General features: G+C 44.8%; 5 protein-coding genes across 12 annotated transcripts; 1 reads left to right on the forward strand and 4 right to left on the reverse strand.

Annotated features, from left to right (window-relative positions):
- Positions 1–14,785: 14,785 nt before the first annotated feature.
- Positions 14,786–25,460, reverse strand: LOC127342346 (protein DETOXIFICATION 16-like). Of its 3 annotated transcripts, XM_071825987.1 has the most exons (13): positions 25,323–25,460; positions 24,451–25,234; positions 24,155–24,341; positions 23,729–23,869; positions 18,646–18,779; positions 17,583–18,430; positions 16,919–17,463; positions 16,747–16,833; positions 16,592–16,648; positions 16,271–16,509; positions 15,895–16,013; positions 15,718–15,804; positions 14,786–15,634 (listed from the first exon to the last, which is right to left on the reverse strand). In XM_071825987.1, exons 6-13 carry the CDS (start codon positions 17,826–17,828, stop codon positions 15,515–15,517), a joined length of 1,500 nt encoding a protein of 499 aa, XP_071682088.1. In that variant the 5' UTR covers positions 17,829–18,430; positions 18,646–18,779; positions 23,729–23,869; positions 24,155–24,341; positions 24,451–25,234; positions 25,323–25,460; the 3' UTR covers positions 14,786–15,514. The 3 variants fall into 3 exon arrangements, with proteins under 3 accessions (XP_071682088.1, XP_071682091.1, XP_051224244.1); XM_071825990.1 differs by lacking the exons at positions 23,729–23,869; positions 24,155–24,341; positions 24,451–25,234; positions 25,323–25,460 and having other exon boundaries at positions 18,681–18,906; XM_051368284.2 differs by lacking the exons at positions 23,729–23,869; positions 24,155–24,341; positions 24,451–25,234; positions 25,323–25,460 and having other exon boundaries at positions 18,646–18,906.
- LOC127328536 (serine carboxypeptidase-like 2) lies at positions 20,764–25,132 on the reverse strand. Its single transcript, XM_051355132.1, has 4 exons — positions 25,000–25,132; positions 24,248–24,341; positions 23,764–23,869; positions 20,764–22,409 (listed from the first exon to the last, which is right to left on the reverse strand). The coding sequence occupies exons 1-4, from the start codon at positions 25,130–25,132 to the stop codon at positions 21,027–21,029; spliced, it is 1,716 nt and encodes a 571-aa protein (XP_051211092.1). The 3' UTR covers positions 20,764–21,026.
- Positions 25,461–25,545: 85 nt separating the features above from the next.
- LOC127342295 (disease resistance protein RGA5) lies at positions 25,546–34,708 on the reverse strand. Of its 5 annotated transcripts, none has more exons than XM_051368231.2 (5): positions 34,605–34,708; positions 30,530–31,357; positions 27,685–29,961; positions 27,562–27,605; positions 25,546–27,474 (listed from the first exon to the last, which is right to left on the reverse strand). In XM_051368231.2, exons 2-5 carry the CDS (start codon positions 31,345–31,347, stop codon positions 25,664–25,666), a joined length of 4,950 nt encoding a protein of 1,649 aa, XP_051224191.1. In that variant the 5' UTR covers positions 31,348–31,357; positions 34,605–34,708; the 3' UTR covers positions 25,546–25,663. The 5 variants fall into 5 exon arrangements, with proteins under 5 accessions (XP_051224191.1, XP_071682087.1, XP_051224196.1 ...); XM_071825986.1 differs by lacking the exon at positions 34,605–34,708 and adding an exon at positions 32,396–32,528; XM_051368236.2 differs by lacking the exon at positions 34,605–34,708 and adding an exon at positions 32,349–32,477.
- LOC127342338 (disease resistance protein RGA4-like) lies at positions 32,480–36,609 on the forward strand. Of its 2 annotated transcripts, none has more exons than XM_051368274.2 (2): positions 32,480–33,315; positions 34,366–36,609. In XM_051368274.2, the coding sequence occupies exons 1-2, from the start codon at positions 32,480–32,482 to the stop codon at positions 36,518–36,520; spliced, it is 2,991 nt and encodes a 996-aa protein (XP_051224234.1). In that variant the 3' UTR covers positions 36,521–36,609. The 2 variants fall into 2 exon arrangements, with proteins under 2 accessions (XP_051224234.1, XP_051224235.1); XM_051368275.2 differs by having other exon boundaries at positions 34,369–36,609.
- Positions 36,610–39,771: 3,162 nt separating this feature from the next.
- LOC127342376 (pumilio homolog 1) lies at positions 39,772–46,473 on the reverse strand. The gene is made up of 9 exons (XM_051368319.1): positions 45,679–46,473; positions 42,970–44,204; positions 42,067–42,208; positions 41,885–41,992; positions 41,544–41,756; positions 41,356–41,466; positions 40,683–40,877; positions 40,414–40,588; positions 39,772–40,327 (listed from the first exon to the last, which is right to left on the reverse strand). Exons 1-9 carry the CDS (start codon positions 46,108–46,110, stop codon positions 40,287–40,289), a joined length of 2,652 nt encoding a protein of 883 aa, XP_051224279.1. The 5' UTR covers positions 46,111–46,473; the 3' UTR covers positions 39,772–40,286.
- Positions 46,474–70,586: the final 24,113 nt, after the last annotated feature.

Raw genomic sequence — 70,586 nt, forward strand, 5'->3', positions numbered from 1 at the left:
GGGAGTGATGACCCGGGTGTGCTGAGGTCATCGCCGATACAGGGGGCTACGTCGCCTCCTACCCCTGTATCTCATGCCTCGGAGTCTTCGAGGGGTTCTTCACTGCGTTCGTCTTCTCCTACGCCGGCCCCCGCCGCACAACAGCCTCTTCTCGCTGCTCCTCCTCCTGTCGCTCAACCGACGGTGAGGCGGAGTGAGAGATACGCGCTCGCGGAGGATGGTTCGGGGGTGACGGATGAGGACGTCATGCAGCGAGCTATGCGACGTAAGGCGGAGAAGAACCTCGACACGGCTGGTATTAAACAATCTTCCAAGTCTTTCACTTCGTTTTCTGATTCTCGCATTTCTTCAAATTTGAGTAGTCTTCGGATCTCGATGGGTAATAGGCCTGATGAGATCTCGGTTTCGGCTAATGTGTTGAGACAGACGGAGCTTGACCGTTTAACGGTTGTTCCGAATGACTCCACTAGGCTTGAAACTTCCTCTATAGACGATGAAGAAGATGATGACATCTTAGATGGTCAGCTTCTCTCGTCTATTATTGGTGCTGTCTCAGAAGTCGACTTAGAGCACTCGGAGCTTAGTTCAGTTTATGATCTAAGTGCGTCCGCTCGGGGTTCTAGGTCGTCGGCTGGGAAAAAGTTTCGTAGATATGGCAAGAATTCGAAATCTAAAATAGTTTCTCAATGAATGGCATGTTTCGGAATAGCAGAGGTCTTGGTGACTTGGCTAAACATTCCCACATTGCTGCTGGTTGTAGAGATTATGATTTAGACTTCATTGCTATATCCGAGACGGGTAGGCGGAATTTCTCACAGAGTTTTCTCGACCGTTTATCAGGCGGGATTAACTTTCAGTGGTTTTCTCGCCCACCTCGTGGTAGGTCTGGGGATATATTACTTGGCGTCCGAATAGACACAATGACCGTTCTAGCTAGTTCTGATGGAGAGTATCACATTAAGCTCGACATCCAGAATAAAGCGGATGGATTCATTTGGAGTCTGGTCGCTGTGTATGGCGCCGCCCAAGATGCTTTTAAGGCTGACTTTTTGCGTGAGTTGGTAAATCTTACTAAAGATAATCCTCATCCAATTTTAATCGGAGGGGATTTTAATTTACTAAGATTTCCTCATGAGAAAAGTAAAGGTCTTTTTGATGGACATTGGCCTTTTTTGTTCAATGCTGTCATTGATAGCCTTGACTTAAGAGAGGTGTTTATGTCCAGTCGACAATTTACTTGGGCCAACAGCTTGCCTGATCCTAAATACGAGAAGCTAGACCGCGTGTTGATGGACACTGAGTGGGAAGATAAATACCCTATGGTGTCTGTCCGTGCACTAGAACGTATTGAAAAATTGTCTGACCATGCACCGATCCTTCTAACCACTGGGAATCCCCGTCCTATGTGTAAACGGCCTTTTAAGTTTGAACTTGGCTGGTTACACAGAGAAGGGTTCCATGAGATGGTTAAGACGGTTTGGGAGAGACCGGTTAGTGGCAGCACTCCAATATTGAGATGGAATAATAAGATGCGTGCAATGCGCAAACATCTCTCTGGTTGGGCGGCCCATACAGCTGGTATCCTTAAAAAAGAAAAGGCTCGCTTATCAAAAGTGATTGATGAGCTAGAGGCTTTTGCGGAGGTAAGACCGCTGACTACGCATGAGATTGAAATTAAGAACCAATCTAATGCGCAGATGGCGAGTCTCCTCCGCGAAGAAGAGCTCAAATGGTATCAACGGTCCAAAGCCCAATTCATTTTGGAAGGAGACTCGAATACGCGATATTTCCATGGTATTGCCAATGGGAGACATCGGAAAAAACGTATTCATTCTCTGCATCAGGATGAAGGACTGATTGAAGGCCATGAGCAACTCAAATCTTACATTACTAATTATTATAAAGGTTTGTTTGGTCCTCCGGATGAAAGCCTTTTTTCTCTAAACGAGGACTTAACAGACGACTTACCCCAAGTTTCTGTTGAGGAAAATGGCTTACTAACCACACCTTACACTGAGGATGAGGTTCAGAAGGCAATTTTCCAGATGGAATGCAACAAAGCACCGGGTCCAGATGGTTTTCCAGCGGAGTTTTATCAAACCTACTGGGACACTATTAAATCGGACCTTCTAGATTTGTTCGGTGATCTCCACACAGGACAACTAGAACTATTTCGTCTAAATTTTGGTGAAGTAATTTTGTTACCGAAGGTTAATGAGGCAGAAAGGATACAACAATATAGACCTATTTGCCTCTTAAACGTCAGTTTCAAGATTTTCACGAAAGTGGCCACCATTAGACTAAATACGGTTGCGGATCATGTCGTCAGACCATCGCAAACCGCTTTCATGCAAGGGCGAAATATCCTTGATGGAGTGGCGGTTTTACATGAGACGGTACATGAGATGCATTCTAAGAAATTAAATGGGGTTATTTTAAAATTAGATTTTGAAAAGGCTTACGACAAGGTCAAGTGGTCTTTCCTTCAACAGACACTCAGGATGAAAGGTTTTTCTCCTGAATGGCGCGCTCTAATAAATGATTTTGTGTTTGGAGGTAGTGTGGCAATTCGGGTTAATGATGACACCGGCCATTATTTCCAAACACGAAAAGGGTTACGCCAAGGGGATCCGCTATCACCCATGTTATTCAACATTGTGGCGGATATGCTGGCGATACTCATAGAACGAGCCAAGTCTGATGGTCAGATTGAAGGAGTGATTCCACATCTGGTTGATGGTGGTTTATCTATCCTTCAATATGCCGACGATACAATTCTATTTATGGATCATGATCTCGGTAAAGCTCAAAACCTGAAATTAATTTTGGTGGCATTTGAGCAGTTGTCGGGATTGAAAATAAATTTCCATAAAAGTGAATTATTCTGCTTCGGTGATGCCCAAGATGATACAGCCCTCTATACGGAGCTGTTTGGTTGTGGGCAAGGCCAGTTTCCTATTCGCTATTTAGGTATTACGATTCATTATCGGAGACTTACAATTGCCGAATGGAAAATAGTGGAAGAAAGACTACAGAAACGCCTTAGCAGTTGGAAAGGTAAATTGCTGTCCCTCGGAGGAAGACTGATACTCATTAATTCGGTACTAACAAATATGGTACTGTATATGTTATCATTCTTCCTATTACCAAAAGGAATTCTGCATAAACTCGATTATTATCGATCCAGATTCTTTTGGCAAGGGGACAGCGAGAAAAGAAAATATCGACTGGTTAAATGGAGTATAGTTTGTAGTCCCAAAGATCAAGGCGGCCTTGGAGTTCATGACTTAGAGGTCAAGAATTCGGCGCTGCTGGGTAAATGGCTTTTTAAGCTCCTTACCGAGGATGGGATTTGGCAAACTATTCTTCGGAGAAAATATATCGGCTCCAAATCCCAAGTGGTTTGGAAACCCGGGGATTCACACTTCTGGGCTGGTCTAATGGCGACGAAAAATGTCTTTTTCCGCCATGGAACTTTCTCTATTAAGAATGGAGCTCGGATACGTTTCTGGGAAGATGCTTGGTTAGACAATGCACCCCTATGTGAACAGTATCCTGCGTTGTATAGTATCGTTCATCGTAAATGGGATACCATTGCTACAGTAATGGCTACCTTTCCTCCGAACGTGACGTTCAGACGAGTTTTGCTAGGACAGAGGCTATTAGCGTGGAACACCTTAATTCAAAGGCTGGAGGATATTAATTTATCATCTGAACCGGATGAATTTAGGTGGAATTTACACGTAGATGGTTCGTTCTCGGTCAAATCTTTGTACAATGCTATATTCCATTCTGATATACCGGTGGATAATAATAAGAAACTTTGGAAGATGAAGATACCATTAAAAATAAAAATATTCGGATGGTATCTTCGTCGAGGGGTTATACTCACCAAAGACAATCTTGTTAAGCGGAATTGGCGGGGAAGTAAGTGATACGTCCAAAACGTATCTACTTTCCCGAACACTTTTGCTATTGTTTTGCCTCTAATTTGTGTATTTTGGATGCAACTAACACGGACTAACGCTGTTTTCAGCAGAACTGTTCTGGTGTCTCGTTTTTGTGCAGAAATCCAACTTTCGGGAAAATCCTCGGAATTTATGCAGAAGGCCCTATTTTCCCAGAAAACTGACGGAGCCAGAAGGACAAGTCAGGTGGAGGCCCGAGGGCCCCACACCATAGGGCGGCGCGGCCCAGGGGGGGCCCGCGCGGCCATGTGGTGTGGCCCCCTCGGCCGGCCTCCGACGCCCTCCTTCGGACTATTTATCGGCCTCGACCTAAAAACGCACGGGGAGAAGTCGAAGTCGCCAGAAACCCTCCAGAACGCCGCCACATCGCGAAACTCCGTCGCGGGAGCCAGAAGTCTCCATTCTGGCACTCCGCCGGGACGGGGAATTGGAGGAGATCATCGCCGCCATCACCGCCAACGCCTCTACATCAACCAGCCATGTTTCCCCCATCCATGTGTGAGTAATTCCCCCGCTGTAGGCCGAAGGGGATGGTAGGGATTGGATGAGATTGGTCATGTAATAGCATAAGATTGTTAGGGCATAGTGCCTAGTGTCCGTAATTGGTACTTTGATGATATTGTTGCAACTTGTTATGCTTAATGCTTGTCACTAGGGCCCGAGTGCCATGATCTCAGATCTGAACATGTTATTGTTTCATCAAGATATTCATTGTTTATGGTCTTACCTATAAGTTGTATACACATGTCGCTGTCCGGAACCAATGGCCCCGAAGTGACAGAAATCGGGACAACCGGAGGGAATGGTAGTGATGTGAGGATCACATGTGTTCACGGAGTGTTAATACTTTGCTCCGGTACTCTATTAAAAGGAGTACCTTAATATCCAGTAGTTTCCCTTGAGGCCCGGCTGCCACCGGCTGGTAGGACAAAAGATGTTGTGCAAGTTTCTCATTGCGAGCACGCACGACTATATATGGAACACATGCCTATTGATTGCTTTGTACTTGGACACCGTTTTATTATTATCTGCAAATGCCCTGCTATGATTGTTACATGAGTTTCTCTCATCCATGCAACGCCCGTCATCCGTCCCCGTGCCTACGTATTTTAATCCTGCTGTTTACTATAATCACTACCGTTTGTCGTGTTACTCTGCTTTGTTATTTCACTACTGCTACTGCTATAAAGCTGTTACTATCGATAAACCCTTGCGAGCAAGTCTGTTTCCAGTGCAGCTGAATTGACAACTCATTGTTAAGGCTTCCAAGTGTTCTTTGTCTCCCCTTGTGTCGAATCAATAAATTGGGTTTTACTTCCCTCGAAGACTGTTGTGATCCCCTATACTTGTGGGTCATCAAGACTATTTTCTGGCGCCGTTGCCGGGGAGCATAGCTTTATTTGGAAGTTCACTTGGATTAATATTGTTCGCTGCAAATTCTCCATCATGGGTAAACCTCGCGATACTAAGATCGCCATATTACCATCCACTACAAGAAAAGGTACAATTACGAATACCTCTGCTGCTCTTGATTCACCATCCGTGATTGATAAACTTGTTTCACCGCCGCATGCTTCACATGCGGGTACTTCGCTGAATCTGAAAACTCTCATAATATTGATAATATTTCTCTTGTGCTTGATGATAGTGGTTCATTGGGATCTTTTCTAGATGCTACGATTGCTAGGTCTAGACAAATTGAAAATACTGAAACTCCTAATGCTACTACACCTGTTAGTTCACCTGAACTTGATTATTTTAGTGATGATCCTGATGAAGATTATGTGGAGCTTAATGATGATTTTATTGAAAAATGCAATGCTACTACTGATGCAAGAAAAATTAAAAAGTTGCTTGCAGAACATGCTGTTAGATATAAACTGTCTCCTGATCCTAAGTTTGCCACATCTCCTATAAACATTAAGGATAAAGATTATGATTTTTCTCTTGATCTATCGCATATAGCTATTGTTGAGAAAACGCCCTTTTGTGGTACTGAAAAAGAAAGTGCTGTTGAACACATGACTGAGTTATCTACTCTAAGTAGCTTGTTTTCTGATGATGTCAAGATGCGTACTTACTTTGTTGCTAAAATCTTTCCATTCTCATTAAAGGATGACGCTAAAACCTGGTATAATAGTTTGCCACCTAATTCTATTAAAAGTCCAAAAGAATTGCTTGATGTTTTCTTCCGTAAATACTTTCCTGCTAGTGCTCAACATATAGCTTTGCAGAGAATTTATAATTTCAACCAGGAAGATGGAGAGAAATTGCCTGAGGCTTGGGCGAGATTTTGCTCTCTTATTAGAGCTCAGCCTGATCATGATTTGGAAAAGCATGATTTACTTGATATATTTTATAGTGGACTAACCATTGAGTCTAGGGCATACCTGGATAGTTGTGCTGGTTGTGTTTTCAGGAAAAGAACTCCAGACGACGCTGAAGAATTATTGGCTAAAATAGGCCGGAATCATGATGATTGGACTACGCCCGAACCAATTCCAACGCCAATATTGAAGAAGAGGGGTTTAATTAAATTGAATGATGAAGATATGAGGGAAGCCAAGAAGTCTCTCAAGGAGAAAGGTATTAAATCTGAAGATGTGAAGAACCTCCCTCCCATAGAAGATATATGTGAGATAATTCCCCCTTCATCCATGATTGAGGTAAACTCCCTTCAACGCTTTACTAGGGAGGATATTCCGTATTCGAAACCTCCTGCACAATGCTTAGATGAGTTTGATAATTATATTGTTAAGCAAGAAAATTTTAATATGAGAGTAGAGAATCATTTAATGGAAAATTCTCGAGCTATTAGTGAATTGCATGATATTGTAGAGAGAACCTCCAATGATGTTAAGATGCTTGTTAAATATTTTCATATGATTCAAACTCAAATTGATCAACTCACTAAAGTGCAAAATGACTTGTTAGGGAATAATTCTAAAGAGAAACATGCTTATGAAGTAACAACTAGAGGTGGTGTCTCTACCCAGGATCCTCTATATCCTGAAGGGCATCCCAAAAGAATTGAACAAGATTCTCAATGCATTGAACCTAGTGCTCATTCTAAGAAGAAAAAGAAGAAGAAGCATAAAAATGTTGTAGAATCCTCTGAACCTGTTAATGATCCTAATAGTATTTCTATTTCTGATGCTGAAACTGAAAGTGGTAATGAACATGATAAAGATAATGATAAGAATGATACTCCTGATAAAGAAGAGGTTGAAGAAGAACCTGAAAAGCATGCTAAAAATAAAAAGTACACTAAAGAAGATTTTATTGCTGAGAAACATGGTAATGAAAGAGAACCTTGGGTGCAAAAGCAAATGCCTTTTCCTGCTAAGAAACTAAAATCAAAGTAAGAAGAACACTATAATAAATTTTGTGATTGGATGAAACCTTTATTCTTGCAAATCCCTTTGACTGATGCTATTAAATTGCCACCTTATTCAAAGTATATGAAAGATATTGTTACTAACAAAAGGAAAATCCCCAATGAGGAAATTTCCACTATGCTTGCTAATTACTCTTTCAATGGCAAAGTTCCAAAGAAGTTGGGCGACCCAGGTATACCTACTATTCCTTGTTCTATTAAGAATAATTATGTTAAAACTGCTCTATGTGACTTGGGAGCCGGTGTTAGTGTTATGCCTTTTTCTCTTTATAAGAGGCTTTATCTAGATAAGTTGATACCTACTGATATATCTTTGCAAATGGCTGATAAATCTACTACTATTCCTGTTGGTATCTGTGAGGATGTTCCTGTTCAAGTTACTACTAATTGCTTGATATTAACTGATTTTGTTGTGTTGGAAATGCCTGAAGATGATAATATGTCTATTATTCTTGGGAGACCTTTTCTTAACACCGCAGGGGCTGTTATTGATTGCAATAAAGGAAAGGTTACTTTTAATGTTGATGATAAGGAGCATACCGTCTATTTCCCCAAGAAGATTGATAAAGTATGTGGAGTCAATACTATTACTAATGTGAGAACTATTAAAGTGGGAACTATTGATTGTCCTATATATGAACCTAAAGAAGAATATCAAACTCTCGTGATTGGATCCATATCAATACAATTCAAGGTAACATGATTGATTTGAGGTTTATTTCTTCTTATGCTATGTAAATTTATTTGGTGGCAAGACTTGATCAACCTTGTTAACAAATACTTTTTATATGCATAGAGGAGGTAAACAACATCTCTTTCTTCCTCCACTTACTCTAGTTGCTATAGCACTTTTAATTTGCAAAGTTCCTTAGTTATTTGGAGATTTCAAAAAATTTCCTGGCCAGCAATAATAAACTAAATACCCAGAAATGTGCATTTTTCAAAGTTTTCAAAAATTCACAAAAATTATACCGTTGGTCCTATTTTTTGACGAGGCACCTGGGAGCACCAGAGGATGACCTGTGGGGCACCAGAGGGTGCCACACCACAGGCCGGCGCGGCCAAGGTGGTGGGCGCGCCACCATGTGGTGTGGGCCCCTCCTTGCCCCACTTTGCCATCTCTTTTTTCCAGCACCTTCTCTCTCCCGAAAAAACTCGTACCAGGTTCCTCTCACTCGCGTTTTTGCTCAAGAACTCCAGAGTTCTCGATCTCTTTGCTCAGCCCAGATTTCTGTCTGAAATTTGGCACATTTGCTCTTCGGTATGTGACTCCTCCACCCATCCAAGTAGAATTTTGTTTGGTTGAGTATATCTTGAATATTTTGCTGCTGTAGGTAACATGTTTAGTGAGCTTGCATGCTTGTTCTAAGTGGTAGAAACTAGTTTTGATGCATGATTAGTACTCTAGCAAGTTCCTATGGTAGTTTCCCTCAATTATATGTCACCAAACCAAATTTTATATCACTTGTTGAAAATTTTAGAGAAGATATGAAGAAGTTCAACTTTGGAGAGTTGTTCAAGAAAGGAACAACCAGCACCGGGAGGCCTTCTAGGGCCGCCACCCGGATTAGGCGATCGTACAATGAAGATATCATCGCGCCTAGCTTCGCGCCCGAAGAGGACAACGGGGCTCCTAATGCTTCGTCTTTTCCATGCTATGATTTTCTGAGGAATGCAGGGATATTGGAGGATTTCTTCACCCTTGTCAACAGGGCGGGGTTAACCACCTATGTGGGAGATGAAAGGGAGCAATACTACATGCTCATCAAAATCTTCGTCGAGAGTTTCAAGTTCAACAACAAACAATATGAGCCAACAGTTGCATTCAAGATCTATGGTAACCCTGTTACTATGAAATTGGAGGATTTTTGTCGTGCATTGGATATTGCCCCTGTAGGTACAGCAAGTAGGATTGATGACAACCCCCGGGACTTGTTGGAGCTCTATCGAGGGATTACCGATGATGATTGTCGCACCATTCAGCGTGGCAAGATAAGAAACATTCAACTCCCTGCCATTAAGTATTTTGCATATTACATTGCTACTAGCATTCTTGGTAGGGAGAACACTAGCAACATTTCTAGTTACCATCTTGCTTTCTTGAATATTGCACTTACTGGTCAGACATCTTATCACCTTGGTGCTCTTATTGCTCGCCGCCTGACTAACAGGGGGCCTATTTTTGGAGGAACTATTGCACTGCGCGTTTTAACATATCTAAGGCTTCCTCTTGATCCTAATGATGTGCCATTGGCCCCTAGGAAACTTGATATTGCTGCTATGAAGAGTCATCATTTTGTTACCACTAATTCTACTTTAGATAATATGGTCTATAGAATGTTGTTTGCTGACGGGGAGGAGAAGGAAATCCCTCTTCCCCAACTAGGTTTGTTCAGTATTGACAGGCAATCATGGTCGTGCACTAAGGAGGAGGTGGATGAACATATGAAGATACAAGACTTCCACCAGCAGCATGACTCCGAGGACGCCGAGGCCTCCCACGACTACACCGTCACGTATCCGGGTGCTTCTTCTAGCACATACCCGGAATACGATCCATCTTCGTCATACTACGGAGATATTACCTCATGGGATCGATGGGATTGAACTCCACTTAGGCCAAAAGTCTAAGCTTGGGGGGAGGTATACCGGCATCACTCATTCTTTGCATTGCTGGATACTTGTACATACTTGTTTAGTTTGTTTGAGTGGTTTCCTAATGAGAGGGAGATGATATTTGGGGAAGTGCTGCCTGAAAACAGATTCTGGACTGTTACTAGAAAAATTCGTGCGCACAGCCAGAGCGTTATTTTGAGCTGCCCATTTTTGTGCAGGTTCCCCAGGTTGTTATCTAACTTTCATTAGTTGAACACTTTTCGATCTGAGCAACGTAAGATTTTTGTAAAAATCGATTTCTGTACTGCTGTCAGGTTTTGGCAGATTTCTGCCATCTCGCTTTTCGGTGTTTCTTCTAGTTTTCATTTTCTTGTTTTTGCTTTGTTTCTTTCTTTAAACACAAAAAGACCAAAAATATTTCTGTTGTTTCTCTTCACCATTTGTTTGCTTTGGTTTTTTGCATTTGTTTCGCTTTATTTGCTATTGCTAGTTTGCTATAAGAAAACCCAAAAAGATTTTGCTTTGTTTGTTTGTTTTCTCTTGTTCTTGTTCTCAAATTCGAAAACACCAAAAATATTTGCTGTTGTTCTTTGGTTTTGTAAAGTTCTTTTTGAGTTCAATGTTCTTCGGTGGCTGGAGCGTGGTTTTCATTTCATATTATCCAAGCTACACAAGTGAAAGGCAATAATGACGATCTACGACAATCTGATTGTGGTGAGAGGCTGGTATGAACTCTATTTTTTTCATTTTTGTACATATACTCATCCATGTGAGCATGCTTAGTTGGTTCATGTGAGGTATATGTTATTTGAGAAAGTCTAGTAGTTTATGATCTCTCATGTTTAGCTCCAATCTATTAATATGAGTAGCATGTCATGGATGTTTGCTTGCATTGTTTTATTCATAAGTAAGTATGGCATTGTGGTATCCTCCTCTGAATAATTCATTTATATCGACTTGGCACATGCTCACGCATGCATATGACTGAACAAAAGGTCAATTAAGCCTTGATGATCTATAATGCTTCAGAGTTCTTGTATCACTTTTATGCCTCCGTTAATTTATTTTGCCGCAAGCATGATTATGACAGTTACTGCTCTCTTGATTTGTCGCTCCCTAGTCTATTGCTAGCCTCCACCTGTACTGAGCGGGAACGCTGCTCGTGCTTCCAAATACCTGAAAACCAAGTTGTTCCAAAAGTGTCCACCATAAATACCTATGCATGGCATTTTCAAACTATTCCAAGTAAATTCTCATGCGCTACCTTTAAAACCTTCAAAATGCTTCTCAATTTGTGTTTATGTTTCATAGCTCATGAGGAAGTATGTGGTGTTTAGCTTTCAACCTTGTCATTTACTTTTGACGGACTCTCATATGGACTAGTGGCACATCCGCTTATCCAATAACTTTGCAAAAAGAGCTGGCAATGGGATTCCCAGTCCCAAATTAATTAACTTAAATAGACACTCCTCCATGGTTTGTGATTGTTGGACGGCACCCGAAGGATTCGGTTAGCCATGGCTTGTGTAAGCAAAGGTTGGGGGGAGTGTCATCATCATAATAAAAATAAAATAAAAAGGCACTCCTTCATGGTATGAGATTGTTGGCAGGCACCCGAGGATTCGGTTAGCCATGGTTTGTGAAAGAAAGGTTGGAAGGAGTGCCACCCAAAAATAAAAATTCATGGGAGCCGCTCTTGAAAGTCCGGTTGGCGAGGTAGTTAGTGTACCCATTACCATTCGTTGACAACAACAAACACCTCTCAAAATGATTCTACTCCTGATTTCAAAAATGAAAAGCTCTAGCGCATGTTAATCCCTGCTTCCCTCTGCGAAGGGTCAATCTTTTACGTCTATGTTGTGTCTCCATTATTTCTTTGAGCACTTTCTTGAGAGCACAACTGTCATTCTTAGTATAATATGCTTGTCTCAAAATATGATTGATTGTGGTATAACTTTGATGCTTTTATCTTTGACAATCACTACTTTTAGTCTTTCTATGAACTCCAGAGGTGCCCGGGCATTTATGTTTTGCCAATCAAATACAGGCAAGCGAGATACCACTTTATCATACTCTCTTATGAACATTGCAATCTTGCTTATATACATGATTCATGATGCTTATTATTAATTGTTGGTACCTCTTCATGATTGACATAGCTGTTAGATGATCTTATTTTCATGTGTCTCATTATGAACTGCTTAAGTATTAGCCATAGCATGAGAATATATACATCATATGAGCAAATGTGTTCGTGAAAGTTCTTTTATCGCTCAGTTGTTAACTGAATTGCTTGAGGACAAGCAATAAGCTAAGCTTGGGGGGAGTTGATACGTCCAAAACGTATCTACTTTCCCGAACACTTTTGCTATTGTTTTGCCTCTAATTTGTGTATTTTGGATGCAACTAACACGGACTAACGCTGTTTTCAGCAGAACTGTTCTGGTGTCTCGTTTTTGTGCAGAAATCCAACTTTCGGGAAAATCCTCGGAATTTATGCAGAAGGCCCTATTTTCCCGAGAAACTGGCGGAGCCAGAAGGACAAGTCAGGTGGAGGCCCGAGGGCCCCACACCATAGGGCGGCGCGGCCCAGGGGGGGCCCGCGCGGCCATGTGGTGTGGCCCCCTCGGTCGGCCTCCGACGCCCTCCTTCGGACTATTTATCGGCCTCGACCTAAAAACGCACGGGGAGAAGTCGAAGTCGCCAGAAACCCTCCAGAACGCCGCCACATCGCGAAACTCCGTCGCGGGAGCCAGAAGTCTCCGTTACGGCACTCCGCCGGACGGGAATTGGAGGAGATCATCGCCGCCATCACCGCCAACGCCTCTACATCAACCAGCCATGTTTCCCCCATCCATGTGTGAGTAATTCCCCCGCTGTAGGCCGAAGGGGATGGTAGGGATTGGATGAGATTGGTCATGTAATAGCATAAGATTGTTAGGGCATAGTGCCTAGTGTCCGTAATTGGTACTTTGATGATATTGTTGCAACTTGTTATGCTTAATGCTTGTCACTAGGGCCCGAGTGCCATGATCTCAGATCTGAACATGTTATTGTTTCATCAAGATATTCATTGTTTATGGTCTTACCTATAAGTTGTATACACATGTCGCTGTCCGGAACCAATGGCCCCGAAGTGAGAGAAATCGGGACAACCGGAGGGAATGGTAGTGATGTGAGGATCACATGTGTTCACGGAGTGTTAATGCTTTGCTCCGGTACTCTATTAAAAGGAGTACCTTAATATCCAGTAGTTTCCCTTGAGGCCCGGCTGCCACCGGCTGGTAGGACAAAAGATGTTGTGCAAGTTTCTCATTGCGAGCACGCACGACTATATATGGAACACATGCCTATTGATTGCTTTGTACTTGGACACCGTTTTATTATTATCTGCAAATGCCCTGCTATGATTGTTACATGAGTTTCTCTCATCCATGCAACGCCCGTCATCCGTCCCCGTGCCTACAGTATTTTAATCCTGCTGTTTACTATAATCACTACTGCTGTACGTGTTACTCTCGTCTGTTATTTCACTACTGCATTGCTATAAAGCTGTTACATTATCGATAAACCCTTGCGAGCAAGTCTGTTTCCAGGTGCAGCTGAATTGACAACTCCGCTGTTAAGTCTTCCAAGTGTTCTTTGTCTCCCCTTGTGTCGAATCAATAAATTGGATTTTACTTCCCTCGAAGACTGTTGCGATCCCCTATACTTGTGGGTCATCAGTAAGCGATGCGTTTTTTGTCAACATGATGAAACAATCAAGCATCTCTTCTTCCAATGCCAGTTTGCGAGGTCTATTTGGTCTGTCATCCAAGTAGCGTCTACCTTGTACCCTCCGACTAGTGTGGCCAATGTCTTTGGCAATTGGCTTCATGGTATAGAGCCAAGGTTTAAGTTGCTTCTTAGGGTGGGGGCGCTGGCAGTTATCTGGGCGCTTTGGCTAAGTAGAAATGACAAGATTTTTAATGATAAAAATTGCTCTTTCTTGCAGGTCATCTACAGATGTACAGGTATTCTCCGTTCGTTGTTACCTCTTCAGCGCATGGAGAATCGAGACCTATTTACGGAGGTCTGTACACGGTTGGAGACTACGGCGAGGGATACTTTTTCCCTACATGGGTGGCAGCATAGTCTACGGATTGAAGCCCCACCCACACCTTAGGCGTTATATGCTTTCATCGTTCCGATATGTATTTCGCCTAGTTTTTTTTTTTTTTTTAAGTTAGACTTTTTATGGACCAAATAAGACTCATAAAACGGCTGTGTGCACCCTGGTTGTGCAGAGGCTGGATGTAATTGCTTTCTCAAAGTAATAGAGCATCCTTTATCAAAAAAAAAAATCTATCTCTAACAGAAAAGGGTGAATGGATTTTAGCACGGAGTTGTAAGTTGTCACCACCATTAACATTGATATGCAGATCCCTTAGGGCATGTCCAATCCAGAGCGCTTAGTTAGACGCTTAGAGAGAAAAAAGAATTGCTATCAATTCAGAAAACACTGTCTGTCCTCCCCAACGCTGGACGCTAACGGCCCACGCAAAATTGCCCGGCTGCTGCCCTCCGTGCTCTCCAGAGAGAAAACAGATTAAGCTTCTGCCTCTTCTTTTTGTGTCGACTACACGCAGGCGCTAGGAATTTCAACCATAACTGCTCATCGAGTGGGATTTGGATCCTGGCGCCCGCGGCTAAGCGCCCCCGTTGTACATGCCCTAAGAGGTATACATATTGATCAATCGCTTGAACTTTTCCCTTCGAAGATCAAGGATCTGGTTCTCCAGATTCTCAGGGTTGTACTCCGTATATAATTTGCAAAATTCGGTACCCCCTCTAAGGCTCTAACTGCACTCGGTACCTTCCAACAAACGAATTATGGCTTCTCATGCAGATTGGTATAGTAATCATCGAGAAGATGATTCAAACAGCGGCTTTAATTTCCAAGCAATTGTACGTGGTTCAGGATGTACCGTGTCACCAGGTGGATATTGCCACAATTGAAGAACCGTAAAGGATCCCCAAATGAAAAATAAAAACACGAAACACCTGCTTCAAATGCTTTCCCCTCATTTCGTAGCTTCCATGTTTTCCTCTCTTTTCTGCAAGTTCGCGCACATACAGGAAGATGGGCCCCAATTTATTTGTGAAGTACCAATTACTTTTTCAGTGCGGATTTTATAGGTTGACTAAACAGTGGCAATAACCCTAATACAAACAAAATTATTTGTAGCCAATGATCAAAAGGATGGCACATCAGAAAGAATGTGCCTGGAACAACAGGTACCTGTAATCGCACTTCAAACACGGTTAAAGCTAAACTGCTTGAAGTCGTCCAGACAGAACTGAAAAGGCAACAAAATGCAGACAAGCTTGAAGCATCCCTTATAATGGACATGCTAATGACCAATCATGGCCCGGATACATTGGAGATTATTCTCCGCAGTTCACTCATTCTCTGCACCGGAGAAACAAGTTCTTCATGGGTTCCTTATCTCATTGCGATGCACCATGGCCCAAGGAAGAGCATGCTTGTGCTTTAAATGCCAAGCGGCTCTTCCTCCTCCAGCGTCATTCTGCCCATGGAAGTTGTGTATCTAGGATATTTTCGTGTCGTCAGTTCAGACGAAGCGAAAACTCTGCCTTTTGCCTTCAAGGCCTAGTCACGGAAGCAGCAAAAAATGATAATATGCCCTGAATTAATATCGCCAAGAGACCGGAAATTTTGGTTGATCTGCTTACTTCTTTCTCCCAGCTGGTGCAGAGGGTGATGGACAGGAGCAATAGCATCTGCACTACGACTCCACACATTATTCCAAACCACAATCCCTGCAAATCCAGACCCATATTTATCACAATCTCGTTTAACTCCGATGAATACAAGAGACTTTGCAATTTCTTATCTGAGGCTAGAATTACCGTTCCACCAAGATTGTAGACAAAGGCGAAACATAAGGCTGCTGGAATGCCCACAATGTAGTATGCGCTGAGATTAACATAAGCCCCTACCTTTTGCCGGCCACAGCCTCTAACAATACCTGGAAAAATATCAAGGTGGGTCGCTATATTAATGTTGGATACAAATATGCCCATGTACATATATTGTTATAACACGGTTCTAACAAGAGATAGAATAATACAAGGATGAAAAAAAGTATATAAAATATAGTGTACAGATATTGTTATACAGGTAACACGATTCTTACAAGAGATAGAATAAGACAGGATGAAGGAAAGTATATAAAATAATAGGGTCTAGTACTCGCCAGATTTGCTACGAGCAATCCATATTTACCTGAAAGGACACATTGCAGGTCATCGAACAAAAATGACACCGCAAGAACTGGCATCATCCTAGCAATGTATCCCACCACTTCCTCCTCGTTGCTGTAGGCATGCCCCCATAATTTGCGCAACAAAACCATAAGAAGCCCGACTGATGTACCTGACACTACGCCTAGAACCATGGTCACACGAGTAGCCAAACGGGCAGCATCCGGTCGACCAGCCCCAAGCTCGTTTGAAACACGGGTGCTACAAAGGTGAGATATGTGATGACGATACTGCCTGAATATAGCATAGTAGAGGGCCATGAGTTTGAGTTGTTTATTCTGACCTTATGGCTGCACCAAGACCGAATGGGATCATGAATACTAACGAACTTGTGTTTAGGCTGCAGGAGGTTCAACATTTAACACGCAACAAAAAAAACATTTAATACCAGTAAAGGAGCAAACATAATTTGAAGTAGGCCATAAAAACATAGCTCACCAGATGGACAGTACCGAAGCCTCGAGCTTAGGATTTGGAAGAAGTCCAGAAAGAAGTACCAGGAGCTCAAATGACCACCACTCCAAGCTGGGATCAGAGTTCAGTTAGAGGATGAACACAGAGAATTCTGTCTGCAGTTAAAATTTGGGAGACTCGTACTCATATAACTCACCAAACCATAAGAGCAGATGGAACCGCAAGCCTCAAGAAGCTTGGAATGTCACGGAAAGCCTCCATTGACAACCCTGTCCACGTGCTCGTACAGGACGGGGAGAGCCTGATGTAGAGAGCCAAGATAGAAACATTGGTGAGGTACGAGATGGCATTGGCCAACGCCGCACCCTTGTTGCCCAGGCCAAGTTTATACACCAACAACCAGCACACCATGACGTGGTTCAGTGCCGAGACGCCTGCGCTCAACATCACCGGGAGGACGATGTTCTGCGTCTGCAGGAACCGAACATGGCACTGCAGCAGTCCGTACATAAACAATGCTGGGATCATCCACCGGATGTAGCTCGCTGCCCCCATGGCAATTTCCGGATCCTGGCCAAACAGCAAAAGAATCTGGCCGGTGTACATCCAGATGACAGCGACGACAGAGCTCACTAGAGTAAGCACAACAATTGCCCTCTGCTTGTATATGCCAAGAAGATTGTACTGCTTTGCTCCGAAGGATTGACCGCACAGTGTGTCCAAGCTGCTCGCCATGCCAGACTGAAATCATTATGAACAAACACATGGAAAAGTCATAAAGTTGCTGCTAAACTTCAGTTAATTGTTCGTTCAGAAGGTTCAACATATGAAAACGAAAGGGATGCGATGATATAGTATACCAACAGGCTGAAACCAGTAACACCGGCAAAGGAGGTGGCGATGGAGGCACTGGAGAGGGCGAGCTCACCGAGGTGGCCAACAAACATGACAGATATCATCTGGATAACATTCTGCAGGAGGCATCCAGCAATGAGGGGCCCAGCAAGGTACAGCTGCTTCCTAACCTCAATCACCACCAGGCTCTCTCCTACCCCTCCTGTCTTTTGAGTGTTGCCTCCAACAATGGGCGCAATCCTTTGCTCCATACCTGAAACTTCTCACTCTGCTTCTGAACAAGGTAGGTGTTTACAAGTGAAGTGGACGGATATATATACATTTATATGTATCTGCGGAAACAGAGGCAGGAGCTTGAGGGCCAAGTTTAACTTGACTCAAAAAGCATAGCAGAATAGTCAACAAGAACATGCTTGTGGTGGTTTATAATAGTGCAGCCACTTGCAGTAGCAAAACCAATAGGAAATAAAAGGAGGTATCTTGAATGCCAAGTTCAACCAATGGATGATATGGACTATCTGGCCAACAGGAGTGAATGCCATTGTTAAAAATAGAGAACACATGCTCAACTGCCCGACTAAGACAAGCCAAAATTGCCATTTTCCCTATGTTCTTATCACTTTAGTTGCAGCAACTTGTCAAAAGGCTTCAAACATACAAGTACAAAGTACCATGTTGCAGGCATATGCAAGTTAACTCGTAGAGGTGCTCAAATGGAAGTAAAATAGTGAACCTCTTCTTAAATGCAATGGATTTTACTGAAGAAAATAGCAGGCTAATGAAAAAAAAAACTTGCCTCTTTTCCATGTTAAACATAAATAGTGACAATATCAGAATATTTGCAGGTTTTTAGCTACAAAAAACAAACAGAAGGATGAATGCAATTGATCATGAGATCAGCACAATTCTTCGAGGGATTATTGGGAAAAAAGACTGCTATTAAAAATGGTAAAACTAGCAGCAGCATTGACTTCCTAGGATTGCTGTTGGAGTCGAATATGGGGCAATGGGAAAACAGATCTAGGAATGAGTACCGAAGATACAGTTGAAGAATGCAAGCTATTTTACTTTGCAGGTATGGAGACAACATCAGTCTTGCTCACATGGACACTGGTTCTGGTAAGCATGCACCCGGAGTGGCAAGAGAGGAAGTGTTGTGCCATCTTGGAAGAACCACGCCAGATTTTGAGAACTTGAGTCGCCTGAAGATTGTAAGTAAAAGCAATGCCCCTTTGATCAGAATGACAACATGGAGCGATGATCTTGTGTATTTATTGCATGTAGGTAACAATGATTCTATACAATGGCGGAGCTAGCACAGGTTGGTTGGGGGGGCAAAAGAGAAAACACATCATGTTGGGGGGGCAAATTAGTCTATGTTTTCCAATTTAACACCCTAAAATAAAATCTTCTTCACTAATTTTTTCAAGTCTGGGGGGCGGTGCCCCCCTGACATACACATAGCTACGCCCCTGCAGACGGAGCCAGCGCTTCACGCACCCGACACCACCATGGACCCAGCCAGGCACAACCTGGCCTAGACCATGCATGGCACGTACACGGACTCTCCCGACCTACACGGACTCCATGGCACGTCTAGTCGCATGAGCAAACTTTCATGCAACATAGCAACGGTCCGAGTATAAATAGCTAGTCCGGCACTCTGCTCTGCTCCGTCGGAGATGGCGCCCGCCTACGCTCTCCCCGTGCTCACCACCATCCTCCTCCTCCTCTCCATCTCTACCTCCACCACACCATCTACCGCCGCCGCCCTCCAGCACCCTCCATCCCGCCACCCAAGCCCCGGAGAATACAAGGTCTACTTCGTTCTATTGAAACTTTGCGCCGACGGCGCTCACCTCGCCATGAACAAGGACGATTGCCGCGAGTGGCACCTCTCATCCTCCCAAGCGCCTTCACCGTCCATGGCAAAAAGCGGATGGTGAGCTCATACGGCGCTATCTTATACGGATTCGCCGCATGGCTCACCGACGAGGAGCTGTACAACGTCTCGAGGAAACCTGGGTTTGGCCAGTCGTTCCCCGCCGGTGTCAGGCACCCCGCCACAACTCGGACGCCGGATTTCTTTGGCATGAACAAGGCCAAAGCCTACGTCTGGGACAACTCCAACTACGGAAAAAGGGGTAATCGTCGGAATCATGGATGGCGGGGCCAACTCCGAGCACCCCGCCTTCAACGACGACGGGATGCCGCCCAGTGGCGGAGCTTGAGGGAAAAGATTAAGGGGGCAAAATACAAAATACGAGTATTTGGAGGGCAAAAGACCAAAAAAATTCTTCTAAGCTGTCACAAAAGGAAATCCTTCAGAGCTTGGTAAAAAGCTGGGGGGGGGGGGGGGGGCGCCCCCTCCCCACTTGAACTAACCTACGCCAGTGATTCTATATGTGGTCCTTAGGTTGTACCCACCGGTAGTCGTTCTTACGAGAAGAGCAAGGAAGACAATCAAGGTTGGGGGCATCACATATCTGGCAGGAGTGAACATTACGTCGCCCCTCCTCATCCACCATGATCCCGATTTATGGGGAAAAGACGCAAGTCAATTTAACCCGGAGAGGTTTGCTGATGGCATCTCGAATGCAACAAAGCATCATGGTGCATTCTTCCCATTTGGAGGGGGTCCTTGGATTTGCATCGGCCAGAACTATGCGCTTCTACAAGCCAAGATGGCTCTCAGCACCATCCTCTAGCGCTTCTCCTTTGAGCTCTAGCAATCCTACACCCACGCGCTGTACACCGTGATAACCCTCCACCCGCAGCATGGTGCTCAAATTATGATGAAGAAGAAATGACTGTGCATGCTTCCCATCAGGTAGTGAATTTGCTCACACATGGTGTGTGTAGTTTAGGGATGAGGCTTTGGGGTGAACAAACATAGCAGCAGGTTACATGTTGCGAATATATCGAAATAGTTCTTTTAGTTGAATTGATCACAAGTCTGCAACTTTCATCAAAAGATACTCCTTCGGTAAGGCTCAATAATGCTATATCTACGGACGAGTTGATACAAAATTTTGCTTACGGACATACGTGGCGTGAAGGTCTTGGTCGTGGCCTTAATTAGTGGAGCAACTGTTTTAACTTGAACCAACTGAGTGAGGCCACGACTTGTCCGTAGGCTTTCCGTAGAAATTATTCCGTAAGTGTAGCATTGCTCGCACACAAATATGATACTGGAACTCCCGACCATATTTTTCTTTGCCATCAAACACCAAGTCGGCGATCAATGCCCATAACCAATTGCAGAAAATATTTACAGGGCAAGTACACACTAGAAGCACCTGGGTGACTGACCACACATCACAGGTAAACTCCTGGTTCTTGTGCACAACACAGTCATCTTTGGTCTTGGATGTACGGTACAGCCAAGTAGTAAAAATATCAGGCATGCATCCAGCGACGCTGGCTAATGGAGGGGACCTAGCGATAAGTCAGAGCCTCCCCGCGGGTGATGTCCATTTTTCGATCATGTGAAGGCACTCCTTAGGGCGGCTCTCCGGCGCCATGTGGCCACCGCCCTTGACGGTAGCGTAGGTTAAGTTGTACGCGTACTCAGTGGTGAACCCCGCAGGCTGACGGTTTGAGTACCAGGGCCTCCATGGCGCCACCACAGGGTATCCCAGCGTCCTGATCCATGCCTGCGTGCCCACAAAGGTTATCACTAAGTCATGGTCGCCGTTGTACACCAGCGCCCGGTACCCGCGCTGCGTCAAGTTGCGGTGGTAGGGTACTGTGTTGTGCACGTCCATCCGCAAGTGCAGCAATGTGGGGCACAACCTCCAGATGCCAACTGACCCCTCCCGGATGCCTAGCATCTCCCGGACCTCTGCGTCATTCGCCCAGATGTCCGACAGATAGTACCCGCTGGCACGACAATCCACAGGGAGCGAGGGAGATGCAGTCCTGGGAAAGATGGAGCCCGGCTCGTCATTCTCCTCCTGCACGAGCAGCCTTGTTGCAAAGATTCTGTTTGGAGTTGAATGTTGCAAGTACTCCACTTCACACAGGGGCTCCAAGATGTGCATTGGGTTGATATCAGAGGTAGCCTCGCTGATGGCCTGCAGCGCCTGGGCGCACTCGGTGGTCTTCGGCGTCGACACCAAGTCCCCGACGCAGCTGTCCAGCGCCCCCTCGTAGAGCTCGTCAGAGATGAGTCCCATTCCATGCATGAACGGAAACCTGCCGCCATCGTCACAATTCTTGTCTGTGAGACCGTTGCCCACCATGTACCCCTTAAGGTTCAGCTCTCCATTGGGATTATGGTTGGCCATCTCCAGCGCGGTTACTGGGACGGTGATACCAGAGTAGGAATCGCCGCCGATGTATAGCGGGTTGGAGGCAAACTCCGGGTGCTGGACGAACCACCTCTCAAGAAATATTCGGACCTGCCTGCCGGTTCCGGTAATGCTGACGTTGAGCCCCTGCGCTTCCCGGGCGTACGAGAAGCCTGTACCCACCGGCGCGTCAAGGAATATGACGTTGCTCACCTTTGTCCATGAGGCCTCAAAGTAGAAGAGGCGCGGGAATAATCCCTCGGTGTAGCCAGCAACGTCCAACTTGAGAGGGCCGATGTCGAAGAAGAGAGCGTTGAGACCGGAGCAGCCGGGGCCGCCGGAGATCCAGAGGATGAGAGGGTCTTCCTGCGGGTTGCGCTCTGACTCGATGAAGTAGTAGAAGAGCTCCACGCCATGCGTCTCCTCCACCTCCACGTACCCTGTCTCCAGGGAGAAGGGGAGAGGCCCATCCAGGGCCGGCCCTAGTGGGTGGGCAGGGTGTGCGGCCGCCCAGGGCCCTAAAAATCTGGGGGCCCAATCCTAAATATATGTACATATGTTGCCTGTCTAACTAGTAACTATGCTCAGCTGAAAAAAAGGCCCATGGGCAGATCGTGAACGAGACTTTGCTTGATTGCTTCGTATTCCATCGATCTGGGGAGACACGGACGATTAATTAGCCTTCCATACTTTGCTTCGTATTCCACGCAGCCTTGCAGACTTTGCTTCGTATTTCTCCGCCTCGTCGCTTCGTTCTGGTTCAGTTCGTTGGCAGCCAGGAGGCAGGGCAGGAGGGATCGATCCAGGGATCTCCGTATTCTTTTCCCTGCTTACGACGCCCAGCCCCGGACGACGGTCGACGCTGGGTCGACGGCACGACGCCATCTTCCTGCGACGGTGCGACGATCAGCGATCTCCCGGGCACATCACAGTTCGGCTGCCCGCACCGATCAGAGATTTCAATCGCCGTCCGCCGGTAACAGTTCACCACTACTCATGTAACACACTCTTTTATTTTAAAGTAATTTTCCTCTAATTCTGAATTTTTGATGGTCAGTTCGTCGACTTATCGTCTTGTCGATGTCGTCTTCCTTGAGAAAGGGTCCATCTGGTCACGCCAAAAGGAAAAGGGCAAAAGAGATGGCTGCCTTGATACAATCACAGAGAGGAGATATTCACAAATTTTTCAGGGCTAATACCGGTGCTTCGGTAAATCCAAATAATGAGTTGGCTATAGCTGCCGTGGAGGAAGAGCAACCATCATTAGTGACTTCGCATCAAGAAATGTTACAAGGAAATTTTAAGGTACTATGTATAAATTATTACATATGCTACTGTTTTCGGATGCATTTAAATGTTACTGAGGACATGTTTTTTACGTATATATTCATTATTATTGTCGTCGTGTCTATATTAAGGCCCGAAATTTTAGTCTCGCCCAGGGCCCTCAAAATCTTAGGACCGCCGCTGGGCCCATCGAGATGGCTGATAGATGTCAATATTAGTACTAAATATATCAATCATGAAAATGACATGACTGATATATGTCAATATTTTGACAATTCCTGCTTGTGGAGCCATGGTGATGTTGTAAAGCTGTCTACAGCTGGTCGTTGAACACGTTGTGCCTCGTTCGAATGATTTATTTGGTGTTACGTTTGGGGTACTTCATATTTTTCTTTCACAGTAAAATTTTTCCTTTTCTGACCAAACATGGACACATGGTAGAAGCTTGCTGAATTTATGTCGTGGTGGTAGCTGCAATCTAGACATGCTACGAACTATACATCCTCACACCACATTAATCTACTCGCGGAAAATAGGAACAGAGTGAAGGCAAGCAAGCTGTTGTTACGCACATGTCACCGATGTAGTCGAACGCAGCTCCTATTACCTGTGCCTTCCGTGAGTAACTCAAGGGCATCCAAGAAGCAGCCTCCATTAGTTTGCACCTTGTAGCGCCATCCTCAGGCAGTACTGCGGCAGCATCCAGGACAAATCTGCAGATCGAGACGCCATGGTATCAGTCCCTACAATCGAACGCACCTCCTACTTCATGTGCCTCATTCGAATGATTTTTTTGCTGTTACATTTGGGGTAGTTCATATTTTTCTTTCACAATAAAATTTTCCTTTTCTGCCCAAACATGGTAGAAGCTTGCTGAATTTATGTCGTGGTGGTAGCTGCAACCTAGACATGCTACGAACTATGCATCCTCACACCACATTAATCTACGGCGCGATAAATAGGAACAGAGTGAAGGCAAGCAAGTTGTTGTTACGCACATGTCACTGCTGTAGTCAAACGCAAGCTCCTATTTCCTCTGCCCTTCGTCGAGTAACTCGAGGGCACCCAAGAAGCAGCCTCTATTAGTTTACTCCTTGTAGCAGGATGCAGCACCGTCCTCAGGCAGTATGTACGGCGGCAGCATCGGGGACGAGTCTGCACACCCAGATGCCATGGTATCAGTTCCTACAATTGAAGTGTTAGGTTCAACATCGCAGAGAGGAATGGGGAAATTAACGCGGAGTAGATTGCAAATTTGCAAGTCACTGCAACTGTGTAAGCGGCTGCTACTCACTTGGTCATTTCGTCGAACATCTTCTCCGCAGCTCATGAGACATCAGTCACATCACTAGTGTGGACGTGAGCGGTGATGCCGCCAGGACGATATGTCTCCACCGAGCGCGGACTTGGGCGGCCGCAGAGGAGATGAAGGCCGCGGCAGAGGAAGCCGAGGGTGGCGGGAGGAAGGCACCTCGTCGGATCAGTCGAAGACATCCTCAGGGGGTGCCCTCTGCGGCCCCCCGTCGGACCTGGAGGCGGCGAGGTCGGCCACTGCGGCGGAGCGAAAGAAGTCCATTACTAGATTCGTGACTATTTTGTAGAATCTTTGTTATTGTGATAGCTCACTTAGAACTTTTCCTTGAACATAATAGCAGCTTCTTATCATATGATCTAGATATCTGAATCTTGGTAAATCCAAGAAGAGAGCAAGCTGCATGTACATAACATCAGCTTCTTATTGTATGATCTAGCGCTATCTCAAACTTGGTAAATCCAAAAGGAGAGCAAGCTGAATATATGGTACGCCAGCGAGCTCCCAAGCTAGCTAGCCGACCATGGGGACCTCGGCAACGATCTGGGCGGTAGTCCTTGGTCACCATTGACCGCGCCGACACAACGACAATCTTCGCCTTTGGCTTGTCCTTCAAAATCACCCTCTTCGCCTCCTGCACGGACTTCCCCACCAACTCGGCCATGACATCTTCTCGCTGCTATCATCACCGGTGGCAGTGCTCCCTGTGGCAGGGTTATTCTTCCCTACGCTCCCATCCACAGAGCTCATCTTTGCCGATTGACTCCTAAATCAAAATAAATAGTATAAGTTGTTAAACAAGACCTCGTGGAGAAATCTGGTAAAAAGAGAAGATAGAGAGGGCACACACTAACATGGTAATGTAACAGAAGATGGACCAAATCGTCAGTGGCCGTAAGACGTTGAACTCATATCATCAGCTTGATGTGTATTGATAGGCAATCAGGTTGTGGATTACTTAATATGCACACAAAGCTAGCTTCACAAGGATGGTGGCAATGTGACAGAAGATATCACATTTAGCATTTACTCAGCACTACGTGCCTACACATCACCAGATAAAGTGATGCTTATCTATGTCAGGCAGAAAAGAGTAAAAATTAAAATCTTGGTACAGAGTTGTAAGTTGTAACCACCACTAACATTGATACAAACACCCTTCGGACCGTATACATAATGATCAATCAGTCGAGCTTTACCCTTCGAATAAATCTAACATTTGTTCCTCCAAATCCTGGGGACTGTACTTTACATATTTACCGAAATTCCTTGACCCCAGCTGACCTCGGTACCTTTCAACAAACAAACGGTATGCTGGAATGAGCTTCTTTGTGATGGAAATTCGCAATTCCTCTCTTAGCTGAGGATCCACAACACTCCATGTTGTCTGCGTCCTGCATATCTCCTCATAGATCAGGTTGAAACTTTTGAACCGTTCTTGCAGTGCACCTTTGATTGCACTCAAAGATCCTGTTGTATGTGGCAAACCATCATCTGTCAGACAAGTTATTGCCCTTATCCATGAGGACTGGAAGTACCTTTCGGAGTACACTGTTAACTGACCAGGGCGTATACAGATCAAATTATTCCCAAGCAGACTCTTTAGTTCTGAATCATTCACCTTCTGCATAATGTAGTACAGATTGTTCATCAAAAAGATGTTCTGTAGCGCCTCATCATCATACAGCTCCGATTTGTCCTCAATCTTGTCCCACAGATGTGTAATCAGCATCATCATCATGTGTCCCAAAGGAGTCATACCCGTATTTTCCAGCTGATCAGTCTCATGGCCATCAAGAAGATGATGCAACCAGCGGCTGTAGTCTGCAACCAATCGTACTAAATAGATCATGACATATCGTGTCAACTGGTGGATACCGCCGTCTGGCAGTGATCTACAATCAGTATGCCCACGTATCGCATTGGCTAACTCAGCAAGTGTGTCAAGCACTGTATCCCCTAGACTCTCAAGGGTCGGCTCTGCTACTTCCTTGATAAAATCCCTTGCTTCGCCTGAGAACAAGACCACGAGCTCTGGCAGCAACTCAGCTAGTGCCTCATACATATCAAGGGTACTGAACAGCTTCTCGGCCGATCTCTTCCCAACTGCAATGTTATTAGCAAAGCTAAGCAGCTGCAGGACACAGCTCTTGCCTGCCTTAGTAAAGCACACTTCCTTTATGTCAGCATCAGCCGTGAAAATCTGGCTACAGAAGCGGCGCTCCTCGGCTAGAAGTCCCTGGACAACCACCTTGAGTGCCCGAATCCATTTGTACTTCTTGTCCTTGAGGGTGACCCATTCCATACGCTGCACCTCCTCCAGGCTCCTCTTGTCAACCCCAAGAACGGTGAGGCACTCTATAAGCTTTTCCTGGCGCACCTCGCCATAGACCTGGCAAAGCTTCAGCGCATGGCCAGCATGCAGCATAACATCCGCGATGTCCTTGAGCATGCTAACGATGTACGGAAAAATGAGGTATGGCAAGCTATGCATGACGTCTGCGATGTCTTTGAAGGTGCTGATGGTTTCTGGGGAAATGAAGTAAGATGAGATTTCACCGTCGGAGACCGAGCTCCATGTGTCCCAACCAACAGGCTCGTCTAGCTCACCGAAATTGTCGATGGAGGAGGTGGAACTGAAGGTAGATATGGTAGGCGAGAACCCGGGAAAGGCGGACGTGTGCAGATTCTCTGCAGTGGGCGACGTCGTCCCACGGATCAACAGCTGGCGGAACTCCTCCTCAAGCCGTGCCATCGCGATCTGCAGCCATGCCTCCACGCCTGCCCCAGCCACGCTCGTGAGGCAAGCAACTGCGGTGAGGTACTCTTTGGCGTTCTCCGGTGACTCGAACACAAGCCTGTCCCTTGTGGCCGGCAAGTCCCACTGCTCCACCACCCACATTGCCTCCTCAACCGACGATGCGTCCTTCCCGTCGCCCAGGTTGCCTTCAGCAGGGCCGGCCCCCTTTCGAGATTCATGCTCATACTCCTCCAGAACGTTATGGACTAACAAAAACAAGTGGCAGTCAAAAAAATTCGTAACAGACTGGGTTGACGGGACGAACAGCCAAATGACAGAGAAAGAAAGATTACCTGTATTCTGCAGATACGAGGTGGATTCCAGTATCGCACAAGTCCTGGTAACAGTAAGCCATCCATTAATCAATGCAGAGATTCAAAAATAATATGCACAGAGAAAAGTTAATCTAGCAGCACCTTATATCAGATTGTTTCTTGGCATCTTCCTCCAAATTCTTTCCTTGAATTCCATATTCATCTGAGCTTTCACCAGCGGTCAGGCCTTGTTTTTCAGGAGTCTGCTTCCATATTTCTTTTTGATTCTCTACATACTTCTCTTCATCACCACAAAAGTTCCAATCCACCCATTGCACATTCATGATGGGGGTGCTAGGATGCTTGCTAACAGTGTCAATCAACACAGACTGTACAGACCTTCTGTCACATTCATCAACACCGGCACCCCCAATTTTTGTGGAGATCTCGTTGAGGCCAGTCAGACTCTCGAACCCAGCACTTATCAAGCTATATTGCTTCATTCTGCTAGCATTGAAACCTAACTTCAGATTTTGGAGTTTGGGCATTGCTCCATCCAAAAAAGCCAGGCATGGTGCAGCACACACAAACTTAAAGTACTTGAGAACCAGGAATCCCTCACTGTCAAACATGATCCTTCTCGCAGGGGAAATCAAGAGAAACAACGAGAGAGCGGTGAGGGAAGGCAATGCTTTAAGAATAGCAAAATCTTCACTTGACATCTTCCTAAGTGCGATCTTTAAAACGCAAAGCTTGGTAAGCTCGTTTGTCCACTCAGGTAGGCGGAAAAAGAAGCAGCAGCGCCACGACAACTCTAGTCTCTGAAGATGAGCTGGAGAATGGCGCTCGATGGTGAAGCCATGCCAGGAAATGCTCATGATTGAAGCACCATCATGATTCTGAATATTCATATGAGAGGAGACTGCAGGTACCAGAGTTAGACAGTTGAGATTGCTTAGTTTCCTAATTAGCGAGCCCAGGCATTCCAAGTTTTTTTCCAGGTTATCAGGCTGCAACATGGAACATGTTAGACGAAGATCCTGGAGATTAGTCAGCTCACCAAGGCTCATAAAATCTTCTGTTATGTTCTTTCCCAGATCGATTATTCCCAGAGTGCGAAGAGATGTCATGCGGTCAATACTACTGGGCAGATGAACCTCGCTAGGAATACTGAGGTAGAACAAGCCTGGCAAATCAACAATATCTGATGGAACTGATGTTACTTCGGCATCAATTTCCCATGCCACCAAATCTTTCAGCCGTTGCATCTGGGTTGGAAGCTCCACACTCAAATGACGTGCATCAAGACGAAAGTATCTCAGTCGGAAGAGTTCTGAAATTTCAGTAAGGCTATAACTGACGTCATCAGGTTCAGTGGGGTTGTCAGTCAAGTCATCAGGATTAGTGATGCTGCCACTCAGGTCATCAGATCCAATAAGGATGTCACTCCTATTATCACGATCAGCCCATAATTTAAGGACCAGAACCTGAAGAAACCGGAACTCAACAATCGAAGGCATGCACTTGAGCAATCCAGAAAAGGCAAGTGATCGAACTTTTGATAGTTGCATACTCGCCAGTGCTGGCGGTGTAGCATCTTCAACATTGCCAAAGTGGAGGGCGAGCCGACGAACCTTGTCAGCAAGTCTTATAGAAGTCTGAGAATGATCTACTGCAAGGATGAAATTTTCTTCTATGGACTTATATCGAATAAAGCGAAGTATTATGTGGTGCACTTTACATGATAGAATTTCATCATTGCAGTTGACATCCACAGGCTGGATCATTCCCCTTCTAACAAGCTCATCAAAATATCTTCGTGCAACTTCCTTCACATCGTCCCCTTCCACAGCGCAGATGAAACCTTCAGCCATCCACTGCTTCACCAAATCAACCTTCAGGATTACACGGTCCTCTTCATACATACACAGATATAACATGCATGCTTTCAAGCCGTGGGGAAGATTGTCGTAGCCAACGTTGAGAACTTGGTTTATCACTTCCAAACTATTGTTTGCAGCCAAACAGGAACTCAGTGAATTCTTTATGTAATTCCAGTGCTCCAGGCTGCTGGCTGGCTGACGTGCCAAGAGACTGGCCAATATATTAATTGCTAGCGGCAAGCCACCACTTCTTTTTATAATTTCATTTGAAACTTCCTTTAGGCCCTGAGGACATTCAGCTTGAAGGCCAAAAACTGTACTTAATAGAAGTTCTCTCGACTCATCTTCATTAAGCGGTTCCTTCTTGAATATATACTTGGAGTTACCTTCTTTCTTTGAAGACATATATTTGGAGGTATCTGCATAACATGTCTGAGCTATAGCGTCAACTTCGGTCGTTGTTAATATTCTACTGCAATAGTTTCCCTTTGGCAAAGCATAATTAATAATATCCCAAGTTGATGATGCCCACAGACCATCAATTACAATTATGTACCTGCCAAAATATTTAAATTATATTATTTATCGCAACAAAAAATAGGGATAACCATCTCTTGGTATCGTGGAGCGATCATGGCGTCATTCTGAGATTCAAATCCTGATGCACACCATAAAAAAATATAAGAAATAATTATTTCCTCAGAAAACTATGACTCACGGAAATATAAGCTATAAAACCATTCAGAAAAGTACTCTCGTGTATTCATTGTTAACATGTTGACGTGTTTCGTATGCTCCTGCATGCACCCACTCAATCATCCGAACATAGCAAGATTTGTTAGAGTAGAGGGTGACAAAATGATTGTTCACGGTAAGATAGTTAAAACTTACGAATTTATACTTGTTTTGTATTGTTATGTTCAAATGAACATGTCTTTTTATTCACTTTGTTTCACATAATATAAATTTTATATTGTTGCAAGCTTTACCTCATTCCAGATCTCTCTTCCTCTGCATGGATTGAACAAGGCGCCATCGATCCCATTGTAAGGCGCGCCTCAGATTTTACAAATATAGTTTTGCATTTATATAGTAAAAAAGTGCACGAACCAAAAAATACTTACGTTTTATCTTGCAGGTGTTGGTTGATCTTTAAGACCACTTTATGCACCTCACAAGAATCGGGGAGCTGGTGCCGCCAAACTTGAGAGAGTATGCTGGTAAGGAGCCCCTTCATGTCTGGTTTTCGCGATGTCTGCACGAAAGCCCGGCACTCGAATTGACCCCCAAGCTTACGGTACACTTCTTTGGCGAGGGTAGTCTTACCAACCCCACCAGTTCCAACAATGGACACCACCTTGTGCTCTGGCTGTCCCTCATTTGCCAGCCTGCCGCAAAGCTGTTTGATGGAACTCTCCACACCAACAAGGCGAATGCTACATGGTGTTGAAGGGTTCTTCCATTCACCCAGCTGACCGCTGCTGCTGCTAGGACGCCACTTGCAGTCACCAAGATAGCTTATGTGCCGTTGAATTGCTTCCTTGACACGACTCCTAAATCCCAAGATCTCGTCGGCGATCCATTTGCGCTTTTTCAGCTTATCCGGAATTCGGGAGATTTTAATGCGGGGGAGTTTTTGGGTCTGGACGCTGATCCTAGAACCACTAGTGCCGGCTTGGGCGAGCTCGTGGAGGAAGTCATCGATGTCGTATGACAAGTCGCGCACATCTTTCATCCAGAAGCTGGCCGTCGAAGCAGGGAACTCCACCTCTGATGGCTCCAGCAGGTAGTTGTCTATTAGTCCCTGAAGATCACCTTGGAGGATGCAGAGCTTGTTCTTCTCCTCTGGCCGCAGGTTGTGCTTGTGTCCCGATATCAACGAATCCAGCTTACCAGGAAGGGACCTCATGGCTCCCTGGGAAGCACTGATTGGGGCATCCATCTCCTTGTTCCTGAAGTGAACCAAACCAGAGATTGATTAGTCGCTCTGCTTTCAGAATAATAATAATAACATCGGAATGGATGAAGCATTCTGTAACTGTACCTAGGCAGAAAAAATCAAGTAAGGGATGGAAGAATTAAGTTGGAGCATGCTACTCTAACCAAATCTGCATGAACTTCCTCTAAATTCAAGGTCCTTCCCTATAAACTTGCTGAGGGATATGGACCAGAGAGTGGCTTCAACATGGCGTACAGAAAGGGCCATGGGTGATTTTTCTTTCTTCTTGAGGACAAGTGGACCATTTGTCTTTTTGCAGACTAAATTAGATCAAGTGGGCCATTTGCTTTTAAAAATTAAATAAGGGGATGTGGACCAGTACTGTTTTCCCCAATAAGTTAAGACAAGTGGTCCATTTCTTTTCTAAATTAAATGAGGAGACGTGGATCATTTGTGCTTTCAAACAATATAAGGACAACTGGATGTACCCACTATACTTGACTACTACAATACAAGGACAGCTCTAGTGGGATTGTCAAAAAAAAGGACAACTCTAATGGGGCCTTCGAGGACTTGACAAATTGACTAAGACTACTCATAGTGGGAGTAACATAGCTAGTAACATCACACATCTCTAGATGTTTTGGTGATGTGGCATGCCAATAAATGAAGAAAGAGAGTGAGGTGGTAACTAGCTATGTTACCATAACATCACACACCCCAATGCAAGATGAGTCTACAACATACTAATGACACAATGCATGACACCACATATAAGTTACTATCCACTATGAAGGTAGTAACTTAGACTAGTAACATGGCATATGTTACTAGTCTAAGTTACTCCCCACTATGACCAGCCTAAGGTAAGAGACACGAAACAACTCATCGTAATTTATGTAGAGATAATCAAGCTGTATTAGAGTTTTGCAGGAAAAATGAGTATTCGAGATATTCCATAGCAGCAAAGCAAGTGGGAACTTATGGATGAGCAGAGTGTCTACCCCACATATGTAGTAGGTGATGTGCAAGTGCTGGCTTGGGATGTAACCTTTGTTCTGTCTTCCCTCCCATCATATCTCGTTTAATCCAGTTTGCCTGATCCCCAATATTAAGCAATCAAGCTCGCCTGAAGATGGTACTGCCGGCGGGGCTAGTGGCGGAGAAAGCAGCAGCCACTGCTTTCGCGAACGTCGTTATGGGAAGACTCAACAGCGAGCTTGCGAAGAAGTACCAGATGTGGAGGAACATCGAAAGGGAAAGCACATCTCTGCAAACTGACCTCGGCATCCTGGCGGCAGCTGTGGATGACTACCAGACCATGGCTGGTCATCCTCCTCGCACGGCCGTCGCGAGGGTATATGGCGAGGAGATCAGCGAGCTGACCCACGATATCGAAGATTGCATCGAGCGGTTCCTGCACCGCGTCTCCTGCAAAGCCGGAGCATCGCGGGCTCGGCGCTCAGCTCACGCCATCAGGACTTTCCGCATCCGTCTCCGGTTCGCTGCCAAGATGAAGGAGTTCAGGAACCGTGTGGCGGCAGCAAGGGAGCGGGCGTTGAACACCTTTCTGCTCGCTGATGGAGTCCAAGCCCAGCCCACATACCACGAGACCGCACAGCAAGTGAGTTATGGGCAGGATCCTGTGGGCATCGCGGGTGCTACCAGGGAACTTCGTGCGCTGCTCGGCATCAAACCTAACGAAGATGAAGCAGAGGGTACTAACACTACCCGGACTGCAGCTCAGCTGCGGGTGGTTGCCGTTGTGGGATTTGGTGGTTCAGGGAAGACAACCCTTGCAAAGGCAGTCTACGATATCGTCCAAAAGGAAGGAGCACTACGCTGTGTTTGGGTTGATGGTCACTTGCTGGATAATAAGGGTGCCAATGGGGTTGTCAAACATATACAAGATGAGATTCGTATGGGGGAAGTGTCTTCCACAACATCTCCAGCAGAACACCATGAGGACAGGTAAGGGTAATTAAATCTGCTGCATCAACTATTTTCAGTTTTACTCCTGTCTACTCAGCAGTACAAGCTAGCCTTAAATCATGTATTAGAGTGTATCTCAACCAACTTATCAATCTTCCTCAAACTCTCAGGAAAAAAAAATCTACAATCTGCAACCATGCTTAAATCAGTGTTTCCTTATGATGAGTGGAGTTGTAAAATGAGTAATTCTCGTATATGTGTACTCGTATATATACGCACAGATCTACCAACGTTCAAAAGAAAGTGACAAGGCCAAAAGTGTTTTTATATGAAAAAAAAAGCTAAAAACCTGTGGTTTTTTGGACATTTCAGAACGAAGTGCCTAAGATAGACTAACAGCGCACAGACAATTTGCGCCTTGAGCAATTTAGTCATGCCTAAAAACCAACATACTCATAACTGAAACATTTCTAAGTTTAAGGCCACACATATCACCCATCGGACAATGTAAGCAAACGGGGTTTCGGAGCTTCCAAATACACTTTTCATGGAAGAAGGTTGTTTGTGTTTTCTAGAACCACACATGTTGACTGGAAAGAAAATTGACCACTGAACAACTGTAACTTCCATAGGAGCACATCTGAATCATGGTTGAACTGTATTTCAATTAAGCGTCCAAGTAGTTCGTCCCAAGCTACTAGCTTTGCGCCTCCAAAAGCTCACTAAATCTAACATTTAGCAGAACCGACAAACTGACCTCAGACACCCTTGCGTGACTTCTCTGCAAGATCTGATATAAAATAGGGTATTGTTCGAATTAAATGCCTTGTGTGTAACGAGGTGTCCTATGATTCTGTGAACCGTGGTCCCACTGTTGACAAAACAAAGTACCCCATTAAAGGAATTGATTCTTGGCCCTCATAATACGCTGTTAATCATCTGATTTAATCTCTGCGTGAGATAAGGTCTTTGGATTAATAGAGGTACTTGTTGTGTATCATATGTTGTCGCACAACATCATAATTGAAAAGTTAAAGATTAACTACTGGATACTTCATGTTTGCTAAAATCTGATTTCCTTTTGTCTAGCAGGTACTTAATCGTTATTGACGACATTAAGGAGAAGCACTTGATGCACTGGAATACAGTGAGGAATGCCTTCAGAGATAATGGCAGAATAATTGTGACAACGTCCACTCAGTCCGTAGCTAATAGATGCTGCAATTATCCCCGCGAAGAGGATAGATGCACCTTTGGTTATGTGTACAGCATGAAAACTCTTGGAGAAGAAGATTCTAGAAAAATAGCTCTCATGGGAAGATGTTCACCTGACTTAGTGCTGGGTGCAGCAAAACTCCTGAAGAAATGTGGTGGTCTTCCACTTGCTCTTTATAGTGTGGCATGCCAATTGAGCTGTGAAAAGGTACTCACAGGGAAATTATGTAACAAATTGTGCAACGATCTGGGTACATATCTGGAACGTGAAGACGAGCCTAACTTTGCAAGGCTTAGAGGTGTGCTTAGGGAAAATTATACCAGTTTGCCTGATTACACTGTCAGGGCATGCTTGTCGTACCTAGGTATATTCCCAATGGATCATCCCCTCAGGAAGAATGTCATAACCAGGAGATGGTTGGCTGAAGGATATGCACGGCATCATCAAGGCTGGCACCAAATTCGTGCTGACGAAACCTTCAAGACATTTATCAACCGAAGTATCATTCTGCCTGTTGTTCCAATCAGCAGTAATACAGAGAAAACATGGAAAGCTCATGGTATTATGCACGCATTCATGTTGAACAAGTCTATGTCTAAGAAATTCATCATGCCATTTGGTTCCCAGCACAAAAAAGTCCGTCACTTCTTTATCCATGATAGTAACGGTGGAAGTTCCAGAACAATGCCTGACATCGATTTATCTCGTGTCAGATCACTAACTGTTATAGGGAATGCAGGTGGTGCTATTTCCAACTTCGAGAAGTACAAACTTACACGAGTGTTGGACCTGGAAGGGTGCATTGATGTGAAAGATTACCATCTTAAAGACATATGCAATCTATGGAATCTGAGATATCTAAGTCTCGGTCCCAGTATCACAAGGATTCCCAAGGAAATTGCACAGCTTAAGTTGCTGGAGACACTTGATGTAAGCAAGACATGGGTGAATGTGCTCCCAGTGGAAGCTATTGGACTACCCTGTTTGATTCATCTGATTGGAAAGTTTAAGCTTCAAGACTCATTTAAGACAGAGAGGCTTTCAAAAGAATGTCGTTTGGAGACCATAGCAGGATTTATCGCTGACAAGAGTAAGGGATTTTTGCAACTTATGGACCATATGAAAAGATTAAACAAGGTCAAGATATGGTGTGACTATGAAGAAACTAAACAAGGTCAGGTCGACTTAAATAACCATCTTTCCAAGGTTATCCAAAAGTACATTGAAACTCCTATGGGTGAAGACAATGTTCGCTCACTGTCCCTTGACTTCCAAGCACTGCCCCAAGGTTCCCTGTCTGCTCTAGATAAATTATGTCAACACTACAGTTCAAGGGTGGGACAATTATATCATCTCAGCTCACTGAAGCTACACGGCAACTCTAACTCAGGCACATTGCCAAAGTTCGTTGCCTTGTTTCGTGATCTCACTAAGCTAAGCATTTTGACCACCCTGTCTGTGACACAACATCTCCTTTCAGTCACTGGCAACATGCCTGTCTTGCTGTACCTCAAGATTACTGCCAACAGCATCGACGATTGTTTCATCATACAAGATGGGATGTTCAGGAGCCTTCACCACCTATATCTTGTGCTGAAAGTTGTGGGGACGTCTGTCCTAACAATCGAAGATGGAGCTCGGACGGAAATTATCTCGCTCCAGATAATATGCAAGGATCTAGTTGGTCTTTCTGGCGTCGAAATTATGCGCCTTCGCGAGCTGAAGGAAATTGGTCTTCATCCTGACGTGGATGAAGAAACAAGAAAAGTGTGGGAAGCAGAGGCAAGGAACCACCATAACAGACCGAATGTTTTGGCCATCGCAAGTGATCATGAGGAGAGTCAGGAGACACCAACTGCGGTTGAGAAAGAACCACCAGCAACACGCTCTACCATGTCTGCGGAGGTGGAGGCAGAGAGTAATGCTACAGCTCCCATCAAATCGGGACACGTGGTTAGTTTCGCTAAAGAAGCTTTGGTGTTGGGCGCAGCCCAACTGCAAGAGGTGGCCCCCTCGGCAACATGCTAATGAAGCGAGTAGAAGAGCAGGATTCCAATGAGGAATCTTGACTTTGCATCCCTTTGATGAGCACATCTACCTTCCTGAAGTTTGTTGAATCTTTTTCTGCTAGGCAAGCCCATGGTGATGTTGTAAACCTACCTTAAGTTGGTTCTTGGTTGTTTAACACATTGTGCCTCTTTCGAATGCCTTTTTTAGGGTATGTTTGGGTAGTTTCTTCTTATTTCTATTCGCAATATGTTTGCCCTCTTTTCTCCAAACATGGGTATTACTAATTAAAGCTATGTCATGGTGGTACTGAACTACTGGTGAGTGTAACCTAGACATGCTACCAAACTATGCATCCTCACACCACATTCATGTACACACAAAAAATAGGAACAGAGTGAAGGCAAGGAAGTTGTTATTACGCACATGTGGTTGACCGCGGTTCCTCTCGCCTGTGCCTTTCATCGAGTAACTCGTGAGCATCAAGGAAGCAGCCTCCACTCCCTGTAGCAGGCCGCAGCGTCTTCCTCTGCCAGTACTGTGGCTGCATCCGGGACGAATCAGCACACCACGACGGCACAACACCGTGGTTAGCTGTGACGACTTGGCGCTGCCACTCACCACAACTGAAACGTTAGTCTGCACATCACCAATAGGAAGGGAAAATCAACAGGAAGTTGCTGCAACTGTCAAAGCCAATGCTACTCACTTGGTCATTTTGTCAAACACCTTCTGTGCAGCGCATGAAACACCATCCACTGGGAAGACCGATGGAAGGAGACGGAACGAAGCAGCGAAAGTCTCCAGGACGAAGCATTTGCCGCCGAGGAGAAGACGGCGGCGGCGGAGGATGGTGGAGGTCGGACCCGGAGGTGGCGAGGTCGGCAGCTGCGGCGGAGAACGACGGCATCAAATGCTTTCAGTTTCTTTAAGAACACAAAATCGAGTTAAATACATAGGGCACCAAACAACTTGTCAGCAAATACCTAAATCGAGAGAAGTCCAATTTACCCCCTAAATTCGTCTTAAAGTTCAGATTACAACCCTCAATTTTAATTTGGTTTAATTTTCAACCTTGAATTCTATAAACTGTTTGGAATTGGACCTTCTACCCTCTTTTGACATGTTTTTAACCGGTTTTTCTCGCCAGTTAGCGGGTTTTCTTCCTATATACTGTGTCAACTCATCAACATACAATATACACGGTACACGAAAAACCAACCTAATACAATGTAAGGAGTAATTCTGAACCGTTTTTAGAATTCAAGGTTGAAAATTAAACCAAACTAAAATTGAGGGTTGTAAGCTGAACTTTGAGACAAGTTTAGGGGGGTAAATTGGACTTCTCTCGCCTAAATTCCACTTATAGTTTAATTTGTATTTTTTAATGTAAAATTTTGTTGTTTTTCCGTGTGATGGGGTCTTGTTTTCAGCTTCAAGACAAGTTCAAATTCATCAAAAACAGAGTTCGAATATAATTGTTTCTGCCGTTTTCGTATAGGCTGAGCTCACGGGCTTGGGCGCTCAGGAACGCCCAGAACATCCGGTGCTACCGATTTGAATTTTGTGGACCTATTTAAGTGGTCTTTCTTTTTTAGTAGTTTTCCAACATTTCTAACAAGTTTTGCACTCTAAGAGAGAAAAAAAAAGATTTAAGTCTACTTTACAACCAATCCATCTCTTGTCTTTGTGAGGGGAAGCTATTGTATCTAGGTCTTGTATTTGTTGGTTTATTTGCTCCGTTTTATTCCTCTCATATTTCTTTGTAGCATTAGTTGTTGCGTTGGGATTTGAAAGAGAATAAATTTTATTATTGACATTGTATTTGATGCATCGATTTTAGTTTTTTAGGAGGATATGTGAAAGTTTGTGAGCTTATTATTCTTGGGTGCTTTTATACTCAACTTGTTCCTCCCCCCTTGGACCCTAGACGCTTGTAGCCTTTGTGAGGATTACTAGGGAGACTCCAATTAAGTTATGGAGATTGTCTTAAGGTTGTACGAGTTCAGCAACTACCCTCTAGTGGATCGAGGGGGTCTTTTTTGTGGGAAGATTCGAGGAGAATACGGTGAGCCTTTGTGGAATATGAGGAGCATTAGCCTCCACTCCAATGGAGATTTGGACTTCGGAATACGTCATCATTTAAGCGTGTTTCGGTTATTTCTATACCAAAAAAAATTTACTTGCATTTTACTTTGTCATAGTCTTCATGATTGAAGGTATATATCTTGCTATAATAAAGTTACTTATCTTGATTAGCATAGATTGTTGGTTCACATTGTTGAACCTAGTATGTAGGTTTTGTGCTTGGTAAATTAAACGCTAGTTTTATTCTATATTTATTCAAAAAGTAATATCTAGTTTTGAAACATGTTACGATCGACAAGCAAACAAAGACAAAATAAGTGATGCTCCCAGAAAAATATGGGACAGACGAATAGTTTTTTTCAAGTCAAGACAAATGATCCTTCAGATATGGTTAAATTGTACTACCTCCATCCTAAAGTAATGCTTATATTTTTTTTTTGAAAGTTAAACTAAGTAAAGTTTAACCAAACTTTTAAAAGAATCTATTAATATATGATATTTTGAAGATACCATATGAAAATATATTTCATTATCTACTTAATAATATTGATTTTGCATTTTACATGATTTTTGATAAAAACTTAGTCAAGCTTGACATAGTTTGATTTTCTTTTTAAAAAAAATCATGTGCCTTGGGATGGAGGTAGTATTGCTGAAGCAGCCAAACAAGGTGATCATATGCAAGATAAGCTGGACTGGGCAGCTATGGTAAGATGAAGTGAGAGAATTTATGTGTTCATGTGGAAGAAAGAGAAGGAACATGTAAAGCTTAAGAGGGCAGTGACAAAAATTATAGCCAAGAAGCTACAAGCAATAGAGAAAAGGGAACTAAATTGAATTTCCAGAACTGCAGACTCTAAGAAGAGCTAAGAATCCTTGTTAAAGCATATTGAAAGAGCATATGCACCCAAGAGCTGAATTGAGTTTCTGTTTTTTAGTGTGCTTTTTTAGTATGACTTGTTATTACCTCTTCCATATTTTGGTCGGGAGTAACACTTACAGATTTCACGGAGCAAACCACTCATCTCTGTCTCTCAGACAAGCTGTTTGATCAACAGTGCCTTTACCTCTTGATCTGGAATTGCACATGCTAGCATTACAGCACACACTAAAATTTAGAAAGAAAAAAAAACATATTTCAGATCCTGCAGATATTACAACCAACAAAACATAAGGGATCTTGGTGAAAGAAAACCTGCAACACTGATTCATGCATTATCATCATCCTGGATTAGATTACAGACAGATACAACTCCATCAATACAAGAAACTGTTCAACAGTTCAGCAAAGCTGATACTAATAACTTCAGCTTGAACTGGGAAGAAAAAAGAGGCTAGTGCCTCTGAGTTATCTTACAACAACAGCTTTAATCCACTCTTTAGACACACAAAGGATAAATAAAGTAGTCGCGGCGGCTTTAATCCACTCTTTAGACAGCTAACAGCTTTCTCTCTCTCTCTAGTGCTAAATTTGTACAGTGAGCAGAGTAACATGTTTCTTCTTACTCCTCCTCTTCTTCCCCTTTACAGTCCAGATTAGTCTTTGCTTCCTGAGCTACAGAATGTACACTCTCCAGTGCAACCAAGATTGTATCTTATTCCGCGGTACCACATACTAGTTTTATAGGTTTTTTCAGTCGGGGAAAAACGCGAGCGCAAACCTAGCCACTGTTAGCTGTACAACTGCGTAGTCCGCCCTTCAGGCAGCAGTGCACGCTGGTTGAAGCCCCTGGCGCTTCTCTGCGACCACAACAGCAAATAAGGTATCATTAGCCCATAACATCCTTATGCTAGCATGTCTAATGGAATCTAACGACGAAACATACCTCCAGCAGCAACAAGCTTCTCTACACGTGCAACTATGTGCTTCCCGTAGGTATACTTTTTAAGGGTGTTCAGGTGGGCCTTTATCCTAGTGAGGATCATTTCCCTCTGCTGATCATCACAAGTCTCCAGCACCTTCTGCACCACATAGTTGGCAAACTGATCTTTCATCATTACCTGCAAGGGACATTGCAAATAGAATTAGAACGGTTCACAAATATTTGGTTCGCTTCTCTTGAGAGCTTGGTTAAGAAGTTGAAAGAATGCAGACCTCAAGAGGTTCACTTTCAGTAGTGGATTCAAGCATTTCACCAATCAAGATCTGCCTCTCTACTGGGTTGCCAAAAGCTAAGCATTTCTCAATGACATTTGAAGCAAACTTTTGCTGGCTCATTTGCACAACTTGTCCAATTAGCTTATCAATAATAGATGTCCTCTCATGTGGTTTGCCATGTTCCAGAACATGCTGTACAAATTCAGTGAATCTTATTTAGCAGCAAAATATTGTGAAAAACAAACAAAAGGTTCAACAAAATCTCAGAATTAAGACTGCAACCATCCAGTTCTCAGTATTCATCAAACAGCAAGCAATAAGCAGTTGCGAAAGAAAAATATGGCTGCAAAGCCCCAGATCCAATTATCAGCATTGTCAAGCAGCAGGATCAGTCCAGTAGCATCAAAGCAGAACACATTCTACCTACATTTTGTTGCAAGATGATATAAAGAGAAAAGATGTGAGAAGTCCACATCTTAGTAATCAATAAGTTTACAGAACAACTAACACACAATTGCTAGTTGCTACTAATTAGCAAGCATTAGGATCAATGACAACCTACAGTTGATCTGCACAGAAATAACCCCGCTACCTTGCATAGGTAAGCAGCACAAAAGTTGTCAAGTTCAAGGTATGCTGTAATGTTCGAAAACACGGGCATGGAACTGACCTGAACAACATAGTTACCATATTGATCTTGAGCCAGCAAGCAAACAGACTGGAGAATCTCATCCATCATTATTTGCTGCGTGGTTGGATCATCACAGTGCTCCAGAACCCTCTGGTAATTCACATAATATGACAGTGAGAGAGGTTGTGTTGACATGTAACTGCAAATGCTATGTAGTGTTAGCATACCTGAATAACCCGACAACCATAGGGATGGGTGGACAGCAGCACAACTTGACCATAGAACGTTGAGACAATGAACTGGATAACATCCTGAGGGATGCACTCTATGCATTTCTGTATCACATGGTTACCATTTTGATCGCGTACACAGCGCATGATATGTCCATCAAGCTCAGCAACCATTTTAGTCTGCTGAGCTAAATCCACGACCTCTATAGCCTGCACACAAATATCATCCATTTCAAGACAAGAAATTACAAATCCATCCTTACCATAAAGAAATTAACTTCAAAATGCAACAAAGTCTTTATGTTGTCATATATAACTAAAAAATAACTGATAAGCACCTTCTGTATAACCCGACACCCATACATCTGAAGACTGAGAGCGAGGACACGTCCAATAAGCTGATCAGACAGTTCCTTTATCTGAGTAGTGCTTCCATGCTCAAAAAACTGGAGAGAAGGCAAATGTTAAGGACAAGATATCATAGTCAATCCATCACCTGAAACAAACTAGTTTTCCCTACCTTCTGAACAACATAATTTCCAAATACATCAGTCATCAGTGTGAGAGCCTGAGGCATGATCTCTGAAAATACCATGTCTTTCTCTTCAATACTGGCCGTTTCGAGCTTTTGCTGTATGAATCGGCTCCCATATTGATCCGCACTACACAAATTATTCAATGATTAGCACAAAAATACGCTAAAGAAAATATATCTTTTGCAGTTCTGCATACTTCCAGCCATAAGTAAGAAATTAGCAGTAATTAAGGGTCAGTATCCGTTGCAAAGTCAGGCAAACTGGAAGCAAATTAAAAATCTTCTTTGAACTAATTATTAGGATAGTGATCATTAATACAAACTAGAACATGGTTAAAATTATGAGTCCAATGTGTTTAGCACAAAAGCAACAATATTAGACAGACTGAGGAAATTGTTATTTGTTACATTTTTTTCTCATCCTTTGGAATATGCCATGCATGTGGGAGTGTGCACACAGTATATGAGAGCAGCAGGGAGAAGTGTGTTATTCGCTCAAATAGAGATACCAAAATCAGTTGTCTCTATTGAAGTGATGATATTTGGCCTAAACTATAAGTGATATGCACACAAAGGGAATACCATAAATACTATGCTGTAGTGAAAGCGAGACAGAAATTAAATTAAAACAATCTGTAAGAACATATTCCTCTAATTATTTCCTCATTTTTGCTTAGTTTATACATATATCTGTCTTCATCTAGATTAAAACTGCATCATCAATTTATGCAATACAGTAGTTCATGTTATGTGTATTCCTGTACAAGGAGAAGTGCAACTTTGTAAAGACAGAATGTAACACTAATTGTAGGACGAGATTGAGTGCTAGTCATTATAGTTTGCAAGCTGTTATATTATCATGTTGGTATACATCAATGAGAAGTTTACCTGAACTCAACGACATGGCCAGCTATTTCAGAGAGTTCATAAGTTCTGCTTTTGTTGCTCTTAAATTCTTCAAGAAGAGAGGGCATCAGATTGCTCTCCATCTTTCCAACCAGATCTGGATTCCATGAACCAAAAGAACCACCAAAATTCCGCATGCCTGATGCAAAACGCATGCTGCGTTCACCATGCCTAAGTGGACTACCAGATGCAACAGGTGAAGAGGGATGAACAGGACTCGTCAAAGGACTTCCAGCATAACCAAGGCCAAATCCGAGGTTTCCATAGCAGCCATAGTTCTTCTGTGACTGAAGCAACGGGCTAAGGCTCTGAGGACCAAGTAAATCCATGTAAGAATTTCCCAGAAGGCCACTGGCCATGAAAGGATCATCATAGCTGGCCGCAACTTGAGCAGCAAGATACTGAACATATAATGGATCGATTGGCATCTGAAGAGAAGTTGCTGCATTTGGACTTCCAATTCCATTGTAGCCTCGGAAGTTAGAGGCACCAGCTAAATTTTGCCTAGAAGATAAAGTCCCTCCTGGTGATCTCGAACCGATCCTAGGGGAAGCAAAGCCAGAACCAACTGATGAATTATCAGATGATGAGAAATTTCCGGCATTCATCTGATTTCTCATCACAGAAGAATTAGCCGAATTTGCAGAATACCCCTCAGGTGCCCTATAATGTCCTTGATCAGGACGTTTCATGAAGGAGTGTTGTTGATTGCCATTTGTTTGATCACCCTGTCGATCAAAAAGGAACCTATTGGCATTATCAACATCCTGATAGAGCTTAGACTGATCCATGGTTTGCCCATTACCAGCTCTAGACGATGATAAGTTCATCCCAGATAAAGCAGCAACCAGATCATCAGGTTCACCAACAGCAGATGAACTACGGCGGAAGGAAGATGAGCCTCCATTACTCTTTTTATCATAAGCACCGACTTTCACACCAATAGGAGGAAGGCACGGGCTAGGGACCCTCCTCACAAGCTCAGGATCTGGCGATGCACTTCTGGAAAGTGAGGGTCCTAGAATAGATGCATATGCATGTGATGACAAATCATTGTTCCGCATTTCAGCCATAGTTTGTTCATTGCTGTCACGCTGCAGACTGCTCATAGCTCCAGTCTCACGATGCAGAGCATACTGCATTCCAGAAGAATCAAGAAAGTCATTACGATTGTGATTGGCACTCTGTCTGTCGATATCACGTTGATTTGATTCCTCCTGGAAAATTTACAACAAGTACAAATGTTAAAAGTTGCCCTGCATAAAATTAAATTGAAGAGAAATAGAGCTGACCAAAAAGACACATTAAATTGTTTGTAGTTGAACAATGAACCAGGACATGTGGTCAACAATATGAACTAGTGAAGGATATACTGGTGAGCAAACCACAAAGTTTGGAAGCTTATTTCTAGTGCCCAATGTCAGTGTTGACTCATCCAACATGAATCAACAGTTGACCTAAACATGCTATGAAAAATGGTTGATGGTCCAAAGAATAATCAGGCAGAAGAAATAGGTGCACACAGGTATGATACAAATGAAATATTTGGGAAGAGCTAGATGCACACATAGGGATTATACTGATGCTAACAATTACACTAACCCCTCCGTGCAAATGTTAACAAAGCAAGAACCGCTAGTGGAGAACACGTAGCTCAATACTCTCACTCAAACTGGATTTATTTTTTCTTCTTTGTTCAAATTGCAAGCTATAAAACTTTCCTATGTGTGCTATGCAGAGTTCAGAAATACAGACCAGTCGATAAGTCGAACAGCTGCAAAAAGCATGACTTGGCTCATAATATCATATCTAATGTGCAATTAGAATGTACCAGAACTAGTTAGCAAGGTGAGAAATGGTAGTGCTAACACATATACTGTTTGAACTATGAACTTGCAAACAGGCATTACACATACAGTAGACCAGTCGATAAGTCAAACAGCTGCAAAAACCATGACCTGGCTCATAATATCACATCTAATGTGCAATCAGAATGTACCACAACTAGTTAGCAAGGTGGGAAATCGTAGTGCTAACACATATACTGTTTGAACTATGAACTTTCAAACAGGCATTACAGAAGCAAAACATTGTGAAGCACTAGACAGTACTTCAGATGATTCAGTAACTCTGAAGTCGTTATTGTGATAGCAATTACAATAGCCCTTTGACCTTTCACGCAAACGTCAACAAACGCTAGCCGAGAATCCAGTAGCAACCAGATTGAATCGAGCTACACATACTGTACAAACTATGAGCCTGTGCATTTCAGTCAAACAACTCCAATGCTTTCAGTCACCTTCACTAATAACACACAAGATATATGCTGACTCGAAGATTAATAAGGTCGGAGCCATTATTCAGGAGCTATAAATGACAACAGTCACAATAACCCTTTGACCTTTCTCGCAAATGCTAACAAGGTAAGAAACACTAGCGGAGAATTGATAAGTAAGAAACATCCAGCAATCAGACTGAGCTCGACTAGTGTGTACTCAGCTGCAAGGTGGTAAAATGGTATTACTGAAGAGCAGTAGACAGTACTTTAGCCAACTCCAATGTTTTCAGTCACTTTCACCCAAAACACATACAGTAGACAGTAGTGAATCAAAGACTAATAATAGACTGAGAACGAAAGGGAACAGAGAAAAAAAAAGAGAGAGAGACGAGATCTTTGGTCAGAGGAACTACCTGGAAGATACTGGAGAAGCTCCGCTGCCGGGGATGGTCGATACCGGGCAGGCCGACGAGCCCGTCGCCAGCCCCCGCCGGCGCGCCCCTCCTGCCGTCCCCGATCCCGCCGAGCCCGGAGGAGGCGGAGCTGCGGAGGCGGTGCTGCGAGGAGCGCCAGTCCTCCTTGGAGAGCAGCGGCGGCGGGAGGCGCGGGTTGAGGTGCGCATTGGAGTAGTAGTAGCTCTGGTAGGCCGGGTCGGCCCGCAGCTCGTCGTCCAGCAGCACCTCGCCGCCGCCGCCGGCCGCCATGGCCATGGCGCCCTCGACGGTGGGCGGCGCGGAGCCGCTGCGGAAGAGCTCGAAGTCGCCGCGCTCACCCACCTCCTCGCCACCGCCGCCGCCGCCGCAGATGCCCTCCCCAGCTCCCCGGGTCGCCATCTCCGTCACCATCGGATCGATCACCGCCGCCGCCGCCAGCAAAACCACCCCAAAAGAAACACCAAACGAGATCCCCGCACCCTTATCCCTCTACTAAAACACCGCCATTACCGCGCAGAAAACACCGTCAGCCCAAGATTTTAACCCGGTAATGGTCGCTCCGGGAGCTCGGGAAGCGTCAAGAACAGGTTTTCGCAGCTCGGAGCGGGCGAATCGGGGAGCAGAGGACCGCGTGCGGGGTAATGGAAGCTCGGGTTACTGGAAATGGAGCGGATTCGGGAGGGATTCAAGCTTCCCCTTTTGCTTCCTGGCTCGCAGCTACCAATGCGTGCTGTGTTCTTGCTCGTGGGGAAGAAGCGCAGTGAGAGAGAGAGAAGAAGCAGGCGGCCGAGTTAAGTACAACGGCCGGAGCGATCTGGGACGTCGGATTGCTGGCTGGACGGCCGAGATGATCCGGAGGGGTTTGGGCCCTAGGGTTTTGAGGCCACCACGGCCGAAATGGGCACGCCCGGCTGTGAAGGTTTGGATGGATGGAAATAGGAAAAAAAACGTTGGGTTGCTACTCTATGGTCAAAATGGCTCGAGGCTCTTTGTGCTTGAGGACATGTGCATTTTTGGCTAATTTGGGCAATGTAGATTTTGTGGTTTTCATTTAAGTGTATCTTTGTCTTTATAGACATTGATTGATGGGCTTTTATTATTTGTGATTTAGAGACATTTCCATTCCATGTGTCAAATTTCCGCTTGAAGCTTCTCGAAAGCGCAAGCGCTTTTAGGTTCCTTGACGTTTAAAATATATATTTCATAATAAAGGATTTTTTATTTTTTATTTTTTTACAACTTAAAAGGATGGATTGTTAGTTGGCCGAGAGAATGGTCACCCAGATACATAAATGGTCAAGTAAAATAAAATCATCCTTGATTGACATACTTTCAGATGTTTCAAAAGTGGCATAAAACACTCATAGGAAACGAGGTGACGAACACAACTCTCATGGTCTTGAAGTTTGCCCTGGTCAGTTGAGATTGTAGATATACACTAGATATACCATATAATATGTAAGTACATTCGCATCGTAGTTAGATTTTCATTAGGACACATGATAGAAGCAATGTGCCACGATGTTGAGATTCCTTCCGTTCCAAAAAATTGAGGTTTTTGAGTTTGCGTAGAACAAAAGAAACACAAATGTATTTTGTGCAACTTTGATAAATGCCATCCTTTGCAAACATCAAAGGCCAAGACAACTAAATAGACCACCGTCGGGCACTAAAATAGTTTTGAGCTGTGATACCGCAAGAACAGAAGGTGTTGTATTCCTCTCTTTTTTTCCTATGGTTGCTTGTATTTAACTCTTTCTTCTCTTAATTACGAAATATTCTACATATTTGCCTTGATCCTAGAAGCAGATATGCAACTTGTTTTCCTTCGGATCAAAATGGCATCTACTATTAAACGGAGTTGTGAAAGAGTTTGAGGCTAGGGAAGAGATTGGGAAGGATTGCACACCTCATACGGGTGGCTTCATCTCCATATATATATGTCAAAGATTTTACAACTTACAAGGAAAGGTTAGGTGGGATATTGTCTTGATTAGCAAGACACCTAAACCGGTTATAGAATCAATCTAAACAAGGCTAGAGATATGTACGTATCTAAACTATCCAAAGTCTATCACCCTCCCTCAATCTCAACCGGCTCAATGAGGCTGAGATTGCGTTTACAATGCTGATACAAAGGTAAAGGCAAAGGCTTGGTGAAGATGTCAGCCAACTGATCCTTCGAGGAGATGAAGCGAATCTGAAGTTGCTTCCGAGACACACGTTCGCGAACAAAGTGAAAATCCACTTCGATGTGCTTGGTCCTTGCATGGAAGACTGGATTCGAAGAGAGATATGTTGCGCCAATGTTGTCACACCACAAAATCGGGGACTGAACTTGCGACACACGGAGTTCCCATAACAGGGACTGGATCCAGATGATCTCAGCTGTCGCATTAGCAAGAGCTTTGTACTCAGACTCCGTACTCGAGCGAGAAACTGTGGCTTGCTTGCGAGCACTCCAGGCGATCAGATTTCCTCCATAGAATATAGCATGTCCCACGGTTGATCGCCGATCTTCCACACTGCCAGCCCAGTCAGCATCAGAGAAGGCAGAAAGTAACGTGGAGGGAGAAGCCTGAAGCCGAAGACCACCATCAATAGTGTGACGCACATAACTGAGAATCCGTTTGACCGCGGACCAATGAGAAGTGCGAGGCTCATGCAGGAACTGGCACACCTTATTGACAACAAAAGAGAGATCAGGACGTGTAAGGGTGAGGTACTGAAGACCACCAACCAAACTGCGATATCTGGTAGCTTCATCCGGAGAGAGAACATCACCGTCAGTACTGCAAAGACGCTCAGAAGCTGCCATGGGAGTATGAGCTGGACTACACTTGAGCATACCGGCACGAGCAAGAAGATCAAGAGCATACTTGCGCTGCCGAAGAAGGAGAGTTCCAGAAGTGCGAGAATCAACCTCAATGCCCAGAAAGTAGTGTAGAAGTCCAAGGTCTTTAACAGAGAACTCAGACCGGAGCTCACCAATCAACCTCGGAATAGCAGCCGCGGATGAACTGATGACGATGATATCATCTACATAGACCAGCAGGTAGACTGTAATCTCTGGCCGATGGAGAATAAACAAGGAAGTATCAGCTGTCGAAGGAGAGAAGCCAAGTGTCCCAAGAACAGAGCTAAGACGGGCATGCCAAGCACGAGGCGCCTGTTTGAGGCCATAGAGAGACTTGATCAGTCGACAGTAATGCGAAGGATGAGCAGAATCCGTGAAACCAGGCGGCTGCTTCATATAGACTACTTCATCAAGTACCCCATTGAGAAAGGCATTTTGAATGTCGAGTTGTCGAAGATGCCAACCACGAGCAAGGGCCAAGGACAGGAGCTGACGAATGGTGGCAGGCTTGACCACAGGACTGAAAGTCTCATCAAAGTCAAGACCATGCCGCTGCTTGAAACCTTTGGCGACGAGACGCGCTTTGTAACGCTCCACTGTACCATCAGAATGCATCTTGACTTTGAATACCCAGCGAGAGTCAATCAGATTGACACCAGGAACGGGGGGAACTAACTGCCAGGTACCATTGCGCAACAGGGCAGAATACTCTTCCTCCATGGCTGCTCTCCAATGAGGAACATGAAATGCTGCGTGATGATCTCGTGGTACAGCAGTAGCAGCAGAAGCCAAACAGACGGCGCTCCAGGCGATGGTGCCATCCGTCCGCTGCTTCGGTTTGGAGATGCCGCGGCGAAGGCTTGTGACTGGGCCGGCGGGAGCAGCGGACTCGACCGCAGGCGGCCCAGCAGCAGAAGTCGTGGAGGGGTCTGTCGCGGGGCAGTGGCGTGGAGAGCCTGGCTCGGGCGAGGCCGACGCGGAGCCGGGCGACGCAGAGCCCGAGGAGGAGCCGGGAGCCGCTGCATGATCCATGCGCGCGACGTGAGGACTCCCGTGATCGACGTGATCGTCTGGATCACGACCAACATCCTGTTCAGGAGTTAGAATCTCCAGCCGAGCAGCACGCCCATGTCCTGTACCATGATTAGCCAACAAAGGAGGAGCATAGGCAATATCCATAAATTGGTCAGCAGAAAGTAAAGATGATTCGGTGGGTATGTGAGATGATGGGGTGGGCATCTTGGCAAATGGAAAAGACGACTCATCAAAGACAACGTCGCGCGAGATGTAGACCCTATTAGAGGGAACATGGAGACACTTGTAACCCTTGTGTAACGAACTGTAACCCAAGAACACACATTTTTTTGAACGAAAATCTAGCTTATGATTGTTGTAGGGACGGAGATGGGGCCAACAGGCGCAACCAAAGACTTTAAAGAAGGTATAGTCTGGAGTTTCATGCAACAAACGTTCTATAGGTGGCTGCATATTAGTGGTGCGACTGGGTAGTCTGTTGATGAGAAAACATGCGGTCGAGAAAGCATCACTCCAAAAATGGAGAGGCAAGGATGCATGAGCAAGTAAAGTAAGCCCAGTTTCAACAATGTGTCTATGTTTGCGCTCAGCGGTACCGTTTTGTTGGTGTGTGTGGGGGCAAGAGACTCGATGTGATATGCCAAGTCCCTGAAAGAAAGGGTGGAGTTTCTTGTAGGATAACGTTGCATAGAAAACAAAAATTTTCCTACCGCGAACACGCAATCCAAGCCAAGATGCAATCTAGAAGACGGTAGCAACGAGGGGGTATCGAGTCTCACCCTTGAAGAGATTCCAAAGCCTACAAGATGAGGCTCTTGTTGCTGCGGTAGACGATCACTTGCCGCTTGCAAAAGCGCGTAGAAGATCTTGATCACGATCGGTTCCGGCGCCACGAACGGGCAGCACCTCCGTACTCGGTCACACGTTCGGTTGTTGATGAAGACGACGTCCACCTCCCCGTTCCAGCGGGCAGCGGAAGTAGTAGCTCCTCTTGAATCCGACAGCACGACGGCGTGGTGTCGGTGGCGGTGTAGAAGTCCGGCGGAGCTTCGCTAAGCAAACCGGACAATATGAAGTGGAGGAGAAAAGCTAGGGTTTGGGAGGGGGTGGCCGGCCACTCAAGGGGGGCGGCCAAGCTATGGTCTTGGGGTGGCCGGCCCCCTCCCTTGGCCCCTCATTATATAGGTGGATCCCAAGTGTTGGTGTCCAAGTCTTCGAATAAGACCCGAAACCAAAACCTTCCATAGGAGGGGGCAAACCTAGCCCAACTAGGACTCCCACCCAAAGGTGGGATTCCCACCTCCCATGTGGGGGGGTGGCCGGCCCCCTATGGTGGAGTCCACTTGGGACTCCACCCCCACTAGGGCTGGCCGGCCATGGAGGTGGAGTCCCTTGTGGACTCCACCTTCCTTGGTGGTTTCTTCCGGACTTTTCTAGAACCTTCTAGAACCTTCCATAGAACCTTCCGCGACATTTTATTTCACATAAAATGACATCCTATATATGAATCTTATTCTCCGGACCATTAGGAACTCCTCGTGATGTCCGGATCTCATCCGGGACTCAGAACAAATATTCGAACTTCATTCCATAATTCAAGAACTACCATTTCAACATCCAACTTTAAGTGTGTCACCCTACGGTTCGAGAACTATGCGGACATGGTTGAGTACTCACTCCGACCAATAACCAATAGCGGGATCTGGAGATCCATAATGGCTCCCACATATTCAACGATGACTTTAGTGATCGAATGAACCATACACATATATTACCAATTCCCTTTGTCTCGCGATATTTTACTTGTCCGAGGTTTGATCTTCGGTATCACTCTATACCTTGTTCAACCTCGTCTCTGACAAGTACTCTTTACTCGTACCGTGGTATGTGGTCTCTTATGAACTCATTCATATGCTTGCAAGACATTAGACGACATTCCACCGAGAGGGCCCAGTATATCTATCCGTCATCGGGATGGACAAATCCCACTTTGTTGATCCATATGCCTCAACTCATACTTTAGGATACTTAATCCCACCTTTATAGCCACCCATTTACGCAGTGGTGTTTGGTGTAATCAAAGTACCTTTCCGGTATAAGTGATTTACATGATCTCATGGTCATAAGGACTAGGTAACTATGTATCGAAAGCTTATAGCAAATAACTTAATGACGAGATCTTATGCTACGCTTAATTGGGTGTGTCCATTACATCATTCACACAATGACATAACCTTGTTATTAATAACATCCAATGTTCATGATTATGAAACTAATCATCCATTAATCAACAAGCTAGTTTAAGAGGCATACTAGGGACTTCTTGTTTGTCTACATATCACACATGTACTAATGTTTCGGTTAATACAATTCTAGCATGATATATAAACATTTATCATAAACATAAAGATATAAATAATAACCACTTTATTATTGCCTCTAGGGCATATCTCCTTCAGTCTCCCACTTGCACTAGAGTCAATAATCTAGATTACATTGTAATATACCTAACACCCATGGCATTATGGTGTTGGTCATGCTTTGCCCTAGGGAGAGCTTTAGTCAACGGATCTGCTACATTCGGATCGGTGTGTACTTTGCAAATCTTTACTTCTCCATCTTCGATGTACTCGCGAATCGAGTGGTAACGCAGCTTGATATGCTTGACCTCTTGTGTGACCTTGGCTCTTGTGCATTGGCGATGGCACCCATGTTATCACGGTAAATGATTAATGGGTCCAATGCACTCGGAACCACACCGAGCTCTACAATGAACCTCTTCATCCATACCGCTTCGATGAAGCCTCTGAAGCCGCTATGTACTACGATTCTGTTGAAGACTTCGCCACCGTGCACCGCTTCGAGCTTGCCCGACTGCTGCGGCACCATTCAATATAAACACGTACCCAGATTGTGACTTAGAGTCATCGGGATCGGTGTTCCAACTTGCATCGGTGTAACCGTTTACAACGAGCTCTTGGTCACCTCCATAACAAAGAAACATATCCTTAGTTCTTTTCAAGTACTTCAGGATATTCTTGACCGCTGTCCGATGTTCCATTCCTGGATCACTTTGATATCTGCTAGTCAAACTAACGACATGTGCTATATCCGGTCTAGTACATAGCATGGCATACATGATAGATCCTACCGCCGAGGCATAGGGGATGTTACACATCCTTTCTCTTTCTTCTGTAGTAGCCGGTCCTTGAGTTTTACTCAATACCTTGCACAGTAACATAGGTAAGAACCCTTTCTTACTTTCGTCCATTCTAAACTTCTTTAGAATCTTGTCCGGATATGTACTCTGTGATAGCCCTATTAGACGTCTTGATCTATCTCTATAAATCTTGATGCCTAATATATACGATGCTTCACCAAGGTCTTTCATTGAAAAACTATTATTCAAATAACCCTTAACAACTTAATAGTTCTATATCATTCCCGATCAATAATATGTCATCTACATATAATATCGGGAATGCTACAGAGCTCCCACTCACTTTCTTGTAAATACAGGCCTCTCCATGACACTTTGTATAAACCCGAAGTCTTTGATCACCTTATCAAAGCGTCGGTTCCAACTTCTCGATGCTTGCTTCGGTCCATAGATTGAACGCTGAAGTTTGCATACTTTGTCGACATTTTTAGGATCGACAAAACCTTTGGGTTGTACCATATACAACTCTTCCTCAATGTCTCCATTAAGGAACGCCGTTTTGACATCCATACGCCAAATCTCATAATCGAAAAATGCAGCTATTGCTAACAAAATCCTCACAGATTTCAGCTTCGCTACAGGTGAGAAAGTCTCATCGTAGTCAACTCCTTGAATTTGTCGGAAACCCTTTGCGACAAGTCGAGCTTTATAGACAGTAATATTACCATCGGCATCTGTTTTTCTCTTGAAGATCCATTTATTTTCGATGACCTTTCGGCTATCGGGTAAGTCTACCAAAGTCCATACTTTGTTATCATACATGGATCCCATTTCGGATTTCATGGCTTCTTGCCATTTGTTGGAATCTGGGCTCATCATCGCTTCTTCATACGTCGCAGGGTCCTCATCATTGTTATCCACAATCATGACATTTAGACAAGGATCATACCAATCAGGAGTGGCACGTTCCCTTGTCGATCTGCGAGGTTCAATAGTTTCCTCGTTCGAAGTTTCATGATCATTATCATTAGCTTCCTCTGTTGCCGGTGTAGGCGGTACAGGTACAACTTCCGGTACTGCGCTACTCTGATCAACGAGTATAGATTCATCAATCTCATCGAGTTCTACTTTTCTTCCAGTCACTTCTTTAGTGAGAAATTCTTTCTCAAGAAAGGTTCCGTTCTTAGCAACAAAGATTTTGCCTTCGGATCTGTGATAGAAAGTGTATCCTATAGTTTCCTTAGGATAACCTATGAAGACGCATTTCTCCGCTTTGGGTTCTAGCTTGTCCGGTTGTAACTTCTTTACATAGGCTTCGCAACCCCAAACTTTCAGAACGATGACTTAGGTTTCTTATTAAACCATAATTCATACGGTGTCGTTTCTACGGATTTTGATGGTGCTCTATTTAAAGTGAATGCGGCTGTCTCTAATGCATAACTCCAAAATGATAACGGCAAATCGGTAAGAGACATCATACTACGAACCATATCTAAGAGAGTTCGATTACGACGTTCGGACACACCGTTTCGTTGAGGTGTTCCGGCGGTGTCAATTGTGAAAGTATTCCGCATTTCTTTAAATGCATGCCAAACTCATAACTCAGATATTCACCTCCACGATCAGATCGTAGAAATTTGATCTTCTTGTTACGTTGATTTTCTACTTCACTTTGAAATTCCTTAAACTTCTCGAAAGTTTCGGATTTATGTTTCATGAAATAGATATACCCATATCTACTCGGATCATCTGTGAAGGTTAGAACATAACGATAACCACCGCGCGATGCTACGCTCATTGGTCCACATACATCGGTATGTATGATTTCCAATAAGTCGGTAGCTCGCTCCATCATACTGAGAGAATGGAGTCTTTGTCATTTTTCCCATTAGACATGCTTCGCATCTATCAAGTGACTCAAAGTCAAGTGATTCAAGTAATCCATCGGTATGGAGTTTCTTCATGCGTTTCACTCCAATATGACCAAGACGACAAGTGCCACATATAAGTAGAATTATCATTTAGTTTAATTCGCTTAGCATCAATGTTATGTATATGTGTATCACTACTATCGAGATCTAACGAAATAAGCCATTCTTTTGTGGTGCTCGACCATAAAAGATATTATTCATAAAAATAGAACAACCATTATTCTCAGGACTTGAATGAATAACCGTCTTGCATTAAACAAGATCCAGATATAATGTTCATGCTCAACGCAGTACATAATAACAATTATTTAGGCTTAAAACTAATCCCGAAGGTAGATGTAGAGGAAGTGTCCCGATTGCGATCACATTGACCTTGGATCCGTTTCCAACGCGCATCGTCACTTCATCTTTCAAATGGTTGTCGTTTATTCTTTAGTTCTGTTTCGAGTTACAAATATGAGCAACCGAACCAATTATCAAATACCTGTGTACTAGAACGAGAACTAGTGAGATAAACATCTATAACATGTATATCAGATATACCTTCTTTCTTCTTCTTGACAAGGCCGCTCTTTAGATCAGCCGGATACTTGGAGCAATTACGCTTCCGGTGTCCCTTCTCCTTGCGGTAATAGCACTCGGCATCGGGCTTAGGGCCGTTCTTAGGTTTCATAGGAGGCGTGGCAGCTTTCTTGCCACCCTTCTTGAATTTTCCCTTAGACTTGCCCTGTTTCTTGAAGCTGGTGGTCTTGTTGACCATCAACACTTGGTGCTCTTTCTTGATCTCAATCTCAGCAGCTTTTAGCATGCCAAAGAGTTCGAGTAACTCCTTGTTCATGTTACGCATATTGTAGTTCATCACAAAGTTCTTGTAACTTGGTGGCGGTGATTGAAGGACACGATTAATCCCGATCTGTTAGGAATCACTATTCCCAAGTCATCGAGTTTCTTCGCATGCCGGTCATGGCGAGCATGTGCTCACTAACGGAGCTGCCTTCTTCCATCATACGGTGAAGAAATGTTTCGATGCTTCATAGCATTCAACTGCTGCATGAGTCTCGAATATAGCTTTCAGCTCATTCATCAACTCATGAGGATCATGGTGCTCAAAACGTTTTTGAAGATCGGATTCCGCATCGCACGTGGATGGCACACTCGAACTTGAGAGTACCGAGTTTTCCGAGTTGCGTAAACAGCTTTTACTTCATCGGATTCATCTTCTGCGGGAGGGTCACCTAGCGGTGCATCAAGCACAAATTGCAGATTTCCGCCGAGAGGAAGATCCTCACATGACGGAACCAGTCGGTGAAGTTGCTACCGTTGCTCTTAAGTTTCTCTTTCTCTAGGAACCGATTAAAATTGATTGAGGACGCCATCTCTACAACATATATTTGCAATAGTTTAGACTAAGTTTATGACAAATTGAGTTCAAATTTTAATTCAACATAATTAAAACCCTAGGTGAACTCCCACTCAAAACAATATCCCTCGCATTGTCTTAGTGATCACACGAACCAAATCCACCGCACCTAAACCCGATCATCACGAGAAAAGGTGTGATTTCAATGGCGAACACTCATAGTGTTCATCATATCAACCATATGATTCATGCTCTACCTTTCGGTATCACGTGTTCCGAGACCATGTACGTACATGCTAGGCTCGTCAAGGCCACCTTAGTATCCGCATGTGCAAAGCTGTCTTGCACCCGTTGTATGTACTTATCGAATCTATCACACCCGATCATCACGAGATGCTTGAAACGATAAGACTTAATAACGGTGCTACTAAGGATGAACACTTTATTATCTTGAGATTTTAGTGAGGGATCATCTTATAATGCTACCGTCGCGATCTAAGCAAAATAAGATGCATAAAAAGGATTAACATCACATGCGGTTCATATGTGATATGATATGGCCCTTTTGTTCTTGTGCCTTTGATCTTCATCTCCAAAGCACGGATATGATCTCCATCATCTTCGGGCATGATCTCCATCATCGTCGGCGTAGCACCAAGGTCAATGGCACCGTCTTCATGTTTGTCCTCCATGTAGCAACTATTACAACTACTTTGAAATACTACTCAACATGAAATTTAAAGACAACCATAAGGCTCCTGCCGGTTGCCACAATACAATAATGATCATCTCATACATATTCATCATCATATCATGGCCATATCACATCACCAAACCCTGCAAAAACAAGTTAGACGTCTCTAATTTGGTTTGCATATTTTACGTGGTTTAGGGTTTTCGAGAGAGATCTAATCTACCTACGAACATGAACCACAACGTTGATACTAATGTTTTCAATAGAAGAGTAAATTGAATCTTTACTATAGTAGGAGAGACAGACACCCGCAAAGCCTCTTATGCAATACAAGTTGCATGTCAAACGAGGAACAAGTCTCATGAACGCGGTCATGTAAAGTTAGTCCGAGCCGCTTCATCCCACTATGCCATAAAGATGCAAAGTACTCAAACTAAAGATAACAAGAGCATCAACGCCCACAAACCATTGTGTTCTACTCGTGCAACCATCTATGCATAGACACGGCTCGATACCACTTTGTAGGATAACGTTGCATAGAAAACAAAAATTTCCTACCGCGAACACGCAATCCAAGCCAAGATGCAATCTAGAAGACGGTAGCAACGAGGGGTATCGAGTCTCACCCTTGAAGAGATTCCAAAGCCTACAAGATGAGGCTCTTGTTGCTGCGGTAGACGATCACTTGCCGCTTGCAAAAGCGCGTAGAAGATCTTGATCACGATCGGTTCCGGCGCCACGAACGGGCAGCACCTCCGTACTCGGTCACACGTTCGGTTGTTGATGAAGACGACGTCCACCTCCCCGTTCCAGCGGGCAGCGGACGGAGTAGCTCCTCTTGAATCCGACGGCACGACGGCGTGGTGTCGGGGGCGGTGTAGAAGTCCGGCGGAGCTTCGCTAAGCAAACCGGACAATATGAAGTGGAGGAGAAAAGCTAGGGTTTGGGAGGGTGGCCGGCCACTCAAGGGGGCGGCCAAGCTATGGTCTTGGGGTGGTCGGCCCCCTCCCTTGGCCCCTCATTATATAGGTGGATCCCAAGTGTTGGTGTCCAAGTCTTCGAATAAGACCCGAAACCAAAACCTTCCATAGGAGGGGGAAACCTAGCCCAACTAGGACTCCCACCCAAAGGTGGGATTCCCACCTCCCATGTGGGGGGTGGCCGGCCCCCTATGGTGGAGTCCACTTGGGACTCCACCCCCACTAGGGCTGGCCGGCCATGGAGGTGGAGTCCCTTGTGGACTCCACCTTCCTTGGTGGTTTCTTCCGGACTTTTCTAGAACCTTCTAGAACCTTCCATAGAACCTTCCGCGACATTTTATTTCACATAAAATGACATCCTATATATGAATCTTATTCTCCGGACCATTCCGGAACTCCTCGTGATGTCCGGGATCTCATCCGGGACTCCGAACAAATATTCGAACTTCATTCCATAATTCAAGAACTACCATTTCAACATCCAACTTTAAGTGTGTCACCCTACGGTTCGAGAACTATGCGGACATGGTTGAGTACTCACTCCGACCAATAACCAATAGCGGGATCTGGAGATCCATAATGGCTCCCACATATTCAACGATGACTTTAGTGATCGAATGAACCATACACATATATTACCAATTCCCTTTGTCTCGCGATATTTTACTTGTCCGAGGTTTGATCTTCGGTATCACTCTATACCTTGTTCAACCTCGTCTCCTGACAAGTACTCTTTACTCGTACCGTGGTATGTGGTCTCTTATGAACTCATTCATATGCTTGCAAGACATTAGACGACATTCCACCGAGAGGGCCCAGAGTATATCTATCCGTCATCGGGATGGACAAATCCCACTGTTGATCCATATGCCTCAACTCATACTTTCCGGATACTTAATCCCACCTTTATAGCCACCCATTTACGCAGTGGTGTTTGGTGTAATCAAAGTACCTTTCCGGTATAAGTGATTTACATGATCTCATGGTCATAAGGACTAGGTAACTATGTATCGAAAGCTTATAGCAAATAACTTAATGACGAGATCTTATGCTACGCTTAATTGGGTGTGTCCATTACATCATTCACACAATGACATAACCTTGTTATTAATAACATCCAATGTTCATGATTATGAAACTAATCATCCATTAATCAACAAGCTAGTTTAAGAGGCATACTAGGGACTTCTTGTTTGTCTACATATCACACATGTACTAATGTTTCGGTTAATACAATTCTAGCATGATATATAAACATTTATCATAAACATAAAGATATAAATAATAACCACTTTATTATTGCCTCTAGGGCATATCTCCTTCATTTCTCATACTCACCGCCCCAATCTGTTTGCATATGAACAATTTTCCGATCAAGAAGACGCTCAACATGCTTTTGAAACTGAATAAACACATTGTAGACATCAGATTTATGTTTGAGTAGATAAAGCCAAGTAAAGCGACTGTAGGCATCAATAAAGCTCACATAAAATTTATGACCACTGATAGAAGTTTGGGCAGGGCCCCACACATCCGAGAAAATAAGCTCTAAAGGAGCTGTGGTTACACGGTTTGATAAAGGAAATGGCAATTGATGACTTTTGCCTTGCTGACAAGCATCACAAATGGCTTTATTGGAACTTGACTCTAATGGTAACTCATGCTTATGGAGAACATGCTTGACGACGGGGGATGCAGGGTGGCCTAAGCGAGCATGCCACTGATCATGGGAGACGCGAATGCTGCTAGTGCTTGCTTGATGATAGGAGCATGAATTTGGTAGAGACCACCACGGCACCGACCTCTAAGCAGAATTTCCCTCGTGGCCCGGTCCTTGACAAAAAGATCATATGGGTGAAGTTCAACGAATACAGGATTATCATGTGTAAGTCTACTCATAGAAAGAAGATTACGAGTAACATGAGGAACATGAAGAATGCTATTGAGTTTAAGTGGTTGTGATGATGGAGTAGGAAGCAATGCGTGACCAATATTATGGATATTCATACCTTTGCCGTTGGCGGCATGAACTTGGTCTTGGCCACGGTAGGGTTCCTTGGTGGTCAGCTTCTCCAACTCGTGCGTGAGATGGTGGGTGGCGCCTGAATCAGCGTACCATGCTGGATCCACCGGGTATGATGTGGTGGCACCTCCTCCACCTCCATTGCCGGTTGCTGCCATGGCCATGGCGAGCTGTTTCTCGATGTCACGCCCGTCATTGCCCATGCCGAGGAAGTCGCGGTTGAACCGCTTGTAGCAGCGCGAGGCGATGTGCCCCACGGTGTCGCAGAGTTGACACGTAGGACGAGGGCGCCCGTCGCGACCACGGCTGTCGCGGTTGTCGCGGCTGTCGCGGCCACGGTTGTCGCGGCCACCACCTGTGCTGCCGCCGCCTGAGTGAGTGGATGGCGCCGACCTCATCTGAGTGGGCGCGAAGGGCGAAGGAGCCGGCGCGCGATAGGGGCCGGCGCGCCCATAGGCTGCGACAGGGGCGCCACCAAAGACACCAAAGGCCGCGGCGTGCTGATTCGCCGTCAGATCGGCGCGACGCGTGGCTTGACGATGCTCGGTCGCCTGCAGCTGCGCGAAGAGGTCGCGGACGGGGATGGGCGTCGTACGCGCGTTGATGACCTCGTACAGGGCGTCGTAGTCCGAGTCGAGGCCAGCCAGGAGGTAGGAGATGAACTCCTCGTCCCTCAGAGGTTGGCCGATGGACGCCAAGGTGTCGGCGAGAGCCTTCATGCGGTGGAAGTAGACATTGATTGACATGTCATTCTTCTTGAGATCGGCCATCTGAGTGCGGATGCCGGTTGAGCGTGCGACCGATGTGGAGGCGAAGGCGCCGGCGAGCGTCTCCCACGCCTCGCGAGCAGTCTTGGCGAAAAGCACCATGCCAACCACGCCCTCGGTCATGGATGACACGAAGGCAGAGAGGATGCTCTGATCGGTCTGCACCCATCGTCCAAAGGCTGGATTAGCCTGTTGGGTCGTCGTCTCGCCGGTGGTGACGGTGATCTCCTCTGCGGGGCACGGATTAGATCCGTCCACGTACCCCATCAGGAGATGGCTCCTCAAGAGAGGGCCGACTTGGGCGCGCCAGAAGAGATAGTTCTCTCCCGAGAGCTTGACCGTGATGGAGGAGGCCAACGAGGCAGGTGTCGGCGTGGAGATGAAGGCGCCGGCCATGGTGCTCGGCGCAGTGTCAGAGGTGGTGCTTGCCACGGTTGAAACCGACAGAGGTGGTGCTTGCCACGGTTGAAACCGACAGCGCAGATGAGCTCATTGCGGAAGCGACGTGCGATTTAGGATCGCAGCTCTGATACCATGAAAGAGTTTGAGGCTAGGGAAGAGATTGGGAAGGATTGCACACCTCATACAGGTGGCTTCATCTCCATATATATATGTCAAAGATTTTACAACTTACAAGGAAAGGTTAGGTGGGATATTGTCTTGATTAGCAAGACACCTAAACCGGTTATAGAATCAATCTAAACAAGGCTAGAGATATGTACGTATCTAAACTATCCAAAGTCTATCAAGTTGGTGATATGGGATGTCACATTTGTAACTAATTATGAAAAATGCCATCATGGACGAAGCTAGATAATGGGTTTGCAGGGGCGAAGCCCATTGCTAATGGGCTTTTACATTCATTCATATTTGTACACTTCATAGGATATATGTATTTATATAAACAATAGGGCCACATACGAGAGCAGATTTGGTGCACCTGAGCAATAGTACTCCTAGTTTTTAAAATATTTAATATATATATATATATATATATTTATGTGTTTTAAAAAATTATAAAAAAAATTACGTGATTTTTTTCCGAACCATGCAGAGAACTGCATGTACGTAGTATATATTAAGAGAAAAAAGGTTAAAGAAGACCCTAAATTTATTACGTGATACATATACATGTCTTGAATACTCGTGCAAAATTTTAGTAGAAATTGTGTTGTATTTTGAGCTATAGGAAAAAAAATTGTGGTTCTATGTATAGGTTTTAAAGCTCACATTTTTGTCATAAAATTGTTTTTTTCGTACAGCTCAAAATACAATATATTTTTCCATGAAATTTCTACCGAACCTTAGAAATGGGTATATGTGCGTACCTATTTAATTTCAGATTTTTTTTAGTTTCAGAAATATATTTTGAATTATTTTTCATAAACTAGGAGCACTGGAGGTCATGTGCCAAAGGCACTTTCGAGCCTGCATACACTGGTGGAAAAAGGGGCTTTGGTCGCGGTTGGCAACTGCCATTAGTCGCGGTGGCGCAACCGCGACCAAAGTATCGCGACTAAAGGCCCCCCCCTTTAGTCGCGGTTCCTTACGAACCGCGACTAAAGGCCCGTCCACGTGGGCCGCAGGCGGCGCCGAAGCGGAGGACCTTTAGTCGCGGTTCTTCTGGCCAACCGCGACTAAAGGCCTCCGCAGGGTTTAGGGTTTTAGCCCCCCTCCCCCTAAATTTGGTTTCTTTTTAATTTGTATTGTTTTATTTCTTTTGGGTTTTAATTTTGAAGGAGTTTCACATATTGTACGGTACTGTATACATACATGCATATGAATGTACAATTTCAAACAAATTTGAAATTAGAACCAAAAAGAATTCAAGAGGAATATACAATATATATTCAATATCGGATGACCATATACAATATATATTCAATATCGGATGACCATATACAATTTTGAACAAGTTAGTTACAAATTCTGGTGCATATAAAGTTCTACGTCATCGTAATAGTGTTCTCCTCTAGGATCGATGACTTCCCTCGCCAACCATCCAGCTAGTTCCTCTTGAAGTGGTCAGAAGCGAGCTTCTGGACTAAGCGTCTTCCGGAGGTTATTCCTCAGGATGTTGTTCTCACACTTCTGGTCCCGCTCATTGCAGTATCTCCGGATCCTCTCACAAACATAGTATCCACATAGATTGGTCCCCGGTGGCTGAATATCCCCGATCGTCCGCACCGCCATTTTAAAATGTAGCTCTTTTTGAATTCACCGACCTTGGTATCTACGAACCGTCTCCAAACCCTACGAGGCAAAGAAAATTAAATAAACAAGAGAGTTATTAATTAGTTACTTGATATTAGGAAATGATGAACGAAATAGGCCGATCGATATAGAGCGCAAATGAATGAAAATAATTACTTTTGCATCATTTTTCTCATGTCGCCCCAAAGCGCCGGATCCATATTCAGAGAGTCGTGGACGAGAACTGAGGAGGTCTGAACTTTAATTACCATAAGAATCCCGGTGGAACCTGCGGACACGATACATGCACGATCATGCATAACTCATCGATTAGCCACATACCATGCATGGAGTAAACAAAAGAGAATGTGCTCAAGACAGAAACACTCACCCAAAATGGTAAGGAAATAGAATATCACTTTTCTGTTGCTGTTTTCTAATAAACCGCCACAGGTCATCCTCCACGTCGGCGGGGTGGTGTTCTAACACATGTGAATTAACGATGTGTGGGTCAATGAACCCAACATCATGGATGTTCCTTATTCGCATTTCCCGCTTCTTCATTCTGCATAATAGCGTACACAACAAGATAGTTAGGACAATATATATATATATATATAGTGCAGGCAATGAACGAGATGGGGTAGAAATTAATAAATCACTTATAGAACGTAGCAACTGATGATAGATTTGTCGAGGTCGCGCAGATTGAACAGCTGGAACAATTCACTCAGATGAATTTGTACCCAGTAATGTTTGAAGTGATGCTCATATCTAACTTCCGCATAGATATACTCTTTGGCGTTTTTATGTTTTATGTAACCCTTGTACCAATTTAGCAGACCTTTCATTTGTCGAGGTAGATCCTCTTCCTGCGCAGGCTCGACGAGAGGGCCATTCTTCACATATGTAAATACTACGTCCTTCATTGGCGCCTCATCAAGGCCTAGCGATTGCACGAAGAGTGATACCTAAGTCGGCCGCTTGTTCTCTCGGCACTCGTTACGGTCAATCCATGTCTTTGCAGCTGCTATGATATCGGGGGCATCCGGATCGGCGGCTTGCACTATGAGCGGGGCGATCGATTGTTTACTTTGTTTCCCGAGCTGGGCAACTTCTTTCCCCCTTTCTAATTTTGACTCGGCCTCGTTCTCCAAGGCTTTCTTCTCCGCCAACTCTTGGTTCCTCTTGAACGCGAGTGCTTGCCTACGAAGTTCACGTAAATAGTCGTCAGGCAGATTCTTCGCGGCTTGGGACGGTGTGTTCAAAAATGACTTAGCCCACTGCTTTTGCTTGTCGAATATATCTTGGCTTGGGCTCGCCCTCTCTTTTCTTCTTGCACTCCTCCTTCCATTTCTCATGCCGAGCAGCCACGGCCGCTGCATTTTCCTCGACACTAAGTTCCCAAGGCCTCGGGATGAGAGGCTTCGATGATGGCTCTGGTATCTTTGTTTTCTTAGGTACATAAGGGTCCGGGTTAATAACCCAGGACTGCTTCGCTTCTTCGCCGGAGGTGGATTGGGGGCGGTACCGGTGTCGATCACCCGCCGGACGAGGATCGGGGCGGCGTCGGCTGACGTGAATGAGGTGTATTAGGTGAAGCACCACCACCACCACCGCCACCGCCACCGTCACCGCCACCGCCACCGCCACCGTCACCGCCACCGCCACCACCACCACCGTACGGGGGTGGACTTGTTGGCGCCTCGCCTGGAAACTTGATAAATTTCTTCTGCCATAGAATGAACTGGCGCTTGACATCTCCAAGTCTTTTCACCCCTTCAGGTGTAGCAATGTCAATGTCCAGGTCCTCAAACCCTTGGACTATCTCCTCCACCGTGACACGAGCATAGCCATCTTGAATGGGGTTGTTGTGGTGGAGTCCTCCAGGTGGCAAAACACTGCCGATGGCTACCTTCATGGACATGTTCCCCATAGGATAATACAGATGACATGCTTTCATCTCCTTTATATCGTCCACGGGGTAGCGAGGAGGCTCCGGTGCAGTAATTTCGACCACCGAGGCTCCGGTGCGATAATTTCGATCGTCGGTGCACCAGCCGGTGAGGCCTCCGTGGAAGCCACGCTGCTTCTTCTCCGCTGCTGGCTTCCGAGATCCATTGGATGATCTTCATGCTGCGCCCGAGCTGCATCTCTTTCGCGACTAGTACACTCACGGTTTTCTTCATCACATCCATTTCCGTTACCAACTTCGCCACAACATCCGCATCCCGATCCATCTTTCTCTTACGGCCAGTAACCGTACGGGTCATCGTTCTGGGGGAACCCTACTTTCCACGGAATGGGCCCCATGCCTCGTATACGTCCTCCGTGTTCAGGATTCCCGAGGGCTTTTGTCAGGGCGTCGTTCTCTCTGTTGAACTTGATCCTTCCCTCTTGAGCCTCCCTCATTGCCTCAATAAGCTTTTGGGTGGGTGTAATTATTTTGCCCTGATAAACACACTCCCCTGTCTCCGGGTTCAGCGATCCCCCATGCCCGTACCACCAGCTTTTGGCCCTTGGGTCCCATCCCTCCGTACCTGGACGGATTCCTCGCGCCCTCAGCTCGTTCTCCATCTTCTGCCACTTAGGCTGCCAAAAGCGATACCCTCCTGGCCCCATGATATGATTGTACTCCTTCTTGGCCGCATTCTCCTTATTTTTTTTCGATATTTCAAGGAACTGCTCCGATTTCTTTTGCTTCACAAATTCTGGCCAATCATGTTCCAGTTTCTCATATTGTCCTTTGAAATCCGGAGTCTTGCCCGGCTTGACAAAGTCATGGGCTAGATTTTGCTTGTATTTCCGGAATGCGTTGGCCATCCTAGAAAGAGCGAACTGTTTGACTAGCTTGCACCTCTCCTTGTTTTCCTGAATCTTGTTACCCGCCTCATCGTATCTGCGGTATTCCGGAGGTAGAACGAAATGTTCCATAAGCTTCTTGAAGCAATCTTTTTTTGTTCTCTTATCGACAAAAGTGAAACCAAGACGTGCCTTCTTTGGCTCATTCCACTCCTGGACGGTGATCGAGACGTTGTCTCTAACAACGGCTCCGCATTGGCTGACAAACTTGGTGGTGTTCTTGCTGGGCTCCAGCGGCCTGCCGGTTTGTTCATCGACAACATCGATGGTGCATGTTTCGTTTGGTTTCATCGTCTTGGTTGCGCCACGCTTTGACGACGTACTCGATTTTTTCGACGATCCGGCCGAGGGCTAAAATAAGAAAGAGAGTCGCGCGCGTTAGTACACACACATTTATTCAAATCAGTTAGTTTGTATCACCAGACGCTCAATATGTATATATATATACCTCGGCGCCGGAGGTGGTTGCTACTTCCAATTGAAGATCGTCGTTTATCGACGTTTCTTCGGCATCATCTTGCTGACGGCGCCCTTCATCTTCACACTCAAGGTTCAGATAAGAAGAGATATCATCTTCTTCTTCTCCGGTCGGCACATATGGAATATCGCCTTTTATGATGCCGAACATATGGTCTTCAGCGTCCGGATCATAGTTGTCCAGAATCGGGTCAGCTCTATCGTCCGCCATATGTCAGTCCTGAAAACATGTAGTAAAAACAAATTAATTGTGTATATGCCAGCATTATCATATCTCTTCTACATATAAAGAGAGAGGGCGACGAGGGAGGCGAGAGGGGGGACGCAGTGATCGCGTGACCGAGAGAACGGTGGTGGTGGCGAAAGGGGGACGCAGTGACCGCGTGACCGAGAGACCGGTGGCGGTGGCGAAAGGGGGACGCAGAGACCGGTGTGGCGGTGACCGAGAGGGCGGTGGCGGTGCCGAGGAAATTGTTGTTCTACATTTTGGACGAAATTCACTACAGATGATGTGTGTAATTGTTGTGTATGAGATTAATTGTTGTGTATGCAAGATAACTGTGAGTAAATTAACAATGTTAACAATGTAAAATCAATAAGTTTACAACATTAATTTGTTATGTTAGTAACAAAACCAAATGTTGTTAGGGGCACACTGAATATTGTTGTGTATGATACCCTGAAAATTGGTGTTGTTCATATATACCTTGAAAATTGATGTTGATTCCTTGTTGTTCTACATTTTGGAAAAAATACTACATATGATGTGTAATTGTTGTGTATGCAAGAGAACTGTAAGTAAAAATAACAACGTTAACAATGTAAAATTTATAAGTTTACAACATTTGTTTTTTTGTATTAATTATAGCAACAAAAACAGATGTGTAAATTTTTGTTAAATTTTGTTACATATTACATATTTGTTAAATTTTGTTAATTTTGTTAATTTTGGACGAAATTCACTACAGATGATTTGTTAAATTTTGTTAGTATACAAATTTTTAGTTAAGTTAAAAAAACAAAAACAAAAACAAAAAAAAAAGAGAGGCAGGGGCGCCGGCCGTCTCTCTCTCTCTCCCCGCGCCCTCGATCTCTCTCTCTCTCCCGGCCGGGCGCAGCGCGCGGGCGGCGGCGGGCAAGCGGCGGGCAACAGCGGCCGGCGGCGCTGCGAGTGAGGCGGCGCGCGGTGGCGCGGCAACAGCGCGCGCGAAGACCGGCGAGCGCGCGGCGGCGGTTGTTAATTCGATCGATCGGCGCGACGGGCCGGGACGGCGAGACGACGTACGGCGGCGCGAAGACGGGGCGGCGCGCGTTCGGCGGCTCGGGCGCGGCGACGGCGGCGCGTGACGACGACGGCGACGGCGGCGTGACAGAGGCGACGGCGACGGCGGGCGTGGCTTCAGCGGCGTCGAGGAGTTCGTCCGTTCGCGCGCGGAGAAGAAGATGAAGTGGCCGCTCGCGCGGCGCCCGTATTTATACTAACACCCCTTTAGTCGCGGTTGGGGAGGCGGCCCGCGACTAAAGGGGTACCACTAGTCGCGGTTGGCCACACCAACCGCGACTAAAGGGTATTTTCGCCGGGTTTTCGGTTCCCGCGGAAAATTACCCTTTAGTCGCGGTTGGCGAGGCCAACCGCGACTAAAGGTATTTTTTCAAATTACTTTTCTTTTTCAAATTACTTTTCTTTTTTGAATTACTTTTCTTTTTCAAATTACAAATAATATATCAAAAAGTAAAGAAAAATAAAACTAATTCATTTCAAAATCTGAAAAATACATATAATATATCAATAAATTCAGAAAAATTAAACTAATTCAATTCAAAAACTTAAAAATACAAATATTATATCATAAAATTCAGAAAATTAAAACTAATTCATTTCTAAATGTTAAAAATACAAATAATGTATGAAAAAATTCAGGAAAATAAAACTAATTCATTTCAATATGTTAAAAATACAAATAATATATCAAAAAATTCAGAAAAATAAAACTAATTCATTTCAAAATCTGAAAAATACATATAATATATCAATAAATTCAGAAAAATAAAACTAATTCAATTCAAAATCTTAGAAATACAAATATTATATCAAAAAATTCAGAAAATTAAAACTAATTCATTTCTAAATGTTAAAAATACAAATAATGTATGAAAAAATTCAGGAAAATAAAACTAATTCATTTCTTCCCGCCTCTTTCCGCCGACCCCCTCTTCCCTCCTCGTCTTCCCGCCATTTCTTCCCTGTCTTCCCGCCTCTTTCTTCCCGCCAATTGTTTCCCGCCAATTTCTTCCGGCCTCTTTCTTCCCGCCAATTTTTTCCCGCCAATTTCTTCCCGCCACTTTCTCCCCGCCTCTTTCTTCCCGCCTCCTGTCTTCCCGCTCCCATTTTTCCCGCCATTTGTCACTACATATAGGTAGCCCGGCTTGGCCAGCATTATCATCTCTACAATCTCTCATCACTCTCTCATGGCTTCCACCGCACCCACTCTAACCTACCAGCAGGTGGAGGAGCTTTGCGTCTCGAACTACCCTTGCCCTCCGGGCTACCGCGTCCCTGCCGGCTGGAGCCTAAGCGCCGGCGGCGTGCCGGTCCCTCCCGTCCCTCAGGGTACTGCGCGCCGGGCGGCCATCACGAACCACTACTACCTCGACCTCACGCCGGAGCAGCGGATGAATCCCCGCTGGCATCCCGATAACCAGCATACTTGGGACGCCTTCTTCATCAATCGGCGTGAGAGGGCGCTCGCCAGGTATGAGGAGGACGGTGCCGCCTCTGGAAACTTCCACGAGGCCGGCCGTCGGCTATGGTGGTACGGCCGGACTCGCAGAGCGTCATGGACTACATCACGGCCGGCGATATCCCCGCTGCGCTACCCTCGATTCGAGCCACGAGCGCCGCCCGACGGCAGCCGACGACGCAGCGACGACGACGCAGCCGGCAACTTAGAAGGCGACGACTACCAGTACAACGGCGGCGGCTATGAAGACTACGAGTATGCATATTATACGCCTAGGCAGGAGTATGACTAAATCACTCCAAATTTCATGTATGCAGGAGTATGACTTAGTCACTCCAAATTTCCTATATGCAGGAGTATGACTTAGTCACTCCAAATTTCATGTATGCAGGAGTATGACTTAGTCACTCCAAATTTCATGTATCATCAGTGCTATCTCGAGTCAATTGAATCATTCGAAAATGGACACCAAACACATCACGGGTAATATAATTCACATGATTCATTCAACAAAGTTTGGTACAATAAATTATTACACATCATTTCTTCCCTTGTGTCCCTGCTTGCTTACGATTGTGCCATATCCATGGAGCATCCTCATCATTTAACTTAATGCTTGGGTCGGTGTTCACTTTGAAGGGCGGAATTTCAGCAAACATATTATAATCTTCTGACATGTCTGTCTTGTCCTCCACTCCCACGATGTTTCTTTTCCCTGAAAGAACAATGTAGCGCTTTGGATCATCGCATGATGTACTGACCGTTTTCTTATCTTTTCGTTTCCTCGGTTTGCTACTCATGTCCTTCACATAGAAAACCTGAGCGACATCTTTCGCTAGCACGAATGGTTCGTCAAGGTAACCAAGATTGTTGAAATCCACCATTGTCATTCCGTATTGCTGGTCCACCTTTACCCCACCTCCTGTTAGCTTGAACCATTTGCACCGGAACAAAGGGACCCTAAAGGAGGGTCCATAGTCAAGTTCCCATATCTCCTCTATGTAACCATAATATGTGACCTTTTGCCCATTCTCGGTTGCTGCATCAAAGCGGACACCACTGTTTTGGTTGGTGCTCTTTTTATCTTGGGCGATCGTGTAAAATGTATTCCCATTTATCTCGTACCCTTGGAAAGTCGTTATAGTCGAAGATGGTGTCTTGGCCAACATGTACAGCTGATCTACAACCTTATTGTCACTCATTAAATGTTTTCTCAACCAACTGCCGAAAGTCTCCATGTGGGCCTTCCTAATCCAGGATTCAGGCTTCCCAGGGTTGTCCGAGCGTAAAATATTCTTGTGTTTCTCAAAGTACGGAGCCACCAAGCTGGAATTGGTCGAAGCGTGTGGTGTGCTTCGATCGGAGAATGGCCGTCCATACATATCATTGATTTCCTTCCGATCGTGCCTTTTCCACTTAGTCTCCCCTCGTGCCGCGATTGAGGAAGACCAATCGGCTTAAGGTCAGGAACAAAGTCAACACAAAACTCAATTACCTCCTCATTTCCATAGCCCTTGGCGATGCTTCCTTCTGGCCTAGCACGGTTACGAACATATTTCTTTAATACTCCCATGAACCTCTCGAAGGGGAACATATTGTGTAGAAATACAGGACCGAGAATGGAAATCTCATCGACTAGGCGAACCAGGAGGTGCGTCATAATATTGAAGAAGGATGGCGGGAACACCAACTCGAAACCGACAAGACATTGGATCACATCGTTACGTAACCGTGGTAGAACTTCTGGATTGATTACCTTCGAGAGATTGCATTGAGGAATGCACATAGCTTCACAATGGCTACTCGA

The sequence above is a fragment of the Lolium perenne genome, chromosome 1 (assembly GCF_019359855.2).
Source record: "Lolium perenne isolate Kyuss_39 chromosome 1, Kyuss_2.0, whole genome shotgun sequence".
Classification (NCBI taxonomy): domain Eukaryota; kingdom Viridiplantae; phylum Streptophyta; class Magnoliopsida; order Poales; family Poaceae; genus Lolium; species Lolium perenne.

Excerpts from the sequence above, each read along its gene's own strand:
- LOC127342295 (XM_071825986.1), bottom strand. The coding sequence starts at position 32,421 with ATGATGGGAGGGAAGACAGAACAAAG. Across the intron at positions 31,358-32,395 it reads GGAGGGAAGACAGAACAAAG|GAACAAGGAGATGGATGCCC; the intron begins GTTACATCCCAA and ends GGTTCACTTCAG. Across the intron at positions 27,606-27,684 it reads AAGAAACAATCTGATATAAG|GACTTGTGCGATACTGGAAT; the intron begins GTGCTGCTAGAT and ends TACTGTTACCAG.
- LOC127342346 (XM_071825987.1), bottom strand. The coding sequence starts at position 17,828 with ATGGAGCAAAGGATTGCGCCCATTGTTGGAGGCAACACTCAAAAGACA. Across the intron at positions 16,834-16,918 it reads CCATCTGCTCTTATGGTTTG|CTTGGAGTGGTGGTCATTTG; the intron begins GTGAGTTATATG and ends CTCTGATCCCAG. Across the intron at positions 15,635-15,717 it reads GCACCAGCTGGGAGAAAGAA|GCCTTGAAGGCAAAAGGCAG; the intron begins GTAAGCAGATCA and ends TTCCGTGACTAG.
- LOC127342338 (XM_051368274.2), top strand. The coding sequence starts at position 32,480 with ATGGTACTGCCGGCGGGGCTAGTGGCGGAGAAAGCAGCAGCCACTGCT. Across the intron at positions 33,316-34,365 it reads GCAGAACACCATGAGGACAG|CAGGTACTTAATCGTTATTG; the intron begins GTAAGGGTAATT and ends CCTTTTGTCTAG.
- LOC127342376 (XM_051368319.1), bottom strand. The coding sequence starts at position 46,110 with ATGGTGACGGAGATGGCGACCCGGGGAGCTGGGGAGGGCATCTGCGGC. Across the intron at positions 40,878-41,355 it reads ATGGTAACTATGTTGTTCAG|CATGTTCTGGAACATGGCAA; the intron begins GTCAGTTCCATG and ends GAATTTGTACAG. Across the intron at positions 40,589-40,682 it reads CTGAAAGTGAACCTCTTGAG|GTAATGATGAAAGATCAGTT; the intron begins GTCTGCATTCTT and ends TGTCCCTTGCAG.
- LOC127328536 (XM_051355132.1), bottom strand. The coding sequence starts at position 25,132 with ATGGCCGAGTTGGTGGGGAAGTCCGTGCAGGAGGCGAAGAGGGTGATT. Across the intron at positions 23,870-24,247 it reads GCTGCATCCTGCTACAAGGA|ATTTGTCCTGGATGCTGCCG; the intron begins GTAAACTAATAG and ends CTCGATCTGCAG. Across the intron at positions 22,410-23,763 it reads GTTACTCACGGAAGGCACAG|GATTGGGCCCCCAGATTTTT; the intron begins GTAATAGGAGCT and ends ACATATATTTAG.